The following is a 63,005-nucleotide window of genomic DNA, read 5'->3' as shown; positions in this document are numbered from 1 at the left end:
AAAAAAAAAAAAAAAAAAGGTTGTTCTATAACTATCGAAAGATGAGTGCATCAAGAGAAAAGTTTTTATAGAAAGGTTTTTTTTTTTTTTTTGGTGGTTTGTTAAGCATATGAACTAACAATTCAACAAAAATGTTAGTCATATTTGTGTTTATACTTTAAAAGAACTCATCAAGTTATAATTGTAGTTCATTATAATCAATTATAAACTCAAAATTCCCCTAATCAACATGTGATGTAAAACTTAACACATGTCAGCTAGCACAACATACTCTCAAACAATTTTCAATGCAATCAAATTCACAAAATTTGGTATATAACATGTACATATATGATGTTCTAGAACACATTTTCTTTAGGTTTTACTAAACATGACAATAAGAGGGAGGAGGGGGGATTCAAAATACATTTTCGTGAAAAAGTGAGCATAAATTATGAGTATTATATTTTAGTGAGGTCATTGTTTATACTTTAAAAGAACTCATCAAGTTATAATTGTAGTTCATTATAATCACTTATAAACTCAAAATTCACCTAATCAACATGTGACGTGAAACTTAACACATGCCAGCTAGCACAACATACTCTCAAACAATTTTCAATGTAGTCAAATTCACAAAATTTGGTATATCACATGTACATATATGATGTTCTAAAAAACATTTTCTTTAGGTTTTACTAAACATGACAATAAGAAGGAGCAGGGGGGATTCAAAATACGTTTTCTTGAAAAAGAGAGCATAAATTATGAGTATTATATTTTAGTGGGGTCATTGTATTTGATATTTTGTGGTTGTGGTGGTAGTGAAAGGTGGTATTGAGTAAAGCTGATAATGAGCTGAAAAACCATGCCTAACCGCACATTGTATTTGATATTTGACAGTTCTACAAATCTTGGATGTCTCTGAAGGCCAAATTTTAATTTTAATAATCACAATATGGAATAGAATAACCATCCCAATCTCATTTATTTCTTTAATGAAACGTAAAAGAATCCTATAATTTCTTTGGTTTGTACATAAACTTGAACAAAGGAAAAAACAAAAGAGAGTACCATAATTGGGTGATGATGTCGAATATTATAGTAACAATGATGAACTAGCAAACTTGTAATTTCACATTGTTTTAGCTTTGACTATTTGGTGAGGAACACTTGGAACTGTTAGTTGTGACTTCCATCCCTAGCTACAACGCTGTGCATGGCTTATCAGAACATGCATGGACAGATCAGATAATCAAAAGTACAGCTCAATAGCCGAGCCAACCTATAATTAATAATTTATTATTCTATTGATCATGACAGCTCAACGACAATAATCCTGTGTGTACAGGAGCAGATTAAAATTTGCAAGCAGTGTACGACACAGTACAGTAGGACTGGATCAGTATAGGACAGAACCCTAGCCATTTCCATGTCCCTGTAGTGAGTGAGAAATGTGGTGATAAATTTCTCACTATACTGTAAGAGCGGCCACACTAGATGTGGGATATGTGCTAAATGCTAAATATTTGGCACATATCCCACACCAAACCCAATTTTAACCCATTTAGTAGATGTGGTAAATTGTTTTTTTTTGCAACATTGAACAGTACCGTGGCAAATTTGCCACGGTACGGAAGAGATGTGGTATATTGTTTGTTGTTTGTTTATTGTGTTGATGAATAGTAAATATTATTTTAATGTGTAGTAAATATTATTTTAATGTATAGAATTGAATTATAAAACATCTGATAAATGGGATGTTGTAAAATGATGTGGTAAAATAATAAAGTAGGCATTTGATGTGGTAAAATGGCATAATTTTTGGAACATCTGCTACGGATGCTCTAAGAAACCTTAATTATAATATTTGTCAGCAAAGACAAAACTACCTAAACTGAACACAAACGGACTATAAGGCTTAGGAGTTAAGACCCTGAAATTTTACAACTCTACTAATATTGCACATATATAAATTTATTAGATGAGAAAGTTTTGCCTCAAAGAAATTATGCCTCATCCTCTAAAATTGAAAACCTCCTCTTCCAAGTTGAAAGTTAAGTCAAAATTAATGTTGGAAAGTTATATATGATGATCATCTCTAACCTATATATCTAATCCCGACAGTTTCCAAAAATGTACCAACATTAGTATATCTTTTGACAATGACACTACTCCTCGACGACAAAGGGAACATGGCCCTTTGAAAGTTTTATAATTTTGTTCTAATAGTGTATATATATAAGTTAATTAGATATTAAAATATTGATATTTAACATTTGTTCAAAATTGACAACGTTACAAAATACAATTCACTAATTTAAAATAAATTGATGTGATAATTTTAGAGATTCCATAATATAGTTACGCTAAAAATTTTAGAGAACCTAATTCTAAATGAAAATTTTTAGTAATAAATATTATCAAAACTAAACTTTACAATAAAATTGAAGATTATAATTTTTAAATGAAATATTTGTTTTAACTCTCTGATTTTATACGCCAAAAATAGAAGATTGTTGCAAAATTAATCAAAATTATTTTCAGAATTTTAAATTCGTCAAATTCTATTTTGATAGATTATATAATTTAATTGAATTGATTTTTTTAATTTCTATTTTTTAATATTAAATTAATTATAATAATTAAATTAATTTATTTATTATTTTTAAATTTTATTTTCATTTTCAACTGTTTAAACTTTTCAAAAGCAAAATCATTGATTATCGGTGCTGCGTCATTGTCAAAACGTCACGTAGTTTTGAGACTTCGTACCAAGTACAAAGAAGTAGAACACTGGAGTTAGCTTGATCGATCACCAATACAGCTCATATGGGGGACCTTATATATTTATGGTTCCTGTTTTTTGTCTGCTTAATTTATGGTACAATATTATCACATAGCTAGCTGCCATTGAAAAAACCATTTTTACATTCTTAGATGAGTCACAGTCTTTAAGCCTTATCCATTCATAAGGGATAAGTAGTCCTTCGATCAAGTTATCACACTTGGTGGTTGGGTGGAAATATAAAGAAAATTCGTGAAGATATGGAATTTTTCTTTTCTTTTCTTTTCTTCTGACTCAGCAATGGCGTTAATTTCTTATCAACTCGATCCGTACTACATATATGTAGATGATCTGTAACTCAGCAGAGTGAATGCAAACAAATGGACTGGGTTCGATTTTACAACGTGCAAGAATTGCATCATCATATTAATTGGACTCATTTCTTCTAGTTTGTTATTCTTGATGTACTCAAAACATCCTTAGTGGTGTACTTTTGCATTGTGAATCCTGGGATCCTATGTTGAAGCTGGAGGTAACTTCTAGAGGTCCCAAACCCAGTTTCACTTGTCCTATATTGCAAAGAGAACAGCAATATCAGAAAGAAAAGGAGTAAATTTCACAGGGTCACTCCCTTGTAATGAAGAGAACACACACACACACACACACACACACAAAATGTAAATGAGGACTATCTACAGACTCTCTTAGGTCATGTAGGCCCTCTGTTTAGACTTACGAACAGGTGTTTTGTTTTGTTTTGCTGGTATATCAACTGCGGGAAAAATGGGCATTTGTTTCTAATTTTAAAACTATACAGTAAAATGTTTTTGTTTTAAAATTATTTAATAAAATGTCCCCATTTTTTAAACTCAATTTTAACAAAATCAAGTTTTATGTAAAACTTGATGTCCTCAAAATCGAATTTTGTATATATTTTTAATTGTAACTCGATATTGTTAATGTTGAGTTATATTTAAATTTCCAAAAAAATATTTAAGTGGCATAATATTCATAGAACTCGATATTATTAATGTTGAGTTTCACTTGTAACTCGATTTTGTTAAAATCGAGTTTAAAAAACAGGGGTATTTTGCTGCATAGTTTGTAAATTAGAGACAAATGCCCATTTCCCCCTATCACCTACTTGTTTTCAATATATTAAAACCCTAGCTATATTAAATAAGGAAAATGATTTCTTTGTGCCATCACCAAATTTTTTCCTATAGTATTTTCTATAAAATGACTACAAATGAAGGATAAGCTTTGTCCATACAAGAATAACATCCGCAAGTGTGATATTGGATTTTCATAGTTCAGTCAGATTAAAATGGAGAGAGAGAGAGAGAGAGAGAGAGAGAGAGAGAGAGAGAGAGAGAGAGAGAGAGAGAGAGAGAGAGAGAGAGAGAGAGAAATGCTGTTTACTAAGACAAAACAAATGGTGTGGAATGAAAAAAAGCAAACTCCTAAACAAAGTATTTTCATTAGTACCTTTGGATTGTATTTAGAAACTTGAATTTGGATTTGGATTTATATTCTAAATTAATTAATGAATTTGATTTCAAATCCATTAATGAATTTGATTTCAAATCCATTGATTTTAAGGGGTTGTTTGGTTTGTATTGAGGTTGTATTCATTTTCTATACTGAAATCTTATACTCATTTTTTGTTTCTATCTATTTTTTTATTTGGCATCATTTTCTAATTTGTCTTCCCCTTCACTTTTTTTTTTCCTTTGACAACCACCAACAAATAGAGAGATAAAGTGTTCTTTGATGTGACAAAATAGTAATAGTGTGACCCACAGATTTGATTTTTTTACAACAATGTCACTATATTCATTTTCAAGAAAATGAAAATACCAAAAAGTTGTATTCAATTTTTGTATTCAAATCCTAACTATTTGGATACTAAAAATGAAAACTAAATACAAATACAAAGTCAAACAAAGATTTTAGTGGTTGGTCCTACAAAAAACTAAAAATGAATACAGAATGCACTCATTTTTTGCTTAAACTAAACAGGCCCTATAGGTTTTTAAATCCTTGATGGATTTAGATTCTAATCACCCAAATCTAAATTCAAATACCCAAATCATGCGATTCAAATGGACCATTGAAGTATATGTAGACGAAGAGAATGACCTTCATACACAATCAAGCTTGCCTTTCTTGATGATGGTCGTGACAATGTTGTTGTGGTTGTGGTCGGTGAGAAAGTGATGAAAAGGTGAAAATAGTGAGACGTTACCTCTATTCAACATCGTTGATTGTAAATCAATCGAAGATCTAGTGCGGGGTTGCTCAATTATTGTCTGCATCATCTTAGATAACTTCCCTTTTTTTTCGTCCTAAAAGTAAACAGCATCGTTCCTCTTTGTTATGCTGTTTTTTTTGGTCCAGCTGAGATGGGTGACGTGGAATATGCTTGATAACCAGGTTTTATATGAGTGATGTGACATTATTTGATGCATGAACTTTGAAAGTGTACTAAATTGACACTTCTGTATAGAGATTTTTCTCAACAACAAAAAATTGCATATAGAGATAACGTGGCTATAAAAAAATGAAAAAAAGATAAGAGGCTTGTAGTTTATCTGTGAAATTATTATTTAAAAAAAAAAAAATACTAGTGAATCTTAAATATGGACCCTTATAAGTTTTATCAAATTTTTTTATATATGAAAACGATCGAATCTCCATATTTATGGGTTGAAATCGACCATATCTCTGTATATCTCTGTATTTTTATCAGTATCTATATATCAGATTACGACCCTAGTTTTGTGAAATCTAATGAAAGTTGTTTGAGAAGTGCTACGTCCATAACAAAATAAGTGATTAATTGTTATTGGTTCAAATTTGAATTTAGCATAAAAATTACTTTTTTAACCCAACAATAAGAACCATTAACAACCTGCCACTTACGATTTGTTGTAAAAATATTGTGAACATATCATTTCTCAAGTTGTTAATATCTTTGTGGGTTGCCTAATAAAAACAAAAACAAATTCGCTATGATTTTTTATTTGGGAAAACGGAAAGAATGGGAAATATAGGAAGTATAGAAAGCTAGAAAGCAATAAATTATTATTATTATTTCTTTCATGTGTACCTGTGATAAAAAAAATGTGTATATATATATATATATATATATGATTTTTGTTTATTTGAGTGGGAGGAAAAAAAATTATTTTATATTAATTATTATCATATCCTCATTACATAATGAAATACTTTTTTTATAAAATTTAAAATTGTACATGTTATTAACTAGTATTCTATTTCCTCAACAAAAAAGAAAAAAAGAAAAAAAAAAGTATTCTATATTAATAAATAAATAGATATTTTTTGATAGGTAAATAATGAAGGATAAGATTCTCTCCCATTAAATTCTCTAATTTCTTCTAATGTATATTTAATCATAAAACATGTGGTATTGGTTTTTTTTAAGTGACAAGGGTCTCGCATTTGACCAAAAATTGAAGGGAAATGAAATAGATGCTAATTAAAATATATATTAAAACACAAAAAAAAAATTAAATATTAAAAATATAAATAAATGGGTTAATTATTATTTTAGTCTCAAACATTTGTTCTATGTAGCAAAATGGTCTCTAATTTTCAAATATGCCAATTTAGTTCTAACACTTTGATTTTTTTTTGGGTAGAATAACGTTTTGGGATTATTTTTTATACTTAGCCTTAACTTGTGGTTATTGAGTGGTTTCAAAAAAAAAAAAAAAAAAAAAAAAAAAAAAAAAAAAAAAACACTTGTGGTTATTGAGCATTAATTTTGATTCTTAGGATTTTTGTCCTGATTAGAGAAAATCTCTCTCTCTCTTTTTTTTTTAATTAATTTTTTTTTTTTTTATAGAGAAAATCTCTCTCTCTCTCTCTCTCTTTTCTTATTTTATGTTTCGTTGTTGAGTATTTGGTAAAGCACCTTGACCTGGTTATGCTTCGTCGTCGTTGAGTAATTGCCTAACGTACTGCCCTGGTAAAGCAAATGCTTTTTTTTTCCTACATCTTGCCCTTTTCTTGGTTTTCTTTTTGACAACCATAGAGTATTATATATGGTGGGTAAGAATAGTTTCTGTACTAAATTGTTTGTTGAACTGTAATACTGTTATGAGTAAAACAAAAAAAATGAGGGCAATGATTTGATATTCTCAAGAGAGATAAAGCCTCTGATTTTTGGGGTTTTTAAGGATGTAACTCCACTGCTATTTGCATATGTGGAGCACAAGGGAGTGGAAAGACTGACATGGATTTTTTGTGTTTTGTCAGATTTTCTAAGATGGGTTTCTTATGAATTTGTTGGATTTCGGGTTAGAACTTAGAATTGGTGTATTGAACAATTGATTAAAGGTTCTTATGTCTGAATTACTTAGCTTTGCTTAGCTTGCTTTGATAGTGTGTGTGTTATGCTGCGTTGTCTATCTGAAGATGCTCAGTTGGTGCTAGTTCTCTCTCATGATAGGTGTGCTTATGAATTATGATAGAGTTTGTACTTTGTTCGGATTTAATTTTAATAACTTTACTGTCACGAATTATATTACAAAATTTCTACAAATAAATTTTTATTTTTTTATTTATTTTTTTATACAAAATAGAATTCTACTTTAGTTTAATCTAAATGTATATGTATGTAAAACTTTCTCCCGAAAATTTGAACCTCGGCCCTTGTCCTTCACTCCACAAATATTTAAACTTATAAAGTGATTATCGCACCAAAATTGTAAGATAATTTTTATTAAGTCTTGTTTATGTTACGTTGCTTTTTATTTATTTATTTATTTATCAATAACCATTTTTCATATTAATAATTTGTAAAATAACACCTGACTTTAATATAAATTTTTAGCAAGTACGTGGCAGCTTTTGTAAAAGTCAAGTTGGCATTAAAAAAAATAAAAAAAATTCACGATTAGCCAAGTCAGTTTTTTTATTATTTTATCCAATAAATTCAATTGCAGTAAGTGTCAACCTCGGCCATATAATAATACGAATTCATATCTACCAACAAATGAAAGTGAGGGAAGAACGACCGGTAGAAAATCAGATTGAGACAACTATATATTGAGAGGGAGAGAGAGCTAACATCAGAGAAAGTTAATTTAAGGTCACAAAAACTTTTTCAATCCTGACCGCTCAGTTCTAAGTGAACCTGAGGTAACCAAACTCTATCCCTTCTTGAGTTTGTCTAAGTTCTCAGTCATGCACTCAACTCATGTCATGTGCAGCTTATAGTTCATCATTTTTCAACACAGCCAAATATAATAATAATACTAGTACTATTAAGCATTTTCAATACAAATCTAAACTTCAACCGAGTCCAAGCTGACACTATGATCTTTTTTTGCGCTTCTACCTTTGTTTGTATGTTGTACCTTATTAAAAGCTCAGCCAGAGTGGCTTTTTCTGTACCCCTTTTCTTTGGAAGAGTGTCAAACTTTACTACTACACTGAAAAGTGGAGCAAAGCTTTATTTAAGAACTGGGTTTTGTTCAAATTTGAATTTTTATTAATCCTTCCATATGTTTTGGCTTTGGTGGGTTTAGGAAAAAGTGAAAACGAGAGCTTGATATTCTGAAGGGGAGGGAGCTGGGAATATAATTTGTGATGGCTGGATCAGAATGGTGGAGATCAAGATTGATTGAAATGGTTTTGATTGGTTTTCTGCTTATAGCTCCTGTTTTGGTTTCTGCAAAAGGAAGTGTAGAGCTAGAAGATTCAAGGAACAATGTAAAAGAAGAGGTTGAGACTGGTTTTGTTATGAAAGTATTGAATTTCTTATGGCAACAGGGTCGATTGGGTTACACACATGTTTGGCCGGTAAGTCCATCTTTTTTGATGTCTTAACAATTACGTGTGTTTCTTGATTAATTGTCCTAGATGAGTTGATATGTTTTTCATTATCCTCTCATTCTCAGGGTAACAAAATAAAAACATATTGAATTCAAAGTTGAATCTGTTCGTCTCCTTTTTTTTCTCACTATAAAAGAACAATGACTAATGTTTTTGAATTTATCTGTGGTAAAACACTCAATTATTCCTCTTCTAGAATACCTTTTTTCTTTTTTGGTTTTTGTATTGTAATTAATATGTTGAAAATTGTGGGAAAATTATTAATTTGAGAGTTTGGGTTCACAGGAAATGGAATTTGGCTGGAAAATTGTGGTTGGGACCATAATAGGATTCTTGGGAGCAGCCTTTGGAAGCGTGGGAGGCGTTGGCGGTGGTGGCATTTTTGTTCCTATGCTCACCCTGATTATCGGGTTTGATGAGAAATCATCAACAGCAATGTCTAAATGTAAGTACCGACATCATAGGTGTTTCTCCTCTCTCTGGGTTATTGTTGTCACTGGAAAGCTATTAAGAAACCTTGTATCAGAATTCATTGGAAATTTCTGATTGGAAGCTTAGAGTCACATTATCTTTTAAGATTTCTAGTTCTATTACTTGAATGTCAATACACTGAGGCTTATTTAATCCCTTTTGACTAATTGTCATCATAAGCCTTCTGATGAAGTGAAGTAGCGTATGCTATTTGATTTTGTTTATCCCAGCTTGTTTATGAATAATACTAATTCTTTGAATTTTGAAATGGTGCGGTGATGGACTATTAGATCCTTAATTTTCTGTATTCTATACTCTTATTGATCACACCTGAGGGAATTTTTATGTGCTTTCATTTGCTTGGTCAGGTATGATCATGGGTGCAGCTGCTTCAAGTGTTTTCTATAATTTAAGGCAAAGGCATCCCACACTTGATCTGCCTGTCATTGACTATGACCTTGCACTTCTGTTTCAACCGATGTTGATGCTGGGGATCAGTATTGGAGTTGTTTTTAATGTGGTTTTTGCTGACTGGATGATCACGGTCTTGTTAATCATCATTTTCCTTTGTAATGATCGTTTGAACTTTGAATTGCAGTCTCCATATGTTCTTCTTGGATGACTTCCCTGATCTAGTTGTAATTACATGCAGTTACTTCAACTAAGGCATTCCTTAAGGGTGTTGAAACATGGAAAAAGGAAACCATAGTTAAAGAGGTGGGGTCAAAAATTTGCTCATATTCTAGGTTGATTTAAAGTTTTTTTATACTTCAATCAGTTTCTTACTTTTTTCTCGTTTTTTCAGGAAGCTGCTCGACGCTTGGAAAAAAGTGGTGAGTTGGTCTCTCATTTTCTCTTTGGTGTAAGAGGTCTATCTTTGGTATCTTAAAGAATTCTTGCCTGCTCTAACATGTTTTTCAATTAGGTAATGGTATTGAAGAGGTCGAATACACTCCTTTACCGGGAGGCCCAAGCAATAACACTCCTTCAGAGACCAAGCAATCTGAAAAGTCAGGGGTAAGACTACATAGTTAAATCTTCCTTGACTCATGGTTTCCATGACTGACTCCTTTGTCCTTCTCAGGTGTCTATGCTTGACAATATTTACTGGAAGGAAGTTGGAGTTCTTTTTGCTGTCTGGGTCATAATCCTTGCACTGGAGATTGCTAAGGTTTTCATCAGCTATGTGCTTAAATTTATATAAGCCTATAATTGGAGTTTTCCTTTGCTTTATGAATCAATTAGCTAGACTGATGGGGTTTTCATGATTTGGATTCAGAATTACACATCTACTTGTTCAGTGGGATATTGGGTACTAAACTTATTACAGGTACCTTCCACCACTTCAATAAGAATAGAACAAATGTCTTCATTTTTTTAATTATTTTTAGTTTTAGGCATGAAGTCTCAGCCTCATGTTGGGAGTTGGAACCAAGCACTGACAGATGAGCTATGAGCTCGATCCTAATTGAAATCTTTTCCCGGAGCATCTCATTGATTATTTCTTTTCTTTGTCATTCAGATTCCAGTAACATTTGGAGTGAGTGCATATGAAGCTGTTAACCTATACAAAGGAAAGAGAGTGATTGCATCAAAGGGAGAAAGCGGCACAAATTGGAAAGTCTTCCAGCTGGTTCTTTATTGTTGTTGTGGCATATTAGCTGGTTTAGTCGGGGGGTTGCTTGGTCTTGGAGGAGGATTCATTTTGGGTCCACTTTTTCTGGAGTTGGGAATCCCCCCTCAGGTGCATTTGATTTTCCTTCAACTTTCAGTAACATTTATGTTAGGCAGTAAGTTTGTATTTGCTGTACACCTAGTTTAATACCACTGGAAACAGATAATGAGGTAAGGGAAGCAGCCAAGAGCCTTATAGTTATCTTTTATTAGGAAAACCAAAGTTCAAAATCCCCCTCCCCAATTGTCGTCTATCTAATTATCAAAATATAGGGGAAAAAAAGGAGGTAAGGAAGCAGACCATCTTCTTTCTCAGGAAACTCAAAAAGAGTTTATTAAGTTGTTGGATGATGAAACATTCAATCCTACAAAATTTCCATGTTTACATTAACCCCTCAGAACGGACATTCAAGTTATTTTGTGAACAATGGTAAATTTTCTTGCTAGAATTTGACCTCCTCACTTTGATTCATGCAGGTATCAAGTGCCACAGCCACCTTTGCCATGACATTTTCCTCATCCATGTCTGTCGTAGAATATTACCTTCTAAAACGTTTTCCAGTTCCTTATGGTAAGTAGAGTTGAGTACTACCACACAAATAATGACATAAAAAATCAAAGGACATCATTTTTATTTTCCAAAAATCAACTCAGGTAATCTTTTTTTTTTTCTAATATTTCTTGCAGCTCTCTACTTTATTCTTGTTGCGACCATTGCTGCCCTTGTAGGACAACATTTGGTAAGAAAGGTGATCGCTATATTAGGGAGATCATCTTTGATCATCTTCATCCTGGCTGCCACAATTTTTATCAGTGCTATATCACTAGGTATGTGTCATTTTGGATATAGGCATATACTTATTTCAATTTTCTTAATATATTGAATAGTATTTATCTAATTATGCTTCAGCCTAGATATGGATTTTTATTTCTTCGTCATGAATATTGAATACTTTGCTTCTCTCTGAACAGGTGGGGTGGGAATAGTAAACATGATTGAAAGTATTGAGCAGAAGGACTATATGGGATTTGAAAACCTCTGCACATACGAAGCATAATGTAGAAAGTTTTTCCTTTTGACTTTCACATTCTAAAATTTTTAGGGGATGCATTTCTCTCCTTTAGCTTCAAAGTTGTTCCTATACTCAGGAATCTAATTTTGGGTTCCTGATAAGTAATAAATGGGACTTGATGCTGAACATTTCATAGTTAAGCTCCATTGTTGTGCTTTGTATTTTACAATTTTTTTCAGGATAGTTGGACAGATGGTTCTCATGTTTTGCACCCACTGATCTGGTTAAAAAATTTGTCCAAAGGGCTGAGACAGGAGCTGTTATGAAATGTTTAGCCCCAGCACCTGAGGACCGAACATCCTTTCTATAAGAAGTTGTAATTTTTGAACTTGAACTATAATGCTTGCAAGGTTCTGAGAATCTAATTCCTTTTGAGTGGATAGCTAGAGTGCCATGACATCTAAATGATAAGTCCTTGATAATGAAGAGGATGAGTTGTGTAACGTATAATAGGGAAATGATGCTGATACCTTTTGGAATCTCTGGGTTACAAATATGACTTTATTTGTAACCCAAAGATTAGGCTGAGGACGCGCCTAATGTGTTAAAGAAAAACACATTTTGTTTCATTGTAGTTGTGAAGGTATGAATTCTAACTCCAGAGAGCCTCATTGATCGGCCAGAAAATGCAACCTAAAAGCCGCCAACGCATACCAAACTCTGATTAGAACCAAAGAAAATTGTGATAACTCTGAACTTCTTCTCCATAGGTGAGAATGAGAATATGATGCACAATGACCATACAAACAAAATTCAAGCTAACAATAGGTTGTCATTTGCTTACTGATACTAATGCAGAACCTGAAATAAGCAACTATTTATTTATACATATATCTTTAGGGTTGGGATATGGGAGGGGGATGTTAGTTATGGACATGAATATCCTAATAGACATTGACATGACTGGTTCATTAACTTAACACCAACCTGTAATGGACTGAGGCTGGGTACACAGTTTTCTTATGGATTACTGAGGATCTTGTCACCAGGGTCTAAAGAGTAAAATGGTTGGCACATAAAACATTACCTTTTTTTTTTCTATCTTCATCCTTTTCTCCAGTGCTTTCATAGTACTTTACACTAGGTAAGGATTAAAAGAGAGGCATAGAAAAGTATTAGTTTTCAATATACAAGTTTGTACCCCTGAATTATTTAGCTGTTTTTATGCCCCAAAATGTTATTCAATTATTACAGAGGCTGTTGCCTTGTCCAGTCGATGAGACACTTGAAGGCATTAGCTTATGTCCTTTCAATATCCGTTTGTCTACAAACAGGGGCGGAGCTATGGCCCCCAAAATTTTATTTTTCTTCTACTGTTATGATAATTTTAGACTATAGGTCTGGTCCGAGAAGGAAGTAATAGGCAATGGACCCCCTCAAAAAATATGACAATCCCCCCAATTATTCCTAAGATCTCAACATAGTCCAATATATATATGACTCAAGTCCACAAATCCTCAAATAATATACTAGCTAGCGCCCAGTTGTCCAAATGATTCGTTGCATACTCAGTGGATAATAACAACTGTTTCAAAAGAGCATCATTTAGTCACTTCTTCAAACAAAAACTTACCTTTTTTTTCCATTTTTTTAAAAATTATGATATGAATCTAACCATATGAGTTTTTGCCTTTCTAATTAGTTTAATGAATATGTTTTGTTTATGAAGATTTTGTTCTTCAATTTTTGTATTGCTTGCTATATTATAATATATTTTATCTCTCTATATCGTCATTTTTTTATGTTGATTTTTTTTTTTTGGTTTGAAATTAGGTGCTAAATAATTCATTAAAAAATTAAAAAATATAGGAAATTTTCAATATTACAAATAATAATGGGTTCATAGTTTTTAAAATAATAGTGAAATATTTTTTTTTATATATATCTATAGTGAACTAAATAATTGTTGAGAATATGATCATATATCAAAATTGATAATTTTGTATTCAATAAATTTTTGAATTATGATTATTATATTAATACTACAATTTTTGTTGTGAAGATTCTAAAAAAAATTACAAAAAACCGGTCCCCTAACTATAAATTCCTAACTACGCCCCTATCTACAAAATTTTCATATAAATTGCTTATCAAAGCACTATTTTTTTTTTTTTTTTTTTTTTTGCATTAACTATTCATAAACTTTCAATAGAATTACATAATCAAATGAATTTAAAAAAAAAATTAATATAAGATAGAAATTCTACTCTAACCTAATCTAAGTGCATTAAATTTTAGCTAAACTAATCTTTGTCTTCTATACCTCAATAGAATAAATGCTAACAAATGGACTGGTATTTTACAACATGGCAAGAATTGCATAATCATATTGGACTCATTTTTTATATACTCAAATATCTATAATGATGTACTTTAACAAACTTAAATCATAATTTGAAGTCACGATTTCAAACTTGGAAATCATGACTTCAAGTCACAATTTCATTTATTTTTGGGAGTGTATATAAAACTATACATAACAATAACAATTTATATGTAATAAACATTACTCTTCTAATTTTAGTTTTCTTATAGAATTTTTGGCTTTTAGTTTTGAGTGCCATTCAGATGAGTTCCTTAGTTTTTATCCTGAGGACTTGTATGGGTAAAGAAGGCATATGTTTGACCATTAGGATTTATATGGGTAATGTGGCATTTGATGCAAGAACTTTGATATTCCTCCAAATTGGCCCTTCTGTTAGTAGTTCCATCCAATTGCTAATAGAGACCATTTGACTTCAAAATTTTAAAAAGTTAATAATAATAATAATAATAATAATAAAACAGAATTAGAAGTTTTATAGGCAACCAAAGACAAATTTATACTCAATCTCCCATTATCATGGCTAAATTGGCTAAATCAAGAATGAAACTCACCATCTAAACTACCATTAAACAAACCCATTTCTTAATCCCCTCAGTGAGTCACCACCAAAACCCGTTCAAATGAACTCCCAAGTCTAACCACACATAATGGTGACACCCAAATATCTAAATTACCTATAGAGGAATTGGCCGTTGTGTAGGCCCAAAAAACGACTCAAACCCATGACTGAGACCCAGTGCACAGCCCTCAAAACTAACAAATCAAAAGAGCCCTCCACCTCATGCTGTCATTCAACATCATAAATAAGGGAGACCGTGGTAGCTATATACTAATAATGAATCATGAATTTATATCCAAAGTCATGAATCATGAATAAGATACAATGAATCATAGATCATGGGTAATGTTGCATATATTTGACAAATATGATTTATATGGGTGACATGACATTTGATACATGAATTTTGATTGTGCACCAAATTGACATTTCTGTTATTAGTTCCATCTTATTGCTAATAGAGATCATGTGGCTAAAAAAACAAGAAAATAGATTTCAATTTTTTATTGGCAACCAAACACAAATTTATGTTCAATCTCTCATTGTCATTGCTAAACGAACAATGCTAATTATCGTTGTACATGCTAAGTTATACACTGCCATATATACTCTAGTTGAAATCATGTTTTAAAAACTTGATTTTAGTTATAATTGTGAAATCGTGTTTTCAAAACACGTGTATATCCTGTACACACAGCATGTAACTATCATCAATCAATAATGAAACTCGTTGTTTCAACTACCATTCAACCCATTTCCTAATTCCTTCACTAGCCATGCACCTCCAAAACCCATTCAAATGAACTATTAACCCCAGTACAATGGTGACACCCAAAAATATGCACTTGAAACTTCAAACTCCATTATTTTTTAAATAAATAAATAAAAAAATTCAAAACTCCAAAGTAACAGGCCAATGTCTAGACCCAAAAAACATTAGCACTAAAACCCATGATTGAGATCCAAGCCATTACCCTCAAAACTAATATAAATCAAAAGAGCCAGCCCCATTAGAAAACCACTCACTCTCGTTCCTCAGCCTCTCCAACCTCGAGCCCAATATAGATCCATGGAGGCCAGGCCACCAATAAACACAAATTTCAATTTTCAAAAACCAAACAATTTCATTATTACCGTTACGCAGGATAAAAATATAGTATCATATATCACCAAATGTTGCTTCATCCACGGGAGCAGATGAAGATGATGAGTTTGTTTGTGACTCAATCTTCTCAACAAAGTGCTCTGCAGAGTTATCTTCAAGATTATGCTTATCGTCATCATGTAGTTTCAGATTATACTTTAAAAGCTGTAATTATCTTAAAACTCTCTTCAACTATTGATAGTGATTTGATGTTTTGATTTATATAAAATCATGATGATTGGTGGTGCAATCAGGATAGGGCATTATCATCCATTGAAGGGCATGGTATGGAGGTTATCAATTGTGGTGGTTGTACTAGTGCTCTTCATCTGCACCATCTCCTTCCTCCTCCTTTCATCCTCCACCACCGCCGCCGCCGCCGCCAATTCTCGGTCTTCCGCCTATGGCTCCCAGGTTTGTTTTGTTTTGTTTGCTTCAGATAATTGAGGTTATCATTTGGAATTCTGAATGTCACTTATTATGACTTGTTTGTTAACAAGAGTTTTGCAAATTTGTGTGTTCCTGTTTCAAGCAGATCAAGTTGGAACAACTTTGGAGAGGTGCTGCTGATTCTGGTGATTGGAGGTCATCTTCTGTGCCACGATCTCATTGGCCTCGCATGTACTTTTCTTTTTCTCAAACAATGCCCCTATGATAACATTGTTTGAATTTTATGCTAAACTTATCAAAAAAAAAAAAAGTCTGGGTTTTTTGCTTTTAAAAAATAAATTTATTTATTTACAAGAAAATGCTAGCTCCATGGCATTATCACAATAAATCTAGGTGACATATATTATTACGGGTGGTTGAAAAAGTAATATCAATGGTGCCATGGTGGGCTCATATTTCAGGATTTGCTTGCCATATAAGATTTGAGTTAAAAATATTGTAAAAGTACTGTAGACGTTGCATTGGGCAATTGTTAGTGCACATTAGTTTTTTGTTAACTCAAAATGCGTGGGCCCATATTTCCGTAATTGCTTGCCATATAAGATTTGAGTTGAAAATATTGTGAAATTGTTGAGGATTGAAAATGTGTTTCCAAGTCATAATTTTTGTTTCAAAAAATCTTTTGTGTACTCTGTGTGTAATAAGGCAGTGCTTAATAAAAACTGCCCATACTCTTTTTTGATAGATATTTTTGTGCTAAACTTCTTTAGAATTTTTGGTTGTCTTTTACCTTGTGGCAGCTCCTCCAGCTCCAAGTGAGAGTAATGGCTATCTGCTTGTTCGCTGTAATGGTGGTCTGAACCAGCAACGTATTGGGGTTGGTATCCTTTCCCCTGCTGTGAACTTCATTTCACTTTTCTACTCTTGGGTCCTTATAATTTTCTTGTGGGATACTAGACAAATATCATATTAGCTCTATTGTTTTGGTGTAAAACCAAAGAAGCGAACTAAATGCTTTTACATGATAAGTGAGGCTATTCAAATTTTGTTGCCAAGCCAGAATTTTAAGATTCCATATTTTCTGTATGCTAAATGAAGTTAGCATCAATATGAGGGTGTTTATTTTATCATGGAGTTGTTTCATGTAAATTAATATATGCTCTTTTGGATGTTGTTAGATTGTTAATTTGGTTCTCGTTGCACGAATCATGAATGCAACACTAGTACTACCTGAGTTGGGCACAAACTCCTTTTGGCATGATAACAGGTATCTATTTTCAAATAGTGACTTCCCAAAGAACATGTGTGCTTGTTTTTCTATTCTGTTAATTTCCTTTGTGAATCTTGGCCTATAAAAAGAAACAAAAGATGTGTGCACATCTGACTTTAATTTCTTTGACATATTTTCAAAAAAAATTTCTAACTTTTTATTATTTTCTTCCTTAATATTTGGGGTGGGTGATGTACATATTAGCAATCACACAAGTCCAAAGAGACTAACTGCTGCTCCTACTTAGTTCCTTGTTTGTTAAAGCTTGTAACTGAAGCAATTTGAGGTTTAGACTCTGTAGATTTAGCAGTTTCTGGACCTTTTAAGTATTGCAATTTGGAGGGAAAAATGGTGGATTTATGGGGGTGTAGGGCCCACATAAAAAGCTGCATATAAAAGCCTTCTAGAAGTGTTGAAAGGGATTTTCTTATTGGACTTTCTGGGAGCAGTTTCATGGCAAGCTCCCAGTGATCCCATTCATGCACAATTTGATGGTCACTCTCTTGTAGATCTACTGGATAACATTCCTCTGGTTTTTAAAGATTTGCCTTTAGTATGCTTCAACAGTGCTGATTGGGGATTATAATAAATTTAATGAGGTAATGAGCTCTAGCTTAGATGGAACCTCTTTTTCTTGTAAGAGCAAGGTGAAGGGTGAGATCATGGATTCAAAACCATTGGTTGTGTGTATGACTTACCTAAAAAATAAATTTATATTGAACAGTAAATGAAGTCTGATTTTAAAATTTTTTGAATGAGAATACTGTTAACGGTTAACCTCAAACATATGATATTGTGATAAATAGGTGCTTGAATATATTTACACCTAAAGAGCAAGAGATATTGAAGAAAGTATAGAAAGGACAATTTTAAATTGAAAGTACTCAATTATGGCAAAAGGAGGACCATTGGAAAATGCCCATTAACTCCACAAGAGGTGATCTTGCTTGTCACAGTTTTTCAATCTGTTTCTGGAAATTTTTTAGTTTTTATTCCTTACATTGCCAGGCAGAGCTTGTCAAGGGTTCTTAGAAGATTAATATGTTACACATGGAATGAGTGACTTCATTGTGGTGACTTGTGGTATTTTCCTGATGATTTTGGTAATAGGCCATGGACTGGCCATGCGTTAATTTTGTCATGTCTCTTTTCGCTGCAGGTTGGTCTTATTCTACATGCAATGGGGTTTGACAATTCTACTCAAATATACCTAGCTTCAGGGGAACTTTTTGGTAGGCATCGATTCATGAAACCATTTCAGATGCTTTTTCCTCGCCTTGAGAACCATAGCTCTGTGGAACATACAGATGAGCTTGTTGAGAACACCGGGGGGCTTTTACAGTCTGCTGTTGATTACATGTTTTGTCTCCAGTCGAACATTTTCATGCCAACATATGATGGTCCAAGCAACTTCGCAAACAATCTCCTTGGATACCGCCTCTACAATGGCTTCCAGGCTACAATCAGACCTGACAGGAAAGCTCTAGCCCTTATCTTCATTAATTGGGAGAAAGGGCGGAGAGAAAGTTTTGATGAAGCTGTTAGGCGTGTCATGCTCAAAAAAAACTTTGGTAGACCCCATCAACGGGTTTGATCAGAGTCTTTCTATGCAAATCCTTGGCCTGAATGTTTCTGTCAAACTTCACCACAGAATCCTGCAGACAAATGTCCCCCAGATGATCTGCAAATTCTAAGCAGCCAGTTGAAGAGTGAAACAACTGATGACTTGAAACCATTGACCCCATTGAACTCGACAGTATCTGAGGTAGAAAGATTAGAAATTTGACTTCTAGCTGGTGTTATTCTACCTCAGTGATGAACCTTCATATATCAAAATGAAAAGAACGGGTTTTCTCAACCATATTGACCTTTCAGGTAATCTTCATATATGAGAAATGTCTTTTGTATAGAACTGGAGTGATCTAGCTATCATCCTTGAATGCTAAACTCGCAGATTTGTAAATACACCTTATATTTTCTGCTAATATAATGAGGTATAAAAGATGATTACTAAGAATGTGATAGAGAAAACTGAAAAAGGATGTTGACTCACAACAACAACAACAAAGCCTTAGTCCCAAAATTTGGGGTCATCAATGGATCCTTAATAGATTAGATTGGGTTGGTCACATAAATTTTTTTTCTCCTTAATAGTTTAAAATTTTCCACGTTAATAATGACTGGTCATATTGTCATTCCTTTTACTGGTCCCTGTTTCTCAAGATAAATATTGTCTATCCTTAGCTTGAATATTTTCAATTATGCAGATGATTATTTTCAGTTACATACCTAGAGAGTCATATTGTGGATGATAAATTTGATGTTGGCATTTTTCTTCTGCTTTCTCCAAATATATATGATCAGTTTCGAGTTATACCTAGTTTACTTTTATTAATATTACAATTGGAAGTCTTATTTGATAAATCCATTGTTTGATTATAGTCACTCTATACCTTCTATGCTTGCAAAATGTTAAATTTCAAGTTTTGTGCTTCTAAAGTATACATAAAATATGAGTTTATAGATCAAATAGTATAACATCCAATTACCACAACTTGATATGTATCTTAAGAACAAAGACGATATGTAATCTAATGATAGAAATTTCAAAATAATCCAATAAAGAGTTCTTAAGTGGTGTAACATTAACAAATGTAACTTGATCCTAGCCTAAGACTTTGGCTTCCAGGTTTTTTTAAAAAGTTTCTTGCGTTGTATCATTTCAGTTCTGCTACTTGATTTTTGTTGGTGTTTCTTTAGTTTTCTTTTCTTTGTAGTCCATGAGAATTGCCAATGCCCAAAATTTGCATCTATGTATGCTTACCATGCTTTTCTTTTCTATTTAATTGTTCTTCCTATTCTTCAGTTTTATTTTTACATTTTGCAACAAAAGTCTATGTGACTGATTATAACAATTTCAGCTCCTATCGTTTTGATCCAATCTGATCATTAAAGTTTATGGTTTTTCAGTTACTTTTGCTGGCCTTCATCTCAAGAGATATGGTTAGTAAATCTGTTAGGTGTTGGAGATTCATGTTTCCTGAGGTTTGGACCACAGAAATACTGTCATACAGATAATGAAGAGGAGTTCAATGCTTTGAGTTGGCCAGAGTACACATGAACTGGAGTTTTTAAAAAATTACTAATTGATTATGAATGATATCTGGTTGACTTGCTCAATAGGGAAAGGCTGTATCACTGACCATAATTTAACAACAGTGTTTAGGCCTGGTTTGATCAATAATATGCTTGTAGCTGTAGGTTACATTTTGTCACATCTTTATTAAGTTAGTTTGATGTATATTATAAAGAGTTTGTTCAAAGTAACTCCATTAATACAACTCGAGCAATGTGCTCAAGAATGAAGACACAAATCAGTCATCCGCTAATAAGTTTGAAGAAAGCAAAATATGAATAAAAGCGTCCCTTACAGTTTTGGGATAATTCCAAATGAAATCCTATAGTTTAAAGGATAAAAAATTATCCCTGAGGTTTTGGGTTAATGCCAAGTGCTACCAAAGCAGTTTAAAAGTATTCAATTTGTTTTCTAAGCACAAAGGTCACTTTAACATCGCATTCCCTGCTTTCTCCTGCTTCATTCGAATCATTCCCTAACTCTAGTTTTTATTTAACCATCACTGACTATTTAGACACGTTCTTGCGCATATAATTACTATAATGCAGTTATTGTGAGACTTGTGAAGTCAATATAAGCTATTAGAGGAGTAGGGAACTTTCAAATGGTATTAACTGTCATTTGTGCTTGGGAAACAATTTGGATATTTTTGAGAAGTCTTAGTATTACCTGATATTAGCCCAAAACTCAATGATGGTTTTTGAATTTACCTTAGTTTAAAACACCTCTAATAAAACCTTGAAGTTTTTAAATCGTTCCAATTCCTCACCTCATAGAGTAATTTTTAACTGAAAGTATTGAAAAATTAAATAAATTATACCTGAGACTTGTCTAGGAATCAAAACCCCATCCCATGAACACTAGGTTATATTTTTGTTCAAAAAACTCACATAATGATCACATCTTTATTGAATTGTATTTATCAGTTTGGGAATTTAAAAGTCATTTTAAAGTATTTTTGGTGATGAAATATTATATGTGATTCACGTGTGTGTGACTTTCGGATTCAAGAGATGTATTAACTAGCGGGATCAATATACAAAAAAGAAAATGAGCAACACAATTAGTTTGTAATGTTTTGGAATGAAATACACAATGGGAGAAATAGGTAGGAAATTGAATCATAAGACTAATGAGAATAAGCACTTAAAACTTTACACCTCTCTCTAATATTTCTATCTCCACCCCCCGGCGCCCCCCCCCCCCCCCCCCCAAAATAGGGAAAGAGTCCTATTTATAGTTTTATACCAATGACTTCTTTCTCTCTCTAATTTTTTTTGTGGTGAAGGGGAGAAGAGGAAGATACGTATCCTATCAGAAATCTCTTCTTTCCTTTTGAGGGAGTGAGTAGATAAATGGGTGGAGAGCACTGTTCTGATAGGTCATTCAGTATTAAATGCGATCTATCTAGTAGGTACAATCCTTTACCTATAAAAAAAAAAGTAGGTACAGTCATTTAATGTGAAAGTGAATGTTATTGGATTTAGGAGCTACCTTCCCAAGGAAGGTTCGTTAGTTGTAGTTCTTCGTTGGTTTTTAAGGGCTTCTCGCCTCCTCCATGACCTACCCATCTCCTTATTTGGATCAAGGATAAGATTCTCTTTGGCCATATGTCGAGCGCTAATGAGGTTCCTTAGCGGGTTTGGTCTTGCTGTCAACATAGTCCTTTCATTATTTATTGCCACTACTTGTCTCATTCTCTCTATAGCTGCCTTGGGTTGGACCCAATATCTTTCCCTCCCACATTCAGTTTTTCTGAGCGTTGGGCCTGTGGGGCTTTCTATTCATCCCACTCCCTCCACAACTACAATTTTGTTATTTTTTATTTCTTTCGATTAACAATGATTGACTAAAAGGAGGACGAATTGAAACTATTAAAATTTTAATTGAAAATTGAAAATTTTAAAATATAGTGTTTAATTTAAAATCACCTCTGAGAAACTTTGTATATAAATTATCTTTTGTTATTAGCAAACTTTTCTAGAAGGTTGCATTATTTTTTGTTGAACCCATTCAAAAGAGAACTCATGCACTGATTATTCATCTCATCTAGAGGGGGATCCTAGTGGTATTTTTCCGGAGCATACCTAAACATAAATAAATAATAGTATCCACTTTTTGCCCATAAGATGACCTGAAAACCCCATGAGTCGAACAATAACATGGTGGATACAACTTGAGACTTTTATGTTTACAGTACATCACCGGCTATCCTTGAATGGGCAATACTAAGATTTTCTTACAATTTCTTCTGTTGGGTCTATCCAAGCAACCACCTAACAGTAATATGCCCACATAGAGAAATAACTGCACATTGATAATCGCACACACACAGAGAACCCAAAACTTGGAAAGCTTTCAATTGCTGATTTTTCACATAGAAATGACTCATAATGCACACTGAACCTCCCGCGCCAGATATCAGCCCACCAAGCCATGAATATCCTAATAGACACTGACATGACCGGTTCATTGGCATAACACCAACATGCAATGGGCTGTGGTTGAGAACACAGTTTTCTTATCGATTATTGAGGATCTTGGTACCAGATCTAAAACTAAGAGTAAAATGGTCAGCATATAAACGTTACCATTTTGATCTTCATCCTTTTCTCCCGTGCTATCTTAGTATTAAACAGGAGAAAAAGAAGGCATTGGGAAGCAGTAGTTTCAATATAAAAATTTGTACTCCTAGAGATATTCAGGTGTTTTTATGCCCCAAAACGTTATTCAATGTTTACAAAGGCTGACAGGGGCTTCAAGGTGTCTTGTGTCCTGAGACACTTCAAGGCATTATATGTCCCTTTCAAAAACTATGATAGATAATTGGCATAATAGACAAAAGAATAGTAAAAAAGATATAAAAAATAGTAAAAAAGATAGTCTAATAGAGACAATTGATAAAAGAAACAATGTAAAGACACTAAAAACAATTCTGACAAATAGTAAAGAAGATAGTCACATAGTGCAAAAGAAGTCAGGAATGATAGAAGTAGTGAAAGAAAGTAGTCCTATAGAAATAATCCAAGAAAAAGATGACATAGAAAGACAAAAGAGTAATAATAAGAAAGATAATCTAATAATAGAAAGAACTACACGTATAGAAAACAAAGGAAAGAATCCTAGTGCTATAGAAATAATGCAAAAGAAGAACCTAGACATAATTGATGAAGACAAAGAAAAATGAATGATAAGAAAAGGCTTAGTAAAAGAGATGTTAGAGAAAATTGAAAGACAAAATGACACCATTGTAAAGATAGAAGCTATACGTAAGAAATTAGATATAAAATGAGATATAGAAAAAGAAAGACAAATGAGTACTCTAGTAGAACTAGTCAACAAAGGATGGACAAATAATAGTCCTAAGAAAAATGATAGTTTAAAGGAAAAATTTGGTGAAAGACTAAAATCAATTGAAAGATCTATAATATATACTCAAAATAATAGTTTAGCAGAATTAACTAAAAAGATAGAAATTTTAAATTTACCTTTAGATATAGACAGAAAAAGAGACATAATAGTTTTAAATACCACTGAGTCATCAGATAATGAGAAAAATAACAGACACACTGGAAATACTATTTGTCATAAATGTAAACAATATGGACATACTAAGAAACAATGTGATAGACATAATAAAATTGTTAAACAAATCAGTAAATTAGAGTTTGAGAAAGATGTAATAAATGAATTAATGGAAATGTTTGACGTTAAACAGAAAGAGATAGACCAAGTAACGAAAAATGAAGAACTAAAATAAACTAACCCACTCAAAGTCAATAAAAGAAAAAGGAAGGGATAATTACACTTTACCCACTTATGGTTTGCCTCTAATTTGACTTGCCTACCCGTAGTTTCAATTTTGACACTTTACCCACCTGTGATTCTCTCCGTTACTAATCCATAGCCCACCTCTCTTTCAACCGTTATTCTAACACATAATATGTCAAAAACAAAAGCCCAAACAAATCAAAACACTCCTCACTCCCAAAACTCACTCCCATCCAACTTGCTCACCAATAGGAAAAGCCACACCACCATCACCATCTTTCCAAGTGAGCTTTCTATATTTTCCTCTGTTATTTAATACTAAGTAAAAACTAATCAAATTCAAATATAATTTTTTGATCTCCAAATTGCCACCATCACTAGAGGGTTTTGTGTATCCATAATTTGAGGTAAGATCCCAGATATAAGCTTTAGTCATATGTTGTATAAGCACAAAGATGGCCTTAAACCCACTACCCTTTTTAATGATAGATATGTGGCTTTAAGAAAGAACGAGAAATAAAGAAATTAATGGGTTGTCAAAGTCAGCAATTTCCTTACGATTTGTCTTGAACAATGTTGAGAAGCTGAACAGAGGAGCAACTGTGTTTCCTTCTTCCTTGGCTCAGTTTGCTTGCACGATCAAAACCCAGTTATCTCAAGTGCATTGCATTGTGGCATCTAGGATCTTAGTTTGGTGAGCAAGTTGGATGGGAGTGAGTTTTGGGAGTGAGGAGTGTTTTGATCTGTTTGGGCTTTTGTTTTTGACATATTATGTATTAAAGTAACGGTTGGAGGAGAGATGAGTTACGGATTAGTAACGGAGGGAATCACAAGTGGGTAAAGTGTCAAAATTGAAACCACGGGAAGACAAGTCAAATTAGAGGCAAACCACAGGTGGATAAAGTGTAATTTTCCCAAAAAGGAAACAAAAAGATGTAATAATGAAATTGATAGACAATCTACCTAATCACCTAAAAGATAAAAAAGGTTATTTACTAAAATTGAAAGATTCTATAGACATACCTATTACTTGTATTAAGTGTAGGAAATATGGATACCATGTCACAAAATATGGAAAATGAGAAAAGACTAAGAAAGAAAAAACAGAAATGAAACAAGATGGAACAAACATAAAACCAGTAACTCTACAAGACTTAATGATAGAAGCAAAAATAGTAAAACAAGAAATTAAAGAGGATAATTTCATAGACATAAATGAACAAAATATTACTGAAATAGAAAACTTGACAGGTTTTCCTACGACAGACATCTAGAGGGGGATCCTAGTGGTATTTTTCAAGAGCATACCAAAACATAAATAAATAATAACATCCACTTTTTGCCCATAAGATGACCCAAAAACCTCATGAGTCGAGCAATAACATGGTGGATACAACTTGGGACCTTTATGTTTAAGATACATCACCCACCACTTGGGCTATCCTTGAAGGGGCGACACTAAGATTTTATTGCAATATATTCTGTTGGGTCTGTCCAAGCAACCGCCTAACAGTAATATGCCCACATAGAGAAATAACTGCACATTGATATTCGCACACCCACAGAGAACCCAAAACTTGGAAAGCTTTCAATTGCTGATTTTTCACATAGAAATGACTAATAAATAATAATGCACACCGAACCTCCCGCGCCAGATATCAGCCCACCAAGCCATGAATATCCTAATAGACACTGACATGACTGGTTCAGTGGCATAAAACCAACATGCAATGGGCTGTGGCTGAGTACACAATTTTCTTATGGATTATTGAGGATCTTGGTACCAGATCTAAAACTAAGAGTAAAATGGTCAGCATATAAACGTTACCATTTTGATCTTCATCCTTTTCTCCCATGCTATCTTAGTATTATACAGGAGAAAAAGAAGGCATTGGGAAGCAGTAGTTTCAATATAAAAATTTGTACTCCTAGAGCTATTCAGGTGTTTTTATGCCCCAAAACGTTATTCAATGTTTACAAAGGCTGACAGGGGCTTCAAGGTGTCCTGTGTCCTGAGACACTTCAAGGCATTATATGTCCCTTTCAATATCCATTCGTCTATAAAATTTTCATATAAATTGCTTATCAAAGGACTCTTTTGATACTTCAGTTATCCATAAACTTTCAATAGAGTTACATAATCAAATGAAATGAAACTTTAGCTAAACTAATCTCAGTCATCTTGACAATATCACTGTCACGAATAACAAAACAAAACCCCTTAACTCAGTGTCTACAGTCTACTTTGTTAGGAAGAAAGACATGTTTATATATATTTTGCTACTATGGAAGAACCTTGACCAACAATGCACATATTGATGCCAAAAGAACGTTTATTCTTCCTTGATTGAGTGCTATTTTTTTCTCTCGGGATTCTATTGGCTAAAACTAATCCTGTATGGGGTTTATATTCAGTCGCTATATTTTTCTACAATTCATCTTTCTTGACATGATCTTTGGCTTTCAAGTGTTTGTTGATAGATGCTGCCAACTCCTTCAAACCGGATTTTGTAGATAGTTTAATCTGCAAGCATAGTAAATTTTTCCATCAATTGGCTGGAATACAAAAGTCAAAATAAATATATATAGATATGCCATGAAATAATTACCGGATTTGCTTTATCATTTGCTGGGTATAAGAAGAGTGCTGGATATTCATCTACCTGCAATATCAAACAAAAACAAAGGTACACTCATCAGATCATTATTCCATCTCACAACTTTAATAAAAGCTATAAGGCCAAAAGTGTTCCTCATTAATGAGCTTCCAACATTCTAAATTACAGGGAAACCTGAACTATGTTTATTCTAATCTTAATATGAATTTTTTTTATTGGTAATTACACACGCATATAATGGATTTTGAATTCAAGACCTCACCCTCCACCTTATTCTTATAAGAAAGGAAATGCCATCTCATTAACAATGATAAATACTCGGAGAGACAATCAAAACAGATTACAATGCTCAAACATATCTAAAAGAGAAAAACAAGGAGGAGAATGAAAGGCAAGAGAAAAAATAAAGGAACTCCTATTTCCCCCTGGAATGCATTTTAATGAGATCTATTACAATAATTCACTAATAATTCTTCCACTTGCACATGCAAAGGGAGTTAGGTAAAGAGACTCCTTTCTTTCCATTTCTTTACCTCTTTTAGATTCCCTTCATTTTTTTATTTATTGTTTTTAAATTTTTTGTTGCGATAGTTTAGGTTTGCCCATCCGTGAACGCTGACCAAGAAATCATCATTCACTCACTCTACCAACAAGAAATCATCATGCTACCAGAAAGCTAAAAGGTCAGAACCTGATTCCTTTTAGATTACAGCCTAACAGAGCTTTAAATTAATTCCTTATGCTTTCAAACTGCTTGATTATCAGGGATGCATTCACACTCAAAAGATATGGGATAGAAAATCAAAAACTAATCAAATTTCCTTTTAATATCACCCTTAATAGATATCCTTATGCTATCAAACTGCTTGATTACGAGGGATGAATTCACACCTTCAGAAGATATGGGAAACAGAGCATAAAAAACTAATCAAATTTCCTTTTTATGTAATATCACCCCTAATAGGAATCTAGGTCCTTTTTATTCAACCAGTTGAAAAGCAAGGTTTCCCCACAAAGACTGACTTTTTGAAAGTAATGCATACTCAACATAGTAACAAAATTGCCATGATGCAACTTTTCATAGCACTTACCTGCAGTTTTGGGTGTTCATTAGTGGAAGCATCTATCCTTGCAAAGACCAGATTATCCAAGCCTTTGAAGTGCTTAGCCAACTTTTCAACATGCTTGCTAGTGGTTTCACAGCTGATGCACCATGGTGTATGTACCTATTTTCCAACAGTCAATATAAGGTCCTTTGAGGAGACAATTGAACTCTTTTTTTTGATAGGTAAAAATAAATTAAAAAATTAGTTCACAAAATTCTGAAACCATAGGGCTGCTAAAGGAACGATGGTTTGTGTGTTGGGAATGTATTACCAAGAAAATGCTCACTAAGATCAAATATTTCATATTTCAACTTCCATCAAAATAACAGTGCTTAGATGTCAGGAGCAAAGGTAAAATGGATGGAAGGCACAAAAGTATCAAACCTCCAGAAGAACATTCTTGGGACTGCTCAAAACCAAATCATCAAATGTCTTTCCTACAATGATTTGGATGCTTGCCTCTCTCTGCAATTCTCGCAATAGAAAACATATTTAGAAGATTACAGTGATTTATAAACATAAAATAAAAATTTGAAAGATTATAAACATAGAATAAAATAAATAAAAAACAAACATTTTCTATATTTTTTGGTTCATACTTGTCTTAGAAAATTAATCAAGTCCATCATGTTATGCTTATGCATTGGACTGAAAATGAATCTATACACATTTGATAGCATTTTTATGAGTTTATGTTTGTGCATTTAACAACATATTATGCAGTGAGAACTAAAGTATAAAACTAAACGTTCTAAGCTATTTTCTTAAGAACAGAATATCCCTCCATATCAGTGTAAAAGAAAGTTCCTCCAGACCCTCTACCTAGCGACTCAAATAAGCTGCAATGTGAACTTTTAATCACACGACCTATTGAATAGTCATGCAATTTGTTTAGATTATTTAATGAGTCAAGTAATTAAAAGACGTGTAAATGGTCTTACAAACCACCATATAATGAGTTGGAGGAGATTCATCAGACTTGATTTGGAGGAAAAATTTATCCTTTTTCTTAATGACTTTCAAGATGTCACCAATTTGCACTAATTGGCTATCTGAGGAGCTATTATTCCTGAATTTTCTAACAAAGAAAAACTAAGAAGGATGCTCCAAGCTACAATCACAGTTGCAAAAAAATCTATTAAAAAAAACCTCACATTATTCTTATCCAAAAATAGGGGGGGAACCACTCACATTATCTGGTATTGGCTGTGACTTGAAATATGGAGAAAGAGTTCCATCCAGAAGCCTTGTGCAGAACTCCTACAAAAAGCCAATTCAGAAAATCATTATAGTTATTCAAGATATATGTCCAAAGGAAATTTTAAATTGGAAAAAGAAAGTTATATTACTTCTATGTTAATTGGGGTCAGGTCTGACTTTAACAAAAACTTTGAGCTGATTTTGTTATCAAATGCAGTCACCTATGGAACAAGAAGAAAACAATACCATCAGTTTATAGCTTCACCAAAATATTTTTCAAAAAAGAAAAGTTTATAGGAACAAAATAGCAGTAAATTTTAGTTTGCTAATTGGAAAACTAACCACAGTGTTGTTTGCTTCTTCAAGCCCAAATAAAGTTAAGAAAGGCTTTGCAAGGTTCTCATCTGTAATGTCTACATATAGGAACATCATCTGCATTCACAAGATTATGTTAGGATAATCACGCCAGCAGAAGATTCCTAATTGCTATAATGGCTTCAAAGGTAGGTCAAAGAAGTTACTTTAGACTTGAACTTCCTTGCAACTTCTTGAAGAGGCTCGAGAAGATTCTTAAATTCATCAATCTCTGCAAAGACAATGACCTGGCCGATAATGAAATCAACTCATTAATAAATTTACCTTATATGCAATTCTGGTGTAGTGGCATGTATAATTTGTGATTAGCATTAAGCTTCACCAAGGATATAATGCTTTACAGGAAAGAAATACAAACTACTGATATAAAAGGTAACAACTAATTGCATCTTGAAAAATAGAATAGTAGACATATATATGAGTGCAGGAGGAACAAGGTTCCATATATTCATTAAAAAGTTATGCATATAGGTTTTGATCAAGGGTCCAAACAATCATGCTTGCAAGCTCAAACTTGCATCAGAATATAGGCAAGTTGCTTTATAATTCAAGGTTCAGCAACTCAGAATTAAGAGAGATTAAAACAAACAATTTAGCGCAACAAGTTTCCTATATTTGTTCTCCTGAATTCTTAAGTACATAAGAAACAATACTAAGAAAGGTCATATATATCCATTCCTTTTCCTAATATAAATATAAATAAAATCTCATAAGCATGCTTCTTGGAGCTAAATGACTTTTTAGTAAAACAGTGGTGAACTGTACATTTTACAGCATCAATGCTACAAACTCTCCTGTAATTTAGGTCAGCAACAGAATTTTGTGATGCATCTGGCTGGGTATATTGAATTTGCAATCAAGATGAATTAAAATGGAAGGAGCCCTGCCCCATCGAGACAAAGAATAGCCAAAGAGACAAAGAACTATGATGAAGCAGCAATGAGTGAATTATTGAAGGTGTAGAGCAAGAAGGCCAAATGAAACAATTAGAAAAGCATGACAGCATTCTGGCTCTACATAGAGCTAATGGAAGAAATGGGTAGCCCATTGTTGGGATAAGGCCCATTTTGGTGCTAAATTAAAAACTTCCAAAAAGGATTGATGTAAATTGCATTTGGCTTCTGGGGTCTACAACAGTAAAACATAATCCTTTTTTTTTCTTGATAAGTTTTGCCCTGAGGGCGGGGGGGATGGGAGGGGGGAATTTAAACTAGTGACCTCCACTCCATGAGGTGTGGTCCCTAGCCAATTGTGCTACCCTTGAGGTTAAACATAAACCATTTGAGCCTACTTTATGACTTATTTTCTTTGCCACTAAGCTCCTGTAAATAAATAGATGGAATGATGGATGTCAAATTACATATCAGTCATTAGAAAATCAACTTTTAATTGGCAGGAAAAAGGGGTTAAAACGTCCATAATTTAGAATGTCACATTTGAGCTGGCCCTTAAAAAGCCTAAAATTTAAATTAAGAGTTTAACCCAATTTTACTTGGTAGTTTTTTTTTTTTTTCAAGTAAAATTTCCACAAGCACAATTTTACTCAGTACTTTATGACTGTTAAATAGGCATGTTTACAAAGTCAAGTCCACAATGCACCCTAACGAAGCAAGAAAAATTAGGAGGCATAGCTTCTAGCCAAGGCTGAAGCTATAACACACTAGATCTTCATCAAATTAAGAGTTTTGTCTAATTTTACTCAGTAGTTTATGAATGGTAGATAGGAATTTTTACAAAATCAAGTCCACAATACACTCTAACAAAGCAATAAATATTGGGAGTCATGGCATCTAGCCAAGGCCTAAATTGCAACACAATAGATTTTTGCCAACACCTTCTAATAGGCATCCCATAATTAATAGACAACTTTGAAAATTATAGAAATCCAAAAGTGCGATAGTCATTCCACAAGTATAAGTGCTTGTGGGGTGTGGGGGCAAGAGTCGGGGTTTAAGTCTCTAGAAGGGAACTTTCACACACATATACACTTAGATTAAGCTAGAGTAGAATTTTTATCTTGTATTTAAAAAAAAATAATAATAAAATAAAATAAAATAAAGAAGAAGAAGATATCCAAAGGTACCACATTAGCTTAATTTCAGGAGAATCATTTCATCTTCAATAAGTTCTTTATTCCCCATTACATCATTATGAATAGCATATTTTAGTAAGTGGCTATCATAGGTAAAATCCTCTATTCAGCCTTGTTAGGTGTGAGGTCTACAATACCTCTTCATAACAGTACTTTTATGCAGATTGGAAGCACAGTACATGCAGGGCTTTCCACCTCCATACATTACTCATAATCTTTTCAATATCACAATTATCAACCTCATAGTATTAAACTTAAAAGGAAATGGAGGAAATATATACAATATTGAAAACAAATCAAGAAACAGGGAAAGTTTAGTAAAGGAAATATCAGCAACCTGAAGTTGGACAGGACTAGAGTAAACTCTGGCAGAATTTAGCTCAGTCAGTTTGGTAACCAATGGCAACTTGTTGTAGTCCAAGAACTGTAATATTTTTTCCATTTTGAAGGTCCCTTCTGCAAATCCAAACAAATTCATCACTCATTCCCTCAGTAAATAATGGCCAACTTGTGTAATTTTCAGGAAACATGTAAGAACCAAAGCATTAGACAAGTTTTAACTGTCAGAGTACATCAAGAAATGTCAACCCCTTTTGAATAATTGAAAGCTGAGCATCACAAAGGAGAAATTTCAAAATTAACGTATACACATTTTTTTTCTTTTATAAATAAAATGTCACTAATTAGTCTTTCCAGGAAAACAGCAGGGGTAACAGATTTATTATCACCAAATCAGATACTCACCATAAGGAGTGTATCTTTCTGGCTCACTTTTAACAATCCCAAGGAAATGGTTAGTATCTTTGATATCTGGGAAAAGAACTGTGGCAACATCAATGTTGCTTGTTTCAACAAACTGGATTTCATTGTCAGATATTGCTGCTTTAACAAATTCATCATAATCAGGTCCCTGTGAATATCTCTTATTATGTCAGTCATGACTTATAAGAAAACATATCCACAAAAAAGATAAATAAATAAATAAGAAAACCTTCTATTTCTTGTATTAATGAAACTTTGCATGCAATTATTAATAAATGAATAAATTGTGATAATTTGATATAATGTACCATATTCTACAACTCTTGATTTTTGATTTCTTACATTGTATCACTATTAACAAATTCTTGACTGTCTACAAAGCTCAACTCAACTCAATCCAACTAAGCTTAATTCCAATCAAGTTAGGGTTATCTTTATGAATCCTTCTTCAACTAATCAATGTCAACTACACACATCCCTTTCCACCATCCTCTCTTTCTAAAATCATATTCTCTGTTACCTACCTAGTCCCTATATGTATCCTTTGCTAGATCCACTTATGTTATTTTAGGCCACCCCTACATTTTAGATTTTACTACTTCTCCTTGAATCAAATCACTCTTCCTCATGCAACTAATCAGTATCCGTGCATTTCTAAATTATCTTAAGTGGCTCTCACTCATCTTTTCCTTATGCCCCAAAGTTTCCACATATTCACCCATAGTGCTTAGAAACTATTAGTAAAAAGAAAATCTTGACTGCTACTCATATATGTATATATTTGATAGGTAATCAATTTAACTGCTATTGATATGCCAATTGCTTGTTGATTAGGTGTGACCTAGCTGTTTGATTCTATCACCGCAATTTTTTTTTTTTTTTGGATAAGTAATAAAGATTTATTGATATCAAAAAAAAAAAGAGACACCCAAGTACACAGGGAGTATACAGGGGTGTAACATATCAAATACAAAAATTACATAAATCAAGTAAATCCAAAATTGAAGAAAAAGGTTGGTTTCTCCACATTGAGAACCAATCCAATAAGGTTTTGAAAAATAAAAGCTTGAGATCAGGCATAGAACACTCATTCTCTTCAAAACACCTACTATTTCTTTCCTTCCAAATACACCACATCAAACAATGAGGAACAACCATCCATATATCTCCATTACGATGGCGACCAAATCGACCTTGCTAGCAAGCAAGAAGCTCAACAACAGACATTTGCATAACCCAACAAACTCCAAATAAACCAAAAACCATATCCCATAACTCCAAAGCAACTGGGCAATGAAGGAATCGATGGTCAACAGTTTTACTATAACACTTGCACATATAACACCAATCCAAAATGCATACCTTTCTTTTCCTTAAATTGTCAATTGTCAGACATTTCCCCAAGGCAGCAGTCCATACAAAGAAAGCCACTCTAGAAGGAATCTTCTGCTTCCAAATGCTTTTCCAAGGGAAAAACTGCTCACTATGGCCAACTAGAAGATGGTAGTACGCACTAACCATAAACCCCTTACTCTTACAAGGTAGCCAACATCTCTTATCCTCCCCAATCCCCCTTACAGGAGTGCCATAAATGGTATTTATGAAGCTCCAGAAAGCTTCCAATTCCCGATTATGTACATCCCTACAAAAATGTATCTCCCAATGAAGGACTCCATTGGTGTACCTCATTAGATCAGCCACACTTGCCTCTTTGTTTTGACAAATCCTATATATTTCAGGATAGCAGTCTGCAAGAGAAGATGTTCCACACCATCGATCTACCCAAAACTGCACTTTTGATCCATCTCCAATTTCATACAAAATAAACCGAGATAAAGAGGGCCACCCCCTTCTAATATTTTTCTACAAACTAACTCCATATAGACCAGAGAATGAGCTAGAACACCAACCACCCCAATCACAACCATACTTCACCTCTATCACTTGTTGCCATAGAGCATCCCTTTCTGGCCCAAATCTCCATAACCACTTCCCTAATAAAGCTACATTAAAGGTTCTCAAGTTCCTAATCCCCAAACCATCTGAAGAAAGTAGAGTACAAACCGTAGTCCAATTAACAAGATGAAATTTGGGCTCATCCCCTAGGCCACCCCATAGAAAGTCCCGTTGAAGTCTTGCAATTCAGTTGGCCACTGAAGCAGGAATAAACTCAAAATAAACTCAAAAGAACGAAATAAGTGGTCCAGACAACCAAGATGATTCTTGGTGAAATGCTAGGCAATGCCGTAACTACTCTGCACCTAAAGCATTGTCTATCTTTCACGGAGGCCATGGTTGCATATGCTTATATGCTTACATTATTACACATACATATATTTAACTAAACCCTTCTGCACTATTTGTCTCTATAATTGGATTTTACATATTATGTACATAAAAGAAAATCTTAATCCCCAACTCAATGCTGGTTAAAGACCAATTTCAACTATAATATTTAAAGGTCAATTATGAATAATTTATTGAACTCAGTTCCTTTCCAATTCCCTGTTACAATGCCTGTACTTACATGAAAGTATATCAAATTCAAGAAACAAACTGCTAACCTAGTAAAGAGATACATTCATAATAAATGAAAGAACAATCAGACATATGAGACCTATTGAACAGGTTGCCATTGCTTTGAGCAGACAAAATAGGGGAAAAAAGAGAGAGAGATTTTGAAGAAAGAGAGTTTGCGATTCTAATTGGTTCTTCTAATCATGTAGTAAATTTTCCTAAATGAGTTGTCACAATATATCAATTATTTTTCAGTTTATGCTTGCACATTCCATTGTAGTCACTAGTCATATCACTTCCAATCCCTAAGTTTCAATGGTTGTAGGAGATATTCCAAAAGAAGACCCAGCTATTAGTGAACATAGTCTAAAGACAACAAAGTGCTATTAACAAGTGAAAGGACTAGATTCAGAATCACCAAGTGTCATTTAACAAAAATAGATAAGAGAAAACCAGATCTCGGAGGTAGAGAACAAACTTGTTTTGAGCATTGCTTCTCAAGTTTCCAATAGTTTCATTCATGAACCATGAAATATAGTTAGACCACTATAGTAAAAAGATTGATACAACACCTTTTTAACACACAGTAATGTTTCCCTTTTAACATGATACTGGTCACAAGAACATATATACCATCAAGGCAAGAACATGGCATGGCTAATATATTCATGGTTTGATATTTTTATTTCATCATCTTTCTAGTAAAATTCTTAAAATGATTCAAATTCACATACCTCAAATTTCTCAAACAGGCCAATAACAAATGTGTGGTACTTTTTAAGAAATCCGTCTGCCTCTGCCACTGAGCTTATTCTAATAAGAGGTACACCAGTTTTTTTCCTTGCCCAAATCACTATTTCTTCCCTGAATAAAAATTAACCCCACAAACACATTAAAACATACATATGCTTTGACAAGATACAAAAATTCATTCAAAACAAATTGTTAAACTATAGCATAGACCATTATGACAGCACCATTAAGGAAAAGCTATTTGATTTAAGTTGAATAAGTAACACTACAAGAAACCAAATACAACATGAATGAACCATAAGTTTATAGAACAAACCATCCTATGCAGGACATAATAATGAATGAGAATTATGAAACTGTATTCATCTAATAATTATAGTTTGACAAGGAGAGTAGCTACTCACGCTGAAAGTCCACCAGTGTACGCTTGAGAAGTACCATTGACAAACAGAAGTAAAGTAGGAAACCCTTTGATCCCAAGAGTGGAGGCCGCCTTCGTATGCCGGTCGGCGTCAAGCTTAGCCATCAAAAGGGGACTCCCCAATTCCTTGAGTGAAGTTGCAGCCTCAGCAAACTGAGGCATAAGCTCAGCACTCCTTGCACACCAAGGTGCATAACCCAGAATCAGCACAAACTCATTCCCATCAATGGCCCTCTTAGTATTATCATTGTTAAGCTCAAGAACAATCCTCTGGGCTTTGGTTAAAACCTCAGCCTCTGATGACCTCACACTGTGTGACCCTTCTTGTTGTTCTTGTCTCTCTTCCTCTTCATCCAATGCTATTAGTTCCTCAAGACTCTCCAAATCTTCTTCATCGTTTGCATTTGGGGTGGGGTCAGAAGCCTTGATGGTGATGAGAAAACTCAGAAACAGGACAAGAATGAGGGTGAAAAAGATGAATCTTGAAGTGGGTTTTCTTGTAAACATGGTGATTGTGAAAGCTATATATGAATGTTGAGTTTTTGGGCTTTTGAGGTGGGAATTGGATGAGATCTGAGTTAGGACATGAGGGTTTATTAAGAAGCTATATATGAATCTAAGGAAGATCTGACTGTTAGAAGAGATAGGTTTGGTCAAGTAGGAAATAAGGAGACTGAGATAAACGTGCAGTCGTGCAGGCAAAAGGGCTTGTTTTCTTTTTCATTTCGGTCCTCCTCCTCCTCCTCCTCTTTCTTTTTCTTTTCTTTTTTTTTTTTTTTTATTATTATTTTTTCCCTTCTAGGTTCTAGCAATGCTACCCCACTCGTACACAACGAATTTTATTACATTTTTCACAATAATTTTATTTGCAAGCTTTCGCTAGTTCTTAACTTTTTATTTGACACCCATAGCTAATATGATCAAATTTTCTGTCCCATTTTTCCTGCACCATCTTATACTCTACTAATAAAAATTTGCCTCATGTTCATAATAATAAAAACTATTATCATAGTTTTTGAGTGGAGTTTGTATTGTGTCTTTGTTTTAGAACCCAGAACCTCATTTCCCTCTCCCTTATTTGCGTGTGTTTGTTTCTAAAAAAAAGAATGAATAATTGTCCCAAATTGTTTAAGAGAATGTGTTGAGAAGTATAAATATAACTTGTCTTACCTACCCTTAAAAGTTATTATGATTTTTTTTTATATGGAATTATATATTTTAGCATTTAAAGAAAATATGATTTACCAAGATTATAACACAATATAATATAAATTTTTTATCAATTAATTTTATTGTAAAACTATTAAATTTGATAACTATAATAGTTATTAATGAGGCAATGAAAACGCATACCCCTGTTATACATAAAACTTTTTTCTTTTTTCTTTTTTGAGGAAATGTTATGCATAAAACTTGAAATAACTATTACCTATAAAGAATAAATATAACATGCTAGATAAAAAATAAAAAATAAAAAGTACTAAGTGTTCGTTTGTATACCGCTGAAAATTGAAAACTGAAAACTGAAAACACTATAGCAAAATAATTTTTTAAATGTGTGAATAATGCCGTGAGACTCATTTTTAATGAAAAAGTTGCTAAAAAAAGGGTTTGTGGGTCCCATAAACAGTGCATGGGACCCACTGGTGTGACATAAAGCCAAAGATACACGCTTCTAAAAAAAAATAATAAAAAAAAAACGCAGACACATAGACACGGGCCTTTCATCCATATCCAAACGGATACTTAATTAGGAAAAAAATCTATAATGAACTTGTACGGCCCCGTATATCCAAGTCCATTTGGGCCTTGGACCATGGATCAATAGTATGACCCAGGGGCCCAACTTCTACTCTGCTCAGGATCTCGGCCTGAGCCCACAAAAGCTACAAGCCCAAGTTGGGTGTTGTTCAAATACCTGAGAAGTAGGCAGCCGATTCCAACTCGCATATTGCTCGGCAAATCGTCCCCGAGCAAGGTTGCGGATGTTCGGTCACATCGCCCTTTGTGTGCCCAATAATGCCTTAGGGAACTTCACCGCCGAGCACATTTGCTGCAGTGGGAACTATTTCCAAAGCCACTCTCACCTAAACACCCACTTACAATTAACGACATTGGACCTCTCATTGCACTAGTTTTAAAGGTAATGGTAATCCTCCCACTAATAATTGGCTATAAATAGGAGAAGCTAAAGAAGGGGAGGGGGATGGAATTTTGGGAAGAGAGATAGAGAGAGAAAGAGAGTATAGAAAAGGAAAGCAATAGAGAGAGAGAGAGAGAGAAGAGTGATCTCATTAAGTCTCAAAGTCTAGAACGACCCAAAGTAGAATATCCAAACCCACTATACAAGTAAGTTGTGAGCCTAATTGAGGTTCAGCCTAATAACCTCATCTTTGGCGCGCACAGAACTCTAAAAAAATAAAAAAAATAAAAAAAATAAAAAAACTAAAGATTGTGGTGGGCCTTTTTGTGGTTAAAGTGGGCTGGATTGCCTCCTACGGTATTGTGCCCGAGTATTCTAAGTAAGGGAGTTGAGACCGGTCCAACTGCAACTCAATTTGGTCTGGCTTGTGCGCAAACTATGTCTCGTCTGCCAAGAGCACGCTTACGGCGGGCAGAACGTGGTGTTATCCTCTATTTCTGCCGCAGTAGGAACTTTTCTCCAATTTCTACCGTAGAAGGAACTTTTATCCAGTTTTTGCCGCAAAAGGAACTTTTCTCCAGTTTCTACCGTAGGACTGACTTTTTTGCTATGTAACAAAACTTTCTGTTGTGTAATAAAACTGTCTGTTCTGCAGTAAAGTTTTCTGCCGTAAAGCCTTCTGCTGTGCAATAAAGCTGTCTGCTGTGCATTAAAGCTGTCTGCTGTACTTTAAAGCCTTCTGCCGTGCAGTAAAACCTTTTGCAATGTGAATGACTACTCTTCGTTTTTACTGCAGAAATATTTTTCTACTTCCTGCACATAAACAAATCTAAAACCCAAAGAAAATACCCATCAAACAAATGTTAGTTTAAATGGGTTAGCATATTCTCAAATATATACATACATATATGAGTGTATATACTTATACGTATTCACATATACATATATAAAAATATATTTTTGCAGAACATGAGAAACAAGATATATGTATATATATATATATATATATATATATACTTATGGCAGGATAATGATTAGTTTGTGTCAACAATGAAACACATAATAACAAATAAAGAAGAAAGCTTCCGTAGGACAGGTTTAGCAGTATAATAGCTAACACGGTATATATAATGAAAAGGTGCTACAACAGAATAACTAGTACAAAAAGTAAAGATACCACAACAGGACAACTAATGCAGCAGAAGTGATAAAAAACGTGTTACGGCAGGATGACTAAATACAGCAGATATAAGTTATAATGAAATAAATCAAATATATTTACAATCAAAATCAAGTATTGAATCTTCCCATAGGATAAGTAAACCAAGAAAGAACCCAAACCCCAACTTGAACAACCTTGTCATAAGCTTTTGTCATCAAAGTTGTGCATTTTGGAGAATAGGCCTAAATGGATACTAGTTATTATTTTTGGGGACATCAAAGAGTGGGTTTGCTAAGAGGGAGGGAAAAGATGGTCTATTGATGCACACCCCTATTCCTGCCGTATTTTCTCTCTTTGTTTTACCACTTTCTTTCTTTCACTCCGTTCTATTTTTACTCTTAATTTCTAACTACTATCTTGCTGTGGGTTGTTCCCCATTTTGGTCTTTCCTTTTTGTAGGTACCTCTCTCTGGGTGCTTACTATTCTCTTACCATAGGTTTTCCCCCTTAAGTGCTTCCCTCCATTCGGTCTCCCTTTTTTAGTGTTTTTCTCTCTTCCTTTGTTTTTTTTCTTTTCCCCTGTTTTTTCCTCTTAAATTCAGTCCCTTTAATCTGTCGTGGTTACCTTCCTTTTATAGCCAACTAATTCAATGGGATTTCTCCCTCTTACCCTTAGGGCTTCACTAATTGTTTTTGGTTTGTTGTGGGCATCCTTTCAAGATTACCCACTCATCCATTGGTTGCCCTTGCCATTACTCAGTACAGTACATGTCTGCTGCACCATTACTCATTTCACGACAAAATTCTTTTTTGTTTGTTCCTGCTGTATACCTCTACCTTACTACCTAGCTCTATGACATGCATCAGATGGTCTCAACCATTTATTACTTCTTTTGAGTAAGATACCATCCCAACAAGGCATATTCCCAAAAGAAGTTACGACAGGAAACCAAATATAGACCCCCTTTCCCCCCCACCACCAAACCACGCCCTCTGAATCCCCTTGACCGTGGGCCCACCTCCCTTGTATTGGCTGGGTACAGGTTGGTGGTGCCCTGGTCCTTTTATGCTTGCTCTGCTATCTTCTGTGTTTGCCTCCCACGCCGTTTCTGCCGTAGCAGATTAGTTTTGTTTTGGTCTGCTGCATGTTTTGTCTTATTTCTTGACGCATTTCCTGTTACGTTTGTCATTTTCCTTTGGTTTGGCTTTTCTTTCCTTCACGTGATTCCTGCTGCTGACACTTCCTGCCGTTCCTTGTTTCTTTTCATCGTGCTTCTTCATATCAGTTTTCACGCTTATCATTTTTATACAAAAGGATTTGGATCTTTATGGGCCAAATAATGTTGACTGGATCAAAAGGGTCTTAGGCCCAATTTGTCTTTGTCTGCCGAAGCCATTTTGCCAAAGAACTGTATTCTGTGGCAGATTTGTATTTTGTTGCAGATCCATTTCCCTTGCACTTCTTTCTTTGGACCTTTCTTGCTCTTCGGTCTTCTTGGTGGGTCTTTGGGCCTTACTTTTCATTGGGTTTTCTTCCTCATGGGCTTTTGGATATGGATTTGCAAAATTGGGCATCAACAAAGATATTTATATTTAAGAATTACATGTGCAGTTGTACAGGTAAAAAAAAAAAAAGGCTTGTGTGTAGGTTGTGTGCAAATAGCCACTAACAAATAGCCATAAAAAAAAAAAAAGAAAAAAAAATCAAACAAAAAAAAAAAAAACCCTAATATTGCATTTGCAAATATTCTTGGAACTAAGGTTGAGCTGCTTGTTACATAGTAAGAATGTACTCTGCCTCAAAATGTTCATTTCAATACCACTGATAGATAGAACTAATTAAGTGATTATTCTTTAAGTTTGAGTTCAAGATTTGTCAATTTAAAATTTTAATTGGATCAAGAAGAGATCAAACCAAAAACGAGTTGAAGTTTGACCCTCCGACCTACCTAATGACCAATCTTTTCAGTTGCTGTGCTGACATAAAAATTGGCCAAGGGAAGCACCAAAGGCTCTTCTTTGTTGTGGGATTTCTTTTTTCCCTATTTTCCTTTCCTCTTTTTTTATTTTTTATTTTTATAAATTTCCTTATTTCTGCCCTTTCTTTCAGCTTTAAGTTTTTAGGATATCCATTCATAAGAAGTGAGAATTATAGCTTATACTCAAAAAGTGATACCATACCTTTGATTGAATGCCCTAACTAACTCTTAACATAAAAAGTTTAACTAAGAGACATGAATTTGGGAGTAATTATTTAACTATAAACCTCCAATGCCTCGCTGAGATATGACAAATTGGCATTTCCAAAAGTTAATATCATCAAAATACTTGAGAGGAACCATAATTTATTTCAATTGAACTTCAACCAAATATTTATGGTTTGTCTGATGAGAGTAACCCAACATGCCCTATAATATATGAACTCAAAGTTTTCAATGTCTTTGGGCAACCTTGAGGAAACCAAGGCAAACAATATATGCAACCCCTCCTATCAAGTGCCACAGCCCCAAAACTTCACCCATGAAATCATCACACTGAGATCATTTTTGGCACCAAAATCAAAATTAGTAAGAGCATCAGCAGTGGGGCATGTATATGCCAATTATTAGTAACATTTGGCATTTAAGCCCCAAAACTGCTCAACAATGGGAATGCCAAATGCTAAAAGGTCAAATTTATTTTGAGATATAGCTACAGTACTATCTCAAATGTAAGATGGTACTGTAGCTGAATTGCATAAAAAAAATATTTTTTTAATCCTCTCATTTCTCTCTCCTCCCTCATTTTTTTCTCTTTCTTTTCTCTCTCTGCCTTCTCTCTCTTTCTTTTTGCTCTCTCTTCTTCTTGCTCTCTGATTCTTCTCAATATCTTCACTCTCTCTAGCAACTCTCTAGATCGGCGTTGGGTTTCTAGATCGGTGGTGGGTGGGTTTCTGCTATTTTCCTTCTCCGACAACTCTCTCTCTCTTTCATTTTTCCTTCTCCACGTGGGTCAACAAAATCAACTTCCTTCAAGCTTCCCAGCGGCGAATCCGCTTCCTTCGAGCTTCGGTGGTGGTGGGTCTGGTTTTTGACAGTAGGTTGCTTTTTTTTTTTTTTTTTTTTTTTTTTTGTGGTGTTGATGGGCGGAGAGGGTGGTGGTGGTGGTGTTGACTGTTTTTTGACTGTGGGTTGCAAGGTTTGCTTTTGACTGTTTGGTGTGTGAGACAAAAATATTATGGGTTTTTTTGTTTCTATTTTGGTTTGGATGTTGGGGGAAATTCTTGATATAAACGAAAATTTGTGTGAATTAATGTGAAAGTTGATTGATTTAGATTTGAGGGAATGAACCCAATTTTTGTGAATCGTTTGTGTGTGTGTGTGTTGGCTCGATTGATTTGGAAATGGAGTCCGATTTTTTTGAATCAGTGTGGATCGTGGCGGGTCGTGGTGGCTTTAGGGCTGAGGATCATGGTGGATCGGCCGATTTGGAGTTCTGGGTTAATCTATGGGTTTGATTTTGATTTTAATTTTGTTAATCTATGGGTTTCTGGGTTTCGATGGCCATGAGTTTGTGGCTGGTGTTTCTGGGGTTTCAAGAAAACAACAGTTTGGTATGTTCTTCGTGGTGGTGGTTGCAGAGGTTATTTGGGGATTGGGTTTTTGTTTTTATTTGGGTTCTAGGATATATTATTTTATTATGTAAAAATATTATTTTAATGAGTAGAATAGGAAAATAAAAATTGGAATGTTGGGTGTATTGAAAAATGGTATGGTATAAGTGATAAAGTAGCTTTTTGGGATGGTAAAATAAGATGAGATATGAGATCCGGATGTGGATGCTCTAAAAAGGCATTCATTTGACTAGAATTGCTATTTTCGTAAACTTGCATAGTTCTTCTTGTCCATACAACCTCGTGCTATGAATGCCATCTTAATTACTAGGTAATAGAACTAATTATTGTGTTTACTAAATTTGATGGATTTCATAAGTAACAGTGTCAGACATGAACAAATACCCCTTAGTTATCCCCCTAGATTTCACACAAGGTCAACGGAAGTGTAATGTGTAGTATTCTTGCAACAATCTTATTTGTCCTTAGAAACTAATATACATCCCACAAACATTACACCTCATACGGAACCATCCATATCTAAACACACACATTTATTTGCACAATCCTCACAAGGGTAAACCACATATAAATGTGTGAACAGATTTCTCATGATGCAGACTTTTTCTTCCCCACAAATACAAACCACACAGACTCAGCAACACAAACAGCAGTTCATGTGATTGGACAACATTTGCCTGCAGATAGTTCAGGCTCAGCAACACTGCTAGCTTTTAGTATTAGATGCAACAAATGGATAGGCAACTACTCAAATGTGCATGAATTCTTTTTGAACTTGATTGGTTTGGTGCTACTGGGGTCGATGACCAAAGGGCAAGATATTTGCTTTTGGTGCTTTACTCTCACCAGCTTCCCCACCACATCTCCTCGAGTCCGGATTTGAAATTTCAATGTCAATGGAACTACACGATCATTTGAAGAAACTGACAAACTTGATCCTGCCCCATACAGGGGAACCTTAGTTCCTTCCAAGTTCACTGATACAGTACGACGACTTTTTCTTGGCTGATAATATTTCTTCAACTGCAAATAATAGTGGCAGATATGAGATATGTTATACTCAAGCTCCCAAACAATTATTATGGTTTAATTATGATTTACTTTTTGGTTCAAGAAATTTATGCCACGTCCTCTTTGCTTCAAAAGTTTCAATAGTGTAATTTGAATAGTCTTTCATCATTTAGTACTTCCGATTTACTTTATAGGGGGCAAAAAAGGTGGAGGTGGTTGTTGACTTAATTCTCACCTGACCACTTGCAACAGTAATCTCTGAATATATGAGACTGACAGGGTTAGAGCTAACATGAATGCCAAACAATGTGGCAGGATTGTATATATTCATCCTCAATGAGCCATTCACTGTCAGCATCTTTGTTACTACCCCAGTGGAGTCTGAACCCTCTCCAATATACAAGTTATTTACTGCCAAGCTCTGCAAGATCATATTTTCAATTAGGATATATGCAATTAACATAGAAAATAAGTAATTTCTCAGAAGAGAGAACTAATTCAAGGGTGTGTGTGAGTGAGAGAGAGAGAGAGATAAAGCCACTTGAGAGCTTAATTATCTTGCTCCCATGGAGATTAAGATGCAATGATGTGAGATTCAACTGTGTATGTATATTAAGTCAAACTATAAAACACCATTATGGGAAAGAAAGTGTAATTGTGAATGTCCAATTATGAAAAATGATTAAAAGGTCCATGAGAAGCTTATTTCTCAGACACACAAATAGCTTTCCAAAGAATTAAGACCATATGAACTTATGAAGTGTATGCTTTCTGCTTTTTACCAAAAAGGTTTTCAAGGGCATGAGGTATTGAATGATATCAGATAGCTCAATGGTAAATATCAAATCAAAGCTAATCAGTGCTTTGCATTTCATACGAAGGTTGATACCATTGACTGGGGGTCATAGGTCCTTTTGTAAAGCCTGCTCCATCTACATGAAATTATGCTAATTGCTTAAAAAGATCAGAACCGATTCTTGAATTTTTTTTCCTTCTATTAAAAAAATACATCCAATTTACTCAATTTTGAAGGCATGTATGAACCAAGTATTAATTCCCTTGTATCTGGAGATTGGCCTTGCACTTGAACTGATAATTGATTTGAGCGTGCCAATAGAATTTGTAGGAAGTAAAGTACGGAAATCTAAGGAACACAACCATTGCGTAATAGATATATAAGCTATACATATAGCAGTAATACCTGTCATCCATCAGTTCATTCACAAGGGTCCCTACAATAATTGCCTAATTAGATTATTCTATTATTTTATTCCCTTAATATGTACCTAACCAAGTAATCAAACTTTTCCCATAGCCTTATTTTATATTATCTTCCATTTCTACATTATTGTGTGCACTTAGGGTTTCTCTGAATCTAGCAATTGAAACAAATCTACTCTATATGCTACTTCTTTGAAGTCTAACCCAAATAATTGAAGATTCTGAAACTATGGCCATTTTCCCATATTAGCCTCACAAGTCAGTGACACTTAAAATGAGAAGGAATAAAGCAATCAACATCAAATTCTTGCAAATTTAAAATGGTTTCAACACTCTAAAGACATATTCAACATCATTATAATATAGTTATAGTTACTAGAAGAAAGTTGATCTCCACCATTTTCATGCTTCAAATTTTCTTTACCAGAACTAAAACTCACTAGCATACCTTCATTGTAATCTCTGCTTTGAAAGGCCGGCTAGCTCCCCATATAATCAAGCAAAACGTGGTGAACAATAGCACAAAGCTAAACAGAGCAATCATAGCCTGGCACCGCCTTGTAAACGCCTTATCCTGTAGATCGTCATAAGCACCTTCCTCCATAATCACATTACACTCAGGCCAACCCTTGTCATTCCTTTTCCTACTTCCTTTCCTCCCCGAAGATGACCGGAAAATCCCCGAGAAACGGCTGGCAGAGGAGTTCCTCGAGTGGCGCCCGAAAGACGGGTGTGAAGGAGACTCCATTGGGCTGTTGTTGTAGATTGGAGTGGCCTGCATTGAAGACGACTTGTCTCCATCGTGGGAGTCCCTTGAAGGGCTCTGTACATAGTATACAGGGCGCTTGGGAGACCTTGAAGGTGATGATGGAGCTAAGCTAGTGATATCAGACTCAGATTTTGCCGAAAGCATGATTGCTTAAACGAGTTACAAAGCAATTGAATTTGAAAGCTTTTAGTTCATGTGCTTGCACAGACTCTTGAAAAAAAAAAAAAAAAACGAAGTATATAACAAAATTCACAAAATTAGAAAGAATTATTTGACACCCAGAATTTTTCTGAGAGAAATTCCAAATGGGTAATCAAGAAAATAGCAGTAAACAGAGAATTCAGTAGCAAAAGATTGAGCTAAAGCCTAAAGATTTTGAACTGTTATAGCAAATGGTAACAAAGATTTATTTTTTTTAAAAAAAGAGAAAGCCACAATAAAGATTGTTCACTCTCTCTCTCACTCTCAGACTCTACTGTTTGTCCCTCTCTGTGAGCGTGAAAGCAGAGTGAGAAGTGAGAGCAAGAGAGGTATTTCTTTTTCCTCAACAAACAACGAGGACAAACGTTATGACGCTTTGTTGAGCAAAAGGGTAATATAGTTGGCTCGGAGGAAGAGGCTTGTACCAAACCTATAAAACAAAAGGCCTTAAATTAAAATATAGTGGCAGGTTCGGAAATAAGTGTCGGCAGCCTATCTATGATAATGATCGGTTGAAACAGGATTTAGATTAGGTTCTGCGTCGAGTGACATTCAACTTGTTAAAATTGTGATACGTGTTTATTGTTAATATATGTTGTTATTTTAACGGGTCTAACATACTGGACCCAAATTACTGTTAAAAAATATTATGATATTTTTCCTTCTTTTCTTTTTGAAGATTACTATGTGTTTTTGATTGAAATTTAAGTTGTTTATTTGTAGTTTGAAGTTTAAAACTTTATCTACTTTTAGTTTTATTGAAATTTAAATTGTCTATTTATAATTTAAAATCATATAATGCAAGTATTTCGCTTGATTCTTTTGGATTTTATTTGATCTTATATTTTTATATTTTTTGTATTTTTAGAAGAGAGAGGTATAAAAGTGAAATAAAATTATATATTTAATCATATTTTTAACAGAAGTGAGTTAAAGAATTCTAATTAAATTAATATCAGGTAAGTAAAATATCAAATTTCAAATCATAAGTAAATAACTTAAATATCGGTCAAACCCGTGCGAATAAGTTGTAATTTACGTTTCTTCTCTCTCCTTCTTTTTCTTCTTCTTCTTCTTCTTCTTCTTCTTCATTTTTATTTTTATTTTTTATTTTTTAGATTAGATTCGTCCATGGTCAGTGGTCACTTGACTTACTTTTACTATTTTATAATATTTTATCTTGCTCCACTCATTTTGTTTTTATTGGGAGGTTTATGGAACATGCTAATAAGTGACCAACAAAAACAATACTATTCTCTTTCTTTTTCTTTTTCTTTTTCTTTTTCTTTTCTGTTTTAACTTTGGGGTTATAAATATGGTTTTGATATTTAATTATTTTGTCCTTTATATTAATTGAATACTTTCCTTAACCCCCACCAAATAAACATTAGTATCTTTTGTCTTTTTCGTTACTTTGTCTTTTCATTTTTTTAAGCAAGGAATCAATTCCAAAACTAATCTAAAGTTATTTTTTTTACTCGATTCCTTTTTTTGAGAAACAAACACGCACACAAGGGAAAGGAAAAGGGTACTTAATTCCTTATATACAATATTCTAGGTTATACAATTAAATATAAATATATAGTTGTAATGACCAATAAAGTACAAATAATATTAAACTTTTCAAGAACTAATTAATTCAATGCAAGCTAGGTGTTTGAATTCAATTGGATAATTTAATGTGCTACACCTAAGAAGTTGTACTTATGTTTAACTTATAAAAAAAAAAAAAATCCAACCTTGGTTGTAAGAAGGATGTTTTAAAAACGAATCATTCAAAAAACCGAAAAATGTTTAGTTTTCAGTTGAACCAATGATTTATTTTATTGAACCAACTTTTTATATTGTTTTTACCATATTAATTTAAGGTTCAATTCCTAGTTAAATAGGCAATGAAGATGTAGGGAAAGTGATAAGAGGACAAAGAAGCCTAATAGAGACAAATGATAGAAGAAGAATTCAAAGACATAAAGATGAAGATGTTATACGTAGAAGGCTAGAAGAAGAAATAGGAAAAGATGGATTAAAAGATAGTGTAGTAAAAGTAGTCAACAATGGTAGGAAAAATAATTATGGTAATTTAAAAGAAAAGACAAATAGTGATAGTGTAGTAAAAGCAAAAGAGGAAATAGTGAAAAAAGTAGTCAATAGAAAAGACAAAAAGTGTAATAGTTTTATTGAGAAAATTAATGAAAGATTAGAATTAATTGAAAGATCTATAATAGAAACCCAAAATGATAGTTTGACAGAATTAACTAAAAAAATGAGAAATTTAAATATACCTTTACAGACAGACAGAAAAAGAGACATAACAGTTTTAAATACTACTGAGTTATTAGATAATGAGAAAACTGACAGACATGTTAGTAATACTATTTGCCATAAATGTAAAGGATATGGACATACTAAAAAACAATGTGACAGACATGATAAAATTGTTAAACAAATTAGTAAATTAGAATTTGAGAAAGATATAACAAATGAATTAATGAAAATATTTAATGTTAATAAAAAAGAAATAGATCAAGTAAAGAAAGAGTTAAAATCAACCAACCCACTTAAAATTAATAAAAGCAAAAGAAAACAAAAAGACATAATAATAAAACTGATAGAAAATCTACCGAATCACCATAAAGACAAAAAAGAATATTTATTAAAATTGAAAGACTCTATAGAAATACCTATTGCTAGCATTAGGTGTAGGAAATATGGACACCATGTTACAAAATGCCGAAAGAAAGAGAAAGAAAAAGACAAGAAAAAAAAAGATAAAAATGAAAGTAAAACAAGAAATTAAAGAAGAAAATCCGATGGACATAAATGAACATAATATTGTAGAAATAATAAAAGAATTTTCTAATCCCATGATAGAACCCCTTGATGCTCCTACAGATAAAGAAGTTACAGATATTAATGTTTCAAACAATAGTAATTGTAGGGACACAATTTTTAACGGCCCAAGGATGACATTGGGCTCGTATGTAAAGGGCCCGAACAATATGATTTATAGAGAGTGGGATAGAAATGCTGGACATTGGTCGTTGGGCAACGGTTTAGTCAGAATTTACATGGAAGCCCATACGAAGGTGGATTTGGCCTGTATAACTAAGCCTCACACGGATGTGGTTTGAGAGATCTGACTCCTCGGAATTAATCCGAGGAGCATTATCTTCTCACCATTCTTCCTCCTTTTTCTCCTCCTTTTTTTTTGGGGCCTCCCTCCTCCGTTTTTATTGGATCCCCCCCCCCCTTCTCCTTTTAGCTCTCTTTTCCCTTTTATACTAGTATTCAATTCCTCTTCTTCATCTACGTGTCAGTTTCTCCTTATTTGGGGCAACTACTCGTCCCATCAATCCTCACTTCAGAGTGGTTGGGAAAAGCTGGATAGTATGGTATGGGGTATAGGCTTGTCAGGTACTGGGCTCCACGTTATGGTGTTGGTAGCTTTCTCGCTTGTACTGCTCTTGTACTGAGTTTGTCCTTTTCTTTAGGCGTTTTGTGAGGCGTTGAGCGTGAGGTTGTCCTCGGCTACATTCTTGGGCCATTAAGGGGTTCTCATCACACCTCCTCGGCAGTAGGGCTCCTCGGCTTGGGCTTTGGGCCCTTATAATGTGAAGTGGGTCGGGATTCCAAATTTCAGGCCCCACAATAGCCCTTCAAAATCCTGCTTCCCGACTTTTTAGTTGGGGAGGAGGGTTTTGGTGATGCTGAGCCCACCTCGTGACTTGCTCAAGTTCCATACCTTACTGCTGCTTGTGTTCTTCCATTTGCATGGGAGATGTGCCGAATTAAGAGGCATTACTTTATTCTTCATCCGCGCAGTGTCCTTTGTCGTTTCAGTATTCGAGGCGCGCCTTCACGAGGACCTTTAAATCTTGCGGTGGCGGATGGTGTTGGAAATTGTGCCAGAGCTGCCTTGTCCGCAGCGTTTCTTGGGAATCTGCTCAAATTAAATGACACCACCTTACCCTTTATATAAGCAGGATAGGTGGCTGTTCTCCTGGCATATAAACCCTTCTGCTCTCTTCAAAATTACAACCTTTTAACCGTAACCAGTTCCCACATCCAGTGTCGTCTTCCCTTAGTGCAATATGTTTGAGGCTTGGGTGGAGGTGGAGGAACCTTACCCGCCACAGAGGCACCGGACCCTCCCAAGACTTAAGGTGGTATGGTCTGGGTAGGGGAGGCACAGATTTAAGGTGACCTCCCGCTTGGATAAGGTGGGAACGGTACCCCCACCTCTTTCAGTCAAAATCCGAAATAGGTTCTGGTCACATCGGATTTTTGGTGTGTCAGAAGAAAGAATTTTCGCCATCAGCGCCGTCTGCCTTGTCGCAGGCAAATTTTTGTGGAGGCTCCTCAACTTCCGGTTCCCGGCACCTTTTCTTCAATGGTGCGGGCCTCAAGTTGGGTTCCCTGCACCTTTTCTTCAGTTGCGCTAGCCCGGAGCCAGGCTCTCTGCACCTTTTCTTCAATGGTGCAGGCCCCATGTTGGGTTCTTTGGTTGCCTGAGTTATAGGCATGTAAAAGTATTAAGGAATAGCTTCCTTAGACGAAATTTTAAAGCGGCAGCGCGGCTCTTCTCTGCACCTCTTCTTCGGCTTTTCCTTTATTCCTTTGTATCTTTACTTTTCACTTGTGCAGTTAGTTTTAATATGAGCTTATTTAAGCTCCTTCATTGTATACTGTACTGTTCTTTTGTCTTAATAAGAAATGAATTTACTTAATCCCAAATACTTTTCTTTTCTGCAATAACTACTTTGTGCATGAATATTAAATATACACTTTCCTTTAATGATACTTAGAGTAGGAAAAAACCTTAAAACAAATTCCTACTAGTTTAAACTTACTGACATTATCAAGTATAACAATGGTAATTCTCAATAATTTAAACTCTTGGAACTAACCGAGATAACAGCCGAGCGCTGTGCGATGCATGCAAGACAAATGTCTGAGAACGATAAACTCTAAATAATTCATCCGAGAGGGTAGCCGAGCAGTGAGGGACTTCGATTGTGTTTTTGGTAATATATTGCTCTATATTGCATCAATCCCTTTGGTACTGAGGATCCGAGAGTAGACTGGGGAATCCATGCAGTTTAGGGATTAACCCAACTGTTAATGGGGAGTTCTCTTCGGATAGATTCTAAGGTCCATGTAACATAGTTTTTCTTTTAAGTAGTTGGTTTCCCCATAGGCTTGAGTCCGAGGACCATGCAAGGCCTTAGTTCTGTCCAAAACTTGTCGTTTTTCTTTTAAGTAGTTGGTTTCCCCATAGGCTTGAGTCCGAGGACCATGCAAGGCCTTGGTTCTGTCCAAAACTTGTAGTTTTTTCTTTTAAGTAGTTGGTTTCCCCATAGGCTTGAGTCCGAGGACCATGCAAGGCCTTGGTTCTGTCCAAAACTTGTAATTTTTCTTTTGAGTACTTGGTTTCCCCATAGGCTTGAGTCCGGGGACCATGCAAGGCCTTGGTTCTGTCCAAAACTTGTAGTTTCTTCTTTTAAGTACTTGTTTCCCCATAGGCTTGAGTCCGAGGACCTAAGGCCTTGGTTCTGTCCAAAACTTGTAGTTTTTTCTTTTAAGTACTTGGTTTCCCCATAGGCTTGAGTCCGAGGACCATGCAAGGCCTTGGTTCTGTCCAAAACTTGTCGTTTTTCTTTTAAGTAGTTGGTTTCCCCATAGGCTTGAGTCCGAGGACCATGCAAGACCTTGGTTCTGTCCAAAACTTGTCGTTTTTCTTTTAAGTAGTTGGTTTCCCCATAGGCTTGAGTCCGAGGACCATGCAAGGCCTTGGTTCTGTCCAAAACTTGTAGTTTTTCTTTTAAGTACTTGGTTTCCCCATAGGCTTGAGTCCGAGGACCATGCAAGGCCTTGGTTCTGTCCAAAACTTGTAGTTTTTCTTTTAAGTACTTGGTTTCCCCATAGGCTTGAGTCCGAGGACCATGCAAGGCCTTGGTTCTGTCCAAAACTTGTAGTTTTTTCTTTTAAGTACTTGGTTTCCCCATAGGCTTGAGTCCGAGGACCATGCAAGACCTTGAGTTGCTTGTTCTGTCCAAAACTTGTCGTTTTTCTTTTAAGTAGTTGGTTTCCCCATAGGCTTGAGTCCGAGGACCATGCAAGGCCTTGGTTCTGTCCAAAACTTGTAGTTTTTTCTTTTAAGTACTTGGTTTCCCCATAGGCTTGAGTCTGAGGACCATGCAAGGCCTTGGTTCTGTCCAAAACTTGTAATTTTTCTTTTGAGTACTTGGTTTCCCCATAGGCTTGAGTCCGGGGACCATGCAAGGCCTTGGTTCTGTCCAAAACTTGTAGTTTCTTCTTTTAAGTACTTGGTTTCCCCATAGGCTTGAGTCCGAGGACCATGTAAGGCCTTGGTTCTGTCCAAAACTTGTAGTTTTTTCTTTTAAGTACTTGGTTTCCCCATAGGCTTGAGTCCGAGGACCATGCAAGGCCTTGGTTCTGTCCAAAACTTGTCGTTTTTCTTTTAAGTAGTTGGGCTTGAGTCCGAGGACCATGCAAGGTCCAAAACTTGAAGTAGTTGGTTTCCCCATAGGCTTGAGTCCGAGGACCATGCAAGGCCTTGGTTCTGTCCAAAACTTATCGTTTTTCTTTTAAGTAGTTGGTTTCCCCATAGGCTTGAGTCCGAGGACCATGCAAGACCTTGGTTCTGTCCAAAACTTGTCGTTTTTCTTTTAAGTAGTTGGTTTCCCCATAGGCTTGAGTCCGAGGACCATGCAAGGCCTTGGTTCTGTCCAAAACTTGTAGTTTTTCTTTTAAGTACTTGGTTTCCCCATAGGCTTGAGTCCGAGGACCATGCAAGGCCTTGGTTCTGTCCAAAACTTGTAGTTTTTTCCTTTAAGTACTTGGTTTCCCCATAGGCTTGAGTCCGAGGACCATGCAAGGCCTTGGTTCTGTCCAAAACTTGTAGTTTTTTCTTTTAAGTACTTGGTTTCCCCATAGGCTTGAGTCCAAGGACCATGCAAGGCCTTGGTTCTGTCCAAAACTTGTTGTTTTTCTTTTAAGTAGTTGGTTTCCCCATAGGTTTGAGTCCGAGGACTATGCAAGGCCTTGGTTTTGTCCAAAACTTGTGATTTTCCTTTTGAGTACTTAGTTTCCCCATAGGCTTGAGTCCGAGGACCATGCAAGGCTTTGGTTCTGTCCAAAACTTGTGACTTTTCTTTTGAGTACTTGGTTTTCCCATAGGCTTGAGTCTGAGGACCATGCAAGGCCTTGGTTCTGTCCAAAACTTGTAATTTTTCTTTTGTATCTATTTATTTTTCGAGCGTAAGCCCCTAGACTAGGGCAGGGAGAGCTAGCTTGAGGCTAGAAGCCCCTAGAGCTGCCCGCCCTATTGGCACTGCAAGGCGTAGCCTCTAGCAAAAGTTTATGTCGGAGCAACAACTGCATGTCGCCGGAGATGGAGGAAAACCCCGCGAACCTCTGCTTGCTAGAGAGTTGACTCCACCGCCACCTGCGCCAACGCGCAAGCCTTCCCACAGACGGCGCCAATTGTAGGGACACGATTTTTAACGACCTAAGGATGACATTGGACTCGTATGTAAAGGGCCCGAACAATATGATTTATAGAGAGTGGGATAGAAAGGCTGGACATTGGTCGTTGGGCAACGGTTTAGTCAGAATTTACATGGAAGCCCATACGAAGGTGGATTTGGCCTATATAACGAAGCCTTACATGGATGTGGTTTGAGAGATCTGACTCCTCGGAATTAATCCGAGGAGCATTATCTTCTCACCATTCTTCCTCCTTTTTCTCCTCCTTTTTTTCCGGGGCCTCCCTCCTCCGTTTTTATTGGATCACCCCCCCTTCTCCTTTTAGCTCTCTTTTCCCTTTTATACTAGTATTCAATTCCCCTTCTTCATCTACGTGTCAGTTTCTCCTTGTTTGGGGCAATTACTCGTCCCATCAATCCTCACGTCAGAGTGGTTGGGAAAAGCTGGATAGCATGGTATGGGGTATGGGCTTGTCAGGTGCTGGGCTCCATGTTATGGTGTTGGCAGCTTTCTCGCTTGTACTGCTCTTGTACTGAGTTTGTCCTTTTCTTCAGGCGTTTTGTGAGGCGTTGAGCGTGAGGTTGTCCTCGGCTACATTCTTGGGCCATTAAGGGGTTCTCATCACACCTCCTCGGTAGTAGGGCTCCTCGGCTTGGGCTTTGGGCCCTTAATGTGAAGTGGGCCGGGATTCCAAATTTCAGGCCCCACAGTAATAAATTTGATAGACAGAATTTCTTAAGTTTAATTAATAGAGTAATTTTCAAAAAATGGCATACAAAAATAACTTTAGAGTTTTCTTTGACAGAAATTGCTTTGACAGATTCAGGTGCTAATATGAATTATATACAAGAAAGATTAATACCCTTAAAGTATTATAAAAAATCTTCTGAAAGATTAATTCAGGCCAATGGAGAAAAACTAATGATTAATTATAAAATACCTAATGTTCATATATGCCATGACAGAATATATCTCGAGACAACCTTTGTTTTAATTAAAGACTTTCCTTCTAAAATTATTTTAGGAACTCCTTTTATGACTTTAATTTATCCCTTTTTAATGACAGATGAAGGAATTAAAACTAATGTATTGGAAAAAGATATATTCTTTAAATTCATTGTACCACCTGTCTTGAAAGAAATACACTCTTCCAAAAAGGTTACTATTTTAACAGATATCAATGAAAGAGGAATCTATAGAACTGAAAGAAGTTTGTCATCTTTAAAGACATAAATATTACTTGTTAATCAATTGACAGAAAATGACAAAAAGAAAGTTAAACAAGACAAAGAGACAAAGATATGTTTTTATTTTCCTATTGCTTTTTTGCATAAAGTCCAATCTACAGAAGAACTAAGTAGAAAAAGCATAAAAGACGAAAATATGGATACAATCTTTGGTAATCAATATGCATGGACTAATAGTATATGGACTGACAGATGGCAACTTGAGACTATTGCCCCTGCACCAAATATAGATGGTACAATTATTATTCCTTTTAATAATAATGACAGACATACTGATAGTCTCATAAGACTGATAGAAGTACTAAATGACAAATGTACACCCTGTATAGCATCTTTAAATATTCATATAACAGATATTTTAATAAAAGAATCTTTGACAGACTCTCCTTTATTAATCATTAAAGAAAATATTAATTGTGGTAATTTCTTGAATAATGACAGATTTAATTTCTTTCCCAACAGAAAAAATTAATCCCTTGATAGATTGTCCTATTAATGAAAGACTTTATGAAGAAATATATAGTAGTACATGCATGGATAGAATTATACTAGATTTTAGAAATATTCTGAATCTCACTTACCTTGACAGATCCCATCATGACTACTTTAATACTGTTGCTACTCAGCAAGGGCACAAAAGTGTACAAAGAAAAGTTTGTTTTATAAATGTTGAAAATGCTTTTATTACTTTTCTTATAAAATATTTCAAAAGAATTTCATAGAAAGACAGAGGCAAAAGAATTTCAAAAGAAGTTTTGATAGAAAATATTTGTTCCAAACATAATCCTTTTCCCAAAACCCAATTGCAAACTACCATGAGTAAAAGATTCTCTCAGTAAGACAAGGGCAAGGCACCAGCGGTGCAACCCAGAGGTTTTCGAAAGCCCTCAGTAAAAATTTCGAATATGCATGAAGGCGTCTTGATAGAGACAATATCCCTTCAGGATACGTTGCTAGCAGAGGCAATGTATTCATGTGGTAATAAAAGTGTAATTCTGCAAAAAGTGCTCGACAGTGATCTTATGTTTCAAGACAGAGAATTTACAGACCTTCCTCTTCATATTAAACTACTTCTTGATAATTTACAGGCAGCATTCACCCTTAGATAGAAACCCTTATTCCAAATGACCCTTTAGGTTTTGGAATTACATCTTGTTAGCACCGGGGCATTTATTGAAGCACTCGGTTGTCAACTCCCTGGCAAGGAGGATGGAGATTCAAGCTCCACAAAGACAGAACTATAGTTTCTAAAAAGCTATCTTATGAGAACAAGCTTTTCAAAGCTCCACCCTAAGATGCAGCAAAAAACGAGACTTGCTATTAGAACCTTACCCCCTAAAATCCAACAGAATATATTAACTCATAAAGCTATAACAAGTTCTTATGACAGATGGATGTATCTTTTTAAAGTATTAGTCTCTACAGCATTTATCAGAACAGAAGACATGACAGGTGATATATGGTTATCTTATAAGGCTAAATGGTATGACAGTTTTGGAAATTCAGACAGAGTTTATGAAAGAACAGGAGACATATTTAATCCCTACCCGGGATTACTTGTCAACACAGAGACAGAAGATCAAGTAATCTGTGATCCCTTATGGTTATCAGAAATGCTAGAAGCAGGGTTTATCAGCAAATTAACCATTACTTCTGCAAATCAGATTAGTTTATTTCCCAGAATCATCCAAGAAGCAGCAGCACAGATTGGAGGACTTAATTATATGAAGATAGAAATCTGGAGTACTCTTCCAGTTTGGGACACTAGCTATTATATGGAAGCTCAATCAGCACACATTTTAGTCCTTATCCATGATTGGAGTAGTATCCTTGAATATAACTGGTATACAGGAGATACTTATTTATCACTTGATGATCCAGGTGCTCTGGCTCAAGAATGGTCCAATTTTATGAGTAATAAGATTTATTAAGTACAGAAAGAATTAGACAGAGGTTTCTATTTATATGGCTACACCGACAGGATAGCTGTGTATGGCCCAAGACCTTTAGCCGGAAGGCTCATTGGGAAAAGAAGGATTGTTAAAGACCCCAGATTGATGACAGCCAAGGATCATATTCCTGTTTTCCTTCCTATTTCATACTGTGCCCTATGTAATGATTATGGAGTGCTCCACGAGCATGAGCAGTATGTGGATAATTCTGATTCACTAGATTATGATAACTACGCGGATACAGATTGATAGACAGATAGACAGAAGGCACAAACAGACAGAACACTCTTCCGACAGACAACAACGACAGATCACTATTCACCGATGACAGATCACTATTCACTGGAGACAGATCACTATTCACCAACATGCATGAATAGCTTCCAGACAGATCCATTATGGTCCAGACAAATACAGATAGATCCAAAAAGATATTTTGAAAGATATTTTGACAGAATATTATTCACATGCAGATAGACTATTACTATTCAAGATAGACTTTTACTGTTCAAGATTCTACCTACAGATTAACTTGAGTTCACTTTACTTAACTCAGGTTATTTTTGAAGACTTACCATGGTTCACTTCATCTATAAAAGGATAGACTCTGAAGACAGAAGATAGGTCCAGAATGGAGGTCCAAATTTAAAGGTCCAAGTTTTAGGTCCAAATTTTAGGTCTAAGTTTCCAGTTTAATTCCAAGGTCCAAGCTTTAGAAAGACTTTATAGCTTTCCCTTTCCCTCTCCAAAAGACTGTTAGAAAGACTTTGTAATAGCTTTCCCTTTCCCTCTCCGAAAGACTTTTGTACTTTACTTTCTTTTTGTAATCTTGTAACCTTCCCTTCAGACAGACAATCTTGTAACCCTTTACAGACTTTACTTTGTAATCTTGTAACTCTTCAGACAGTATTTATTTTCAAAGCTTGTAAGAAAGACAGAAGTTTTCAGTTTTAATCAAAGACAGAAGTATTTTCAAGTAAGATTTTATTTGTTTCAGTTTTCATATTCCATACCCTGTTTTAATTTATTTTGACTATATCTATTTTGCTATTTTCTTCCTTATCAACTATTTTATCATTGTTTATGCTTCTATATTACTGCCTCCCAGGTGCAAGACACATTTGCTGCCACCCTCCACTACCAACTTGCTAGGCTTGTTGCAGAGTTATTTTCTGGAGATTCATCATGTGAAGTGTCAGAGAAATGAAGAGATTGGGTTTGGGGGATCAGGATTCAGACCTAACAGGACTAAGATGCCAATTTTAGGCTGAAACGACCACAAGGTTACTATGGAAAAGCAGATTCTTTGAAATCTTTAAAAGCAAACCCCTTAGTGTTCTATTTGATTATCAAATCCAGTGTTCTGATGTGATTAATATAGAGGATCCACAGATTATGGCAACTGTAAATCACAGAGCATACTAATCAGGACAATAATCAAATATACTAATCAAAGGAGAGTAAAACTGATCACGGGCTCTGATACCAACTATGAGTACAAAAGAAGAGGGAAGATTTAAATAGAGGGTGTAAGAAGATTATGGAAATTGGTTTACAAAATATACAACTAAGAAGAAGCTGAGGTCTCAGCTTGTCATGATGAGGCTGTGGAGCAGGTGCATGGTAGGGGTCTTTACTGCAGAGGTGGACAGCTGGGAAGATGAGCTGTATGCTGCAGGGATAAGGATGAAACGTCTGAAGACGTTTCTATGGTCTTATTATTATTATTTTCTTTTAGTACAATATATTAGGAAAGTCTAGTCCCATCCATCTCTTCCTTGGAACCATTCTTCATCTACATCAACATTTACATCTAGATCATGGTTATGGTAATAGGGGTTATCATACCCCTCAAGAGGATTTGGCATTTCCCAATGGTCTTCATGTGGTAATTGCTTTCTACAGGTTTCTGGGTCCATAGGTACTGCTTGAGATCAGATCCCTTTATTTAGAGATTCTGTCAGTGTGAGAGCATAGTAACAGGATACCCAAGATGGGTCTTGATGTGTGTGTAAAAAGTTCCATCTGGATTGGTAAGCCACTGTATTTCTGCAGGGTAGAAAAGTCCTTCTGTACGAACATCATTTTTGGAGTTAAGCTTAACAATCAAAGTTGTTGAAGTAATCTTGCTTGCAAATCTTGGATATTTTGTCCATTCTCCATCATAGGCATCATTTTTCAAAATGTTAAACCAGAATTTATGAAAATATCTATTTTCACGTGGGAAAATATATTTGTAAAATTCTGGCTCAAAATGGATGCACAAATGATACTCATTAAGTAAATACCACATGTAGAGATAATGTGCAACTGTCCAATTTGTTATCCAGAAGGCAAAAGGGGTTTTCCATGGTTGGTCAATATCAGGGAAAATAGCAAGGAAGTGGGGTTGGTGATTTCTGAGATAATTATGGAGGATTCTGATAATCCTTTTGGCTCTGGCTTGAAGAGTTAAGGTTTTTATTTGGTCTTTTATTTCCAGAGGGAGATTCTCTATCATGTTAAGGATATCACTAGGAATTGCAGGAGAAGGATTTGATGATGAGGAAGGATCTGTAACAGGGTATACACATAAGGGGGAAGAAAGAATTGTGGTATTGAGGACTGGAGGCTTTCTGGAAAGATTATCAGTGATAAGGTTATCTCTTCCTTTGATGTGCTTGACTTGGAAGGACTATTGTGAAAACCAATTTGACCATCTGAGTAACTGAGGATGTGGAAGCATTTTCCTTTTGAACTGAAGCATTTTAGGGAAGGAAGACATATCCATTTCTACCAGGAAGTGATGCCCAAGAAGATGAAACTGGAATTTTTCAATTCCGTGTTTGACTGCAAGAATCTCCTTAAAAGTAGAGTGGTAGTGTAATTCTGAAGGTTTAAATGCTCCACTCTTATACCCACAAATATTTCTTTTACCATCAAGTTCTTCAAAAAGAGCTGCTGCCCAATACTCATCACTTGCATCTGTTTGCAATATCCGTTTACCTGTTCCTGGGATTTGCAAAGGAGGAAGCTTTTCTACTAATTTTTTCAATTGTTGGACTGCTTCTGTATGGACAGAATTCCATTCTGGAGGAGATTTTTTTAGCAGTTTGTATCTGTTTAGCACTTGTGAGCCTATCTGGGAATTCACCAAGAGAGGCAGCTATGTGAGGTTGTAATACGTACTTTCCATCTGAAATATTTACCCCCAAGAAATCTATAGAGGATTGTCCAATGATCATCTTCTTTTCCGAGAGCATAATTCCTTGTGATTTCACTAAATTATAGAATTCAGTGAGCAATTTTTCATGGGATTCTTCATCCTTGGAAAACAGGAGAATATAATCTACGTAAATCAATGCATTGTTCAGGAGTGGCTGGAACAACGTTACCATTGCTTTTTGGAATTGGGATGGGGCATTTTTGAGGCCAAAAGGCATGACAGTCCATTGATAGTGGTGATCAGGGATGCAAAAAGCTGTTTTGTATCTTTCTTCTAGATGGATTCCCAATTGCCAAAATCCTACTTTCAGATCAAACTTTGAGAAAATCTTTGCATTTGAAAGATGTTGAAAGAGTGCACTTTTGTTTGGCAGAGGGAATTTGTCATCTGTAAGGAAGTGATTAAGATCCTGATAATTAATCACCAATCTGAGTTTTTCTCTGACTTGTTCGGAATGCTTGTTAACATAAAAGGCTTCACATGCCCATGGAGAGGTGGTTGGTTCAATGAGGCCTTCAGAAAGGAGGGTGGCAAGCTCTTGTTTGGCTAGGGTTAAATGTTCTGGATTCATTCCCCTATGACTGGCTTTTGTGGGATTAACATCTTCATTTTTCTTGAAGGGAAGGGATATGAAAAAGTTCGGGTTTTTCCACAGAGGGTTTGAATTCTTAAGGAGGAATTCAGAATAGGTATTTGCACAACAGTCATGGATAATCTGGAGTTTTAAAGACTGAAAGGGGTCAACTGTGAACAGATGGGGAATTTGGGTCCATGTGAGAAGGTGTTGTTTGTGCATAAATCCTTTTGAGGACCATCTGAGGTTAGGAATTTGATGTTGGAGATCAAATCCTATGAGAAGGTCTCTTCCTGTGAGAGGGGACCCAAGGACTTGGTGTCTAATGATGAGGGTCAGAAAGATTCTAATGAATAGAGGTTTGCTTTTCAAAGTGATAAGGAATGTTTCACCATTTGCCGCTCTGAACATTTGATTATGGGGTAACCAACATTCTGCAGGCAAAATCTTGGGGTGGAGAATTGTTGCTGCTGCCCCCGTATCAAACAGGGCTATTACTGGGATAGGTCTGGAGTAGGTGTCTAGGAGGATGTGTACCTGGGCTATAGGGGTGGGATTGCTTAAAGGGGCTATAATAGGCTGGGATGTATAGATGGTTTGGATTTCTGGTTCTGAGTCTTCATCATTGTCCGGATCTGTATCTTCCTTTGAATTGGATTAGGCCATGACAACCAAAGCTTGAGGGGAATACTCATCATCCGACGAGAAAAGTGATTCTACGTCTGAAAATGGAGTATCCTCTGCATGGATCTGGGCTTGTTCAAGAAGCTTGGCTGGTTTCTCCTTCTTTGGGCAATTTTTTGCAAAATGTCCCGGTCTTCTGCATACAAAGCAGACTTTTGAAGTTTTTCCTTTAAACTGCTTTCGTCGAAGAAACTTCCAATTTTTCTTTTTTGAAAATCTTTTCTTGGGACTTGCATAATGTTTTTTCTTCCAGGAATATTTCTTGAAATGATCTCTTCTCTTTGTTGAACAGGAACAATTCTTGTCATAACATTTTATCTGCACATTATCTCTACATGTGGTATTTCCATAATCTTCTTACACCCTCTATTTCAATCTTCCCTCTTCTTTTGTACTCATAGTTGGTATCAGAGCCCGTGATCAGTTTCACTCTCCTTTGATTAATATATTTGATTATTGTCCTGATTAGTATGCTCTGTGGTTTACAGTTGCCACAATCTATGGATCCTCTGTATTAATCACATCAGAACACTGGATTTGATAATCAAATAGAACACTAAGGGGTTTGCTTTTAAAGATTTCAAAGAATCTGCTTTTCCATAGTAACCTTGTCGACTTTTCAACCTAAAATTGGCATCTTAGTCCTGTTAGGTCTTAGGTAAACAGTTCTATCTGAAAGAAACTATCATGGCAAGTTCATCCTCATAAGTCATTGATACCACTAAACCTGCCTTTGATCTTTCCCTTCGAAAATCCACTGCAAATTGGTTAAATTACTTGTATGAAATTTCTCATGTTCCTGAAGATAGTAAAATCCCTATTATTGACTTTCCCATTGTAAATCCTTATACTGTATTTGATAAACCCCAAGTCTCTTTCAAAAAATCCATAAAAAAACTTTTAGGTCCTTCTCAACCTTCTACTATAAAAGAATATGTCCAAGCCTCCAAGTTTGATCAGTATAATATCCCAGCGAGTGAAACAGAAAACTTCATTACCCTTGCCCTTCCAAGAGAATTTATAATTCCATGGTAGAAACAAGGATATACCCATCTTCATTTTGGAGCCGTTAGGTTAGCATTAACTTTCCATGGAAGAAAAGGACTCCCAGTAGTCTCTAGGGTTTCACTTTTTGATTCCAGATTCCTGGAATATCAAAATGCAGTTATAGAGACAGTTCAAACCACCTTAAATGAGGGAACAGTCTTTGTCACACTTTTCCCTAATTTTAATATGTCCCTTAAAGATCCCCATCTTTGTGATGCTCTTAAGGTACATGTCCAAATTACAGGAGCCTCCCAGGTGCAAGACACATTTGCTGCCACCCTCCACTACCAGCTTGCTTATAGACTACAGAATCATGCTTTCGACATGGCGATCCTGGATATGGCTCAATCTAATGATGCCTTATTAATTCAAGT

At 35.0% G+C, this 63,005-nt stretch overlaps 4 protein-coding genes across 11 annotated transcripts; 2 read left to right on the top strand and 2 right to left on the bottom strand.

Annotated features, from left to right (window-relative positions):
* The first annotated feature begins 7,829 nt into the window (after positions 1-7,829).
* On the top strand, positions 7,830-12,218 carry LOC115991759 (sulfite exporter TauE/SafE family protein 3-like). Of its 3 annotated transcripts, none has more exons than XM_031115662.1 (13): positions 7,830-7,939; positions 8,329-8,602; positions 8,921-9,080; positions 9,475-9,675; positions 9,759-9,823; positions 9,912-9,939; positions 10,032-10,123; positions 10,191-10,277; positions 10,386-10,436; positions 10,629-10,850; positions 11,258-11,351; positions 11,468-11,608; positions 11,753-12,218. In XM_031115662.1, the coding sequence occupies exons 2-13, from the start codon at positions 8,390-8,392 to the stop codon at positions 11,836-11,838; spliced, it is 1,440 nt and encodes a 479-aa protein (XP_030971522.1). In that variant the 5' UTR covers positions 7,830-7,939; positions 8,329-8,389; the 3' UTR covers positions 11,839-12,218. The 3 variants fall into 3 exon arrangements, with proteins under 3 accessions (XP_030971522.1, XP_030971523.1, XP_030971524.1); XM_031115664.1 differs by lacking the exon at positions 7,830-7,939 and adding an exon at positions 7,980-8,146; XM_031115663.1 differs by having other exon boundaries at positions 7,933-8,602.
* A 3,431-nt stretch (positions 12,219-15,649) lies between these two features.
* LOC115988847 (O-fucosyltransferase 1-like) lies at positions 15,650-20,944 on the top strand. 6 transcript variants are annotated; one of them, XR_004091682.1, is made up of 7 exons: positions 15,650-16,049; positions 16,137-16,296; positions 16,418-16,503; positions 17,073-17,149; positions 17,451-17,539; positions 18,702-19,417; positions 20,513-20,944. XR_004091682.1 is itself a non-coding variant. In XM_031112475.1 (5 exons), the coding sequence occupies exons 2-5, from the start codon at positions 16,286-16,288 to the stop codon at positions 19,134-19,136; spliced, it is 609 nt and encodes a 202-aa protein (XP_030968335.1). In that variant the 5' UTR covers positions 15,650-16,049; positions 16,137-16,285; the 3' UTR covers positions 19,137-19,913. The 6 variants fall into 6 exon arrangements, 1 of the variants encoding a protein (XP_030968335.1); XR_004091683.1 differs by having other exon boundaries at positions 18,349-19,417; XR_004091681.1 differs by lacking the exon at positions 17,451-17,539 and having other exon boundaries at positions 16,418-16,467.
* A 5,564-nt stretch (positions 20,945-26,508) lies between these two features.
* On the bottom strand, positions 26,509-37,046 carry LOC115991840 (protein disulfide isomerase-like 1-6). The gene is made up of 12 exons (XM_031115786.1): positions 36,277-37,046; positions 35,854-35,983; positions 32,585-32,750; positions 32,178-32,296; positions 29,895-29,975; positions 29,716-29,805; positions 29,523-29,594; positions 29,365-29,433; positions 28,558-28,638; positions 28,159-28,293; positions 27,059-27,112; positions 26,509-26,973 (listed from the first exon to the last, which is right to left on the bottom strand). The coding sequence occupies exons 1-12, from the start codon at positions 36,798-36,800 to the stop codon at positions 26,878-26,880; spliced, it is 1,617 nt and encodes a 538-aa protein (XP_030971646.1). The 5' UTR covers positions 36,801-37,046; the 3' UTR covers positions 26,509-26,877.
* A 6,581-nt stretch (positions 37,047-43,627) lies between these two features.
* On the bottom strand, positions 43,628-46,831 carry LOC115992557. Its single transcript, XM_031116767.1, has 3 exons — positions 45,892-46,831; positions 44,458-44,643; positions 43,628-44,234 (listed from the first exon to the last, which is right to left on the bottom strand). Exons 1-3 carry the CDS (start codon positions 46,354-46,356, stop codon positions 43,956-43,958), a joined length of 930 nt encoding a protein of 309 aa, XP_030972627.1. The 5' UTR covers positions 46,357-46,831; the 3' UTR covers positions 43,628-43,955.
* Positions 46,832-63,005: the final 16,174 nt, after the last annotated feature.

This window comes from Quercus lobata, chromosome 5 (genome assembly GCF_001633185.2).
Source record: "Quercus lobata isolate SW786 chromosome 5, ValleyOak3.0 Primary Assembly, whole genome shotgun sequence".
Classification (NCBI taxonomy): Eukaryota; Viridiplantae; Streptophyta; class Magnoliopsida; order Fagales; family Fagaceae; genus Quercus; species Quercus lobata.
This window is presented reverse-complemented; position numbering and strand designations above follow the sequence as displayed.

What these genes read in the sequence shown, in the direction of transcription:
- LOC115991759 (XM_031115662.1), top strand. Translation starts at nt 8,390, where the DNA reads ATGGCTGGATCAGAATGGTGGAGATCAAGATTGATTGAAATGGTTTTG. An exon ending in GTTACACACATGTTTGGCCG is followed by an intron (nt 8,603 to 8,920) that starts GTAAGTCCATCT and finishes TTGGGTTCACAG; the next exon opens with GAAATGGAATTTGGCTGGAA. An exon ending in ACGTTTTCCAGTTCCTTATG is followed by an intron (nt 11,352 to 11,467) that starts GTAAGTAGAGTT and finishes TATTTCTTGCAG; the next exon opens with CTCTCTACTTTATTCTTGTT.
- LOC115988847 (XM_031112475.1), top strand. An exon ending in CGATCTCATTGGCCTCGCAT is followed by an intron (nt 16,504 to 17,072) that starts GTACTTTTCTTT and finishes ACCTTGTGGCAG; the next exon opens with CTCCTCCAGCTCCAAGTGAG. An exon ending in TGAACCAGCAACGTATTGGG is followed by an intron (nt 17,150 to 18,701) that starts GTTGGTATCCTT and finishes TTTTCGCTGCAG; the next exon opens with GTTGGTCTTATTCTACATGC.
- LOC115991840 (XM_031115786.1), bottom strand. Translation starts at nt 36,800, where the DNA reads ATGTTTACAAGAAAACCCACTTCAAGATTCATCTTTTTCACCCTCATT. An exon ending in TGACCCCAATTAACATAGAA is followed by an intron (nt 29,434 to 29,522) that starts GTAATATAACTT and finishes GGCTTTTTGTAG; the next exon opens with GAGTTCTGCACAAGGCTTCT. An exon ending in ATGAACACCCAAAACTGCAG is followed by an intron (nt 27,113 to 28,158) that starts GTAAGTGCTATG and finishes TTGATATTGCAG; the next exon opens with GTAGATGAATATCCAGCACT.
- LOC115992557 (XM_031116767.1), bottom strand. Translation starts at nt 46,356, where the DNA reads ATGCTTTCGGCAAAATCTGAGTCTGATATCACTAGCTTAGCTCCATCA. An exon ending in AAGCAGAGATTACAATGAAG is followed by an intron (nt 44,644 to 45,891) that starts GTATGCTAGTGA and finishes ATGATCTTGCAG; the next exon opens with AGCTTGGCAGTAAATAACTT. An exon ending in TTACTGTTGCAAGTGGTCAG is followed by an intron (nt 44,235 to 44,457) that starts GTGAGAATTAAG and finishes TATTATTTGCAG; the next exon opens with TTGAAGAAATATTATCAGCC.